The following is a 72,089-nucleotide window of genomic DNA, read 5'->3' on the forward strand; positions in this document are numbered from 1 at the left end:
AACTTACAAGGGCTTTTCATATGTTCGCAGGACTTGCAGGGATGACAGAAGACTCCGAGGAGGGACCAAGCCAAATAGTGTGGGGATCGAGGATTGCAGGAAATTTAGAGTCATGCACATAAGAAGGGGGTACTAGTTGGGGGCTTCTTCTCAGGATCAAATCACGAAGCTAGATAGGATTTCTAGAATCTAGATTTTTAAGACAGATAGTCCTTAGCTAGATTTTAAGAGTTGAATTGTAAAAAAATAGTATGATTAGAGATATAAATGAATTGAATGATTGAACATTCAATGGCTTACGTCCTTAGATGTAAGAATTATTATCCTAAAATTGTCATTATTACATAATTTTTGTAATAGCCCTTATTTAGTAAAATCAGAATAGTAGTTTTGGGACAACAAATTCGATGAGTGAATTATTATTTTATTATTATTTTAATGTGTACGGTATGTTAGTAAGGTCGTATAAAAATTTCATTAAAAATTTTGACGTTTGCATGCTTAATTATGTGAAAAGGACTAAATCGTAAAAAGTACAAAAGTAGAGTTCTAGTAGCTAAAGGTGTTAAATAGCTATGAAATTTTAAAATCAAAGGACTTAAATTTTAATTAGGCCATTCATGAGGTTAGTGGATGTATATGGCTATGTAATGATGAAATTTTGGTCTTAAATAAAGGTTAAATTTGTAAATTAATAAATTAGTTGAAGTTAAAATAATACAAACAAATGTATCATCGTCTTTAACTTTTATTTCCACCAAAAATTTTTGAAGAAGGAAGACATAGCTAGGGCTTAACTTTTGGCCAAGTTCATCTAGTGCATGTAAGTGTTGTTTTGTCCCGTTTTAAATTATTTTTATGTTTTCGGGATCATTGTAACTTAATCTAGCTAGCCCATGGACTAATTTATAAAATTTTTAAAGATTTAGGGTTTTTCTATGAACATGTTTGCATGATTCTTGATGTTTAATGAAATATTATGAGTCCTTGTTGTTAAATAAACAAGTTTTGTGAAGCGATTTTTGATGAAATTGTCATATAGGGATTTATTTTTAAAAATAGTAAAATATCATGTTAAATTTATGAAATGATGATGTGTAAGAGTTGGTATAGGTCCCTAGTGCATTCGGCTAGCATGAAATGTCGATGAAATTGCTTAAATTTCAATTACGAGCTTAAGGACTAATTTGTAAAGAAGTTAAAATATTAGGGGTAAAAGTGTAATTTTTGCAAAAGTGTGAATTTTGGATTGAATTGAATATTATGAGTATTAAATGGATTGAATTTTCTTATTTAGATCAGGATAAACCTCGTACGGATCTAGATCGAGGAAAACTAAAGCCTTGGATTAGTTGATCTTATTTTTACGTCTTTGTAATCGACGTAAGTTCGTATGATTAATTAACATTTTAATGTTGTATTGAATTATATATTCTTGTATTATTTTCCATGTAATCAAAAGTGGAAATCCAACAATATTTCAACGATTATCGAGTCTCGTTTGAGCTTTAGGAGTACGTAGGATACAAATGACATTTCATTAGGGTTACCATGTTTCGGGTGATGGTCTTGAATGTCCTACCATTTTTTGATGTCTTACATTTGTTGTAGATACTGAAAAGCTTGTGTGAGTAGCATCTCGTGGCTTACATTCCAACCATCAGCTTGTGTGAGTAGACCCATTTCACAGTTCAAGTGAGTAATGATGTAAAGGAAAAAAAGAAAGAAAGGTTATGACTATATGTTTAGCACACTTTGTGTGAGCTTTCCCGTGTATCCGATGTTATTCTAAATGGTTCAACGGGTATAAAAAGGAAAGGAACAGTAAGTCTCCAAATCACTTATGTCATGAATCTATGAAAAGGATTGATAAGGAAAATTTTTAATGAAAGTATGTTTAAGTTCATGGAATTTATGATTTCAAATGATGTTGTTCATGTATAATGACTTACCTTATGTTAATCCAAGTAATTTATGAGTTGATGCACTAACATGTGTTGCTGATGATGTTTAGGCTTGTCCCAAGCTTATGATTGGATTGTATCATGTTTAATTTTAAGGTTATGCATTGAAATGGTAAGTATGTTCATGATTTACGAACTTATTAAGAATTATATGCTTAAGTAGTTTTCTTTCCTATGTTTTATAGTTAATCGAAAGCTTGATCGATTTGGAAGCTCGTTAGATATCTATCACACTATCCAGTGATTATATTGGTAGCTTTTGATGTTTTGGCCCAGGTTATAATGGCATGTATAGGTGTACTTGTATTTGATGTTAGTTGATAAGTTTGGCATGTATATGTTATTCTGGATGATGTAATTTTGGTACTTTATTGGTGTGTGTTAATACGGTTAAGTTGATGCATGTTTCAATAGCCAAATTGGTATGTGATGGAATAGTTGCAATGTGGTCAAGTTATGTTATGTTTTGTGATAAAAATGAGCTAGATGGGTATGAATGAAATATGGTCAATTATCCATATGTTTAGATATGTTTGATTGATTGTGATTGAGGTGCCTTGTATGGCATATTGTTGTATGATAATGGTCTATTGAATAGTTCAATTTTTTCATATTTTGGTATGTTTTTTATGCCTTGGTCATGGGTGCAAATTGCTTGTAGGTACACATTTAGGTTGGTGTTAGAAATGGCTTGATTTTGGCCAATTTCATGCGACATGGCCGTGTGTCCCATGTAGGTTTTAAGGCATATATTTCAGGCAGTTACACAAGCATGTGAGACCATTTCGAGAGTTACACGGCCTGGCACACGAGCGTGTGACTTGGTCGTGTGACCCAACTTTGAAAGTTAAAGCTGTGTGTCCCTATTTCAAATGTTACATGGCCTAAGACACGAGCGTGTGTCTTAACTGTGTGAGTCGCACGGCCCGACCATACGGCCGTGTGACCCCTACAGTCCAAATTTACTAACTTTTTCCTAAACTTTTCGAATGATTTCAATTTAATCCCAAATTGTTTCTAAAGTGTGACCCTACTCAGAGAGTTGCACGAATCAAGACATAGGCTGCAACGTGTGTCCCTAGTTCAAAGGTTACACGACCTGAGACACGGGCATGTGTCTCAGCTGTTTAAGACACACGGCCGTGTGACCCTTGTTTCCAATTTTTGTGACTTTTTCCTAAACTTTCCAAATTGTTTCAAATTGGTCTTGAATTGTTTCCAAGTTATTCTTAGGGCCTTAAGGGCTCAATTTATGGATAGTAATCATGTATTTGAATGGTTTATAATATGGTTAAGTTATTGAATGATTTAAAGTTTAAATGTTTCTTATTGTACAGTAATGCTCTGTAACCCTAATATGGAGATGGAACGGGTTAATGGTGTTACATTTAGTGGTATCAGAGCTACAATTTAGTCGATTCTCGGATTAAACGTAACATGTATGGAGTCTATAAATACATTCCATTATATTACCTGTGATAGTGTGATAACTCCTGGTTCAAATTGAATTATGTTTTCATATAGATAAAATCAACAGATGAGGCTGAAAGTAACGCGTAAACCTCTGTTCACAGAGTAGCCTCTACTGGTAGTAGGCCCGTGACTGAGGGCCTGAGAGGTGAGGCTAAGGAAGCCTTCTTTCAGATGATATTAGAGTGGTTTACAGAGTTCATGAAAACGAACCTGTTGGCTCAACAACCTCCACCCCCACCCGTACATCAACCTATCCCCGTGGTTCCTCAGGGTTTGGAACAAATACGTGCAAGCAAGCCTTCGATTGATAAAATTTTTGTATGGGGCCAAATAATTTTGTGGTTCAACTGAAGACGATCCAGAAATAGCTGAGTTCTAGTTGCAAAACACGGTAAGAGTTTTTGATGAACTATCCTGTACACTTGTTGAGTGTTTAAAGTGTGTTGTACCGTTACTGAAAGACTTAGCATATCAGTGGTGGAATACAATGATTTTCGTAGTTCCTAGAGACCATGTAAATTGAGAATTCTTTCAGACAGAGTTCAAAAAAAATATATTAGCCAGTGATTTCTCGACAAGAAATGAAAGGAATTTCTGGAATTGAAACAGGGTTGTATGACAGTAGCCGAGTACGAGAGATAATTTGTACGACTAGCAAGTATACTCGAGAATGTGTACCAACAGAAGTTGTTATGTGCACTCGGTTTGAAGATGGTTTAAGCAAAGATATCAAGCTGCTAGTCAGGATTCTTGAACTGAAAGAATTTCTAGTTTTGGTTGACAGAGCGCACAAGGCTGAAGAACTTAGCAAAGCAAAAAGAAAAGCAGATTCTTTGATTCGTGATACTAGAAAATGACCTATGGGAAAATCATTCTCATCTCCATCGAAGAGATCAAAAGAATTCCAAAGAGGTTCATCACCTTCAGTAGGTTTCTCGAGGAGAGACAAAGGGAAACAACATTCGAGTTCGAGACCTCAGGCTACATCTGTAGCGAGTGTGAGTAGTGTCAGAAACAACAAACCTAAATGTCAGCAACGCAATAGGCGACACTTCAGTGAATGCAGATTGAAAGATGAGTTGTGTTTTAAATGTGGTTCTTACGATCATTTCCTCAGAGATTGCCCTAAAAGGTTCGATAAGAAAAAGGGTTAGAATACTCATTCGAGTAATACAGGTGCAAGAGGGAGACCACCCCGCAACAATAAAAATACGGGTAATAGTCGAGGGGGAATGAAAGATTTTACTATTAGATCTGAGGCACGGGCACCAACTAGGGCTTATGTGATTAAAGCTCAAGACGGAGCTTTAGCACCTGATGTGATTACTGGTACCTTTTCTATCTTTGATACAAATGTTAATGCTTTGATTGACCCGGGGTCAATGCACTCATATGTATGCACAACTTTAGTGTCGAATAAGAAAATACCTTTTGAGCCTACTGAGTTTGTGGTTAAAGAAACGAATCCGTTAGTTTAGTATGTGTTAGTTGATAAAGTCTGTAAAAACTGCCCTTTGATGATACGGAATTGCAACTTTCTGGTTGATTTGATGTTGCTACCCTTTGATGAGTTTGATGTGATTCTAGGTATGGACTAGTTAACACTACATGATGTTGTTGTGAACTGTAGACAAAAGTATATTGTGTTAAAATTTCAAAATAATGAAAGGATCCAAATTGAATTAGATAGACTAGATGGTACATCTAATGTTATCTCAGCTATAACGGTACAGAAATATGTTAGAAAGGGTTGTGAAGCTTATCTAGCTTATATATTTGATACCAGGGTTTCAGAGTTGAAATTAGAATTGATTCTGACTATATGTGAATTCACAGATGTATTCCTAGAAGAATTACCAGGATTACTGTTGGTTAGAGAGGTTGAGTTTGCTATTGAGTTAGTGTCGGGAACGTCTCCGATATCGATAGTTGTGTGTAGAATGGCATTTATAGAGTTGAAAGAGTTAAAAGTACAATTGTAAGAGTTGACAGATAGAGGCTTTGTTTAGCCTAGATTTTCTCCTTGGGGTGCTCATGTTTTGTTTGCAAAGAAAAAGGAAGGGTCTATGCGATTATGTATCAACTAACGACAGCTTAACAAAGTCACGATCGAAAACAAATATCCCTGCCATGTATAGATGATTTGCTTGATCAGCTGAAAGGTGCAACAGTGTTTTTAAAGATCGACCTTCGTTCTGGATATTATCAATTATAGGTTAAACACTCGGATGTGTCGAGGACTGCTTTTAGAATCAGGTACGGACATTATGAATTTCTTGTTATGCCATTTGATTTGACTGGTGCACCTGCTGTGATTATGGATTTAATAAATAAAATTTTCAGGCCGTACTTAGACATATTTGTTGTTGTATTCATTGATGGTATTCTGATTTATTCTTAAGATGAGACAAACCATGCCCAGCATTTGAGAATTGTTTTGCAGACCTTACGCGAAAAATAGTTTTTCACTAGGTTTAGCAAATGTGAGTTTTGGCTCCGAAAAGTTGGATTTTTGGGATACGTAGTATCGGTAGACAGTATTAGAGTTGATCCAAATGGACTGAAAGCCTCCGAGATATGTGTCTGAAGTTAGAGTTTTTTTGGGTTTAGCCGGATATTATAGAAGATTTGTTAAAGGATTTTCAATGATTGCTAAGCCGTTAACGAAACTACTTCAAAAAGATATCGAGTTTGAATGGTCAATAAATTTTTGAGTAGTTGAAAGCGTTGTTAACCAAAGCTCCTGTGTTAGTTCAGCCAGAGTTCAGTAAGGAATTCATAATTTATAGTCATGGTTCTTTGAATGGGTTGGGCTGTGTTTTAATGTAAGAAGGAAAAGTAGCAGCTTATGCATCCCAACAGTTGAAACCGCATGAGAAGAATTACCCGACTCATGATTTAGAGCTTACGGGTATTGTGTTTGCTTTAAAGATTTGGAAACACCATTTGTACGAAAAAAAATTTCATATCTTCACCGATCACAAAAGCCTGAAGTATTTGATGTCACAAAAAGATTTGAACTTGAGACAACATAGTTGGCTTGAATTGTTGAAAAATTATGATTTGATCATTAATTATCACCCGGGAAAAGCTAATATTGTTGTTGATGCTTTAAGCAGAAAATCCCTATTTTCTTTACGACCTTTGAACACGCGATTGATGTTGATTGATGATGGTTCTATTTTAGTTGAATTGAAAGTAAGACCGATATTTTTGCAGAAGACTTGTTAAGCTCAGAACAGTGATTCTAAATTAATCGCTAAATGGAAACAGATTGAGTCAACATCTAATTCAAACTTTCGTGTTAATTCATACAGCAACTTGTACTTTAGAAAAAAGATTTGTGTTCTGAAGAATTCTAATCTCATTCAGAAGATTTTACAGGAAGCTCACAGTAGTAGCCTATTGATACATCCTAGTAGATATAAAATGTACGGTGATTTGAAACAGATGTACTAGTGACTAGGTATGAAACAAGAGATTTTAGAGTTTGTATCAAAATGTTTGATCTATTAGCAGGTTAAAGCCGAGCATCAAGTACCTTCTGGTATATTACAGTCTGTAATGATTCTAGAATGGAAGTGGGAACGTGTTACGATAGATTTCGATCAGAAATGCCCTATGTCCGAGAAAGAAAGATGTTATCTGGGTTATTGTAGATCGTTTGACAAAATTCTTGCATTTTATTCCGGTATGTACAGATTATTCACTTGAAAAGTTAGATGCATTGTACGTTTCTGAGATTGTTAGATTGCACGGTGTGCCAATATTTATTGCTCTGACAAGGATCCACTATTTACTTCTCGATTCTGGAGTAAGTTACATGAAACTCTAGGTACTCAACTGTATTTCAGTACAGCGTTTCATCCACAAATCGATAGTCAGTCTGACCGAGTAATTTAGATACTCAACGATATGCTCTGATTTTGTGTTTTAGAGTTCGAAGGTAATTGGGAGAAATTTCTTTCGTTGGTTGAATTTGCATACAATAATAGTTATCAAGCGAGCATTAAAATGGCACCGTATGAAGCTCTATATGGTCAAAAATGCTTAACTCCATTGTACTAGACTGAATTGAGCGAGAAAAAGCTATTTGGGTTGATTTGGTTCAAGAAACCAAAGAAAAGGTTAAAGTGATACGAGACAGTTTCAAAGATGATTCTAATCGTCAAAATCCTATGCAGATTTGAAAAGAAAAGATATTTCACGTCGGCAACAAAGTATTTCTGAAAGTGTCACCTTGGAGAAAAGTTATCCATTTTGATCGAAAAGGAAAGCTTAGTCTGCGATTCATCGAGTCGTATGAGATCATCGAGAGAGTTGGACCAATGGCATATCGATTGGCTTCACCGTTAGAATTAGAAAATATTCATAACATATTTTATGTATCAATTCTACGACAGAATCGATCAAATCCTTCACACGTGATTTCACCATAGGTGTTGAGATTCAGCCAGATATGTCATACAGTGAAGAACCGATCAGAATTTTAGTTCGGGAAGTTAAAGAGTTGAGAAATAAAAGTATAGCTTTAATTAAAGTTCTCTCGCAAAGACACAAAATTGAAGAAGCTACCTAGGAATCGGAAGAAGCTATGAAAGTGCAATACCCGAACCTATTTTCTGGTAAGATTTTCGGGTACGAAAATTCCTTTAGAGGAGAGAGTTGTAACAGCCCGTTTTCAGTGTTGTCGAAAATAGTGGTTTCAAGATCACAATTTTGGTGAGTAAATTATTGTTTTATTATTTATTTAGAGTCTACGGGATATTAATAAAGTCGTATTAAAGTTCCATTAAGAAATTTTGATGTTTGCATAACTAATTAAGTAAAAAGAACTAAATCATAAAAAGTGTAAAAGTAGAGTTTTATTAGTTAAAAGGGCTAAAAGACTATGGAAAGTAAACCTAATGGACTTAAATGGTAATTAGACCATTTATATGAGATAGTGGATGTGCATGGCAAGGTATTAATGTAATTATGATAGTTTTTAAAGGTTGAAATGGTAATTAAACAAATTAAAATTAAACTAACTGAAACAAAAAAATTTACTTCATCTTTCTCATTTCACTCCACCACTGAACTAGTGAAGGAAAAACACCATTTTTTGGTGCTTTGAAGGTTCAGCGAACCTTATTCATGCATGTTGTTATTTTTAGGTTAGTTTTTAGTGATTTTTACGTTTTTGTGATCGTTTTAGCTTTATCTAGCTAGCCCGGGGGTCAGTTCATAAAATTGTTAAAGGTTGAGAGTTATTACATGGGTGTTTCTGAGTAGGTTGTGATGTTAAATGATAGATTATGAGCCTTTGTTGAAAAATAAACAAATTTTGTAAAGTGATTTTTTTTTAAAATGGCATTTACGGACTAATTTGTTAAAGATATAAATTATAAGGTTTTATTGTGAAATGATGGTTAATATGAGTTTTTTTAAGGTCCCTTGCATGTTAGATTAACATGGATTTAGATTAAAATGGTTAGATTTTAAGTTATTAGCTTAAGGACTAAATTGTAAAAAAGTTAAAATATTAGGGGCAAATTGGTAATTTTACATAAATGTAAATTATGGGTTGAATTGAATGTTTGAGGTTAATTGAAGTAGTTAATTGAATATAATTATCTATTTAGATCAAGATAAACCACAACCGGACTTAAATCGAGGAAAGACAAAAGCTTTGGATTAGTTTGACCTAACTACTACGCCCCTAGTCGTCGAGGTAAGTTTGTATGAACGTTTATCATGATTATGTTATTTAAATTGAATGTTTTTATGTTATTTATAATGTAAATGGATCGATATATAAACATATCAATGCTATGATGAATTTACGGATATCGAGTCCCGGTTGAACCTTAGGAATTTTTAGGATACAAATGACATGTCATTAGGGATTTTATGTTTTGAGTGTTAGTCTTAAATGTCCTACCGATGGCTGAAGTCATGCATTTGTTACAGATTCTCCACTGCTTGTATGAGCAACATCGTGTAGCTTACATCTCGACCCACAGCTCGTGTGAGTAGGCCTATTTCACAGCTCGTGTGAACAATGATGTAAAGGAAAGGTTACGGTTATATGTATAGACACACTTTGTCTGAGCTTCCCGATTATCTGATGCAATTCTAAATGGTTCAACGGGTAAGAAAAGGGAACGTAAAGGTGGTCATGTATGATTTGGTACAATATGGACATGTTTTGATGGTTGATGTCTTGGTATATTATGGCCTTTGAATGGCATATTGGTTAGTTGAATTAGGGTCTTGAAATGGCATGTTTATGTGTGTTTTGGTGATGTTTAAGTCTCACTAAAGTGTGCATAAATGGGTTGAATGATTGTGCATAAAATGGTCTTGGAAATGGCTTTATTTTAAGTATGTTTGGGTCCACACGGCCTGAGACATAGGCGTATGAATCAGCCGTGTAAGACACACGGCATAGAGACACAGGCATTCGTCATCTGATGATTTCTTTAGGATGCAAGTCAGTGAGTTACACGGCCTAACACACGGCCTGGCACACTGGCGCGTAGGGCAACACTGAGAGTTACACGGCTTAGCACACGGGCGTGTGACACGGCCGTGTGACCTTACTTAAAGAATTGCACGGGTGAGGACACAGGTTGTGACACAGCCGTCTGTCCCTAGTTTAAAGGTTAAACGGTCTGAGACACGGGCGTGTGTCTCAGCCGTGTGAGGCACACGGCCGTGTGATTTTGTGACTTTTTCCTAAACTTTCCAATTTTTTTCAAATTGGTCTCGAATTTCTTCCAAGTTATTTTTAGGGCCTCGAGGGCTCGATTTAGGGACAGTATGCATGTATGTGAATGGTTTATAATTTTGTTAAGTTATTGAGTGATTTAAAGTTTAAATGTTTCTGATTGTATAGTAATGCTCTATAACTCTAATCCGGCGATGGAGACAGGTTAGGGGTATTACATCTAGGTTTCTAATCCTATTAGAGTAACCTAGTTAAGTTCTTAACCAATATTATAACCAATGAATATCACTTGCTTATTCTTCGCGTTTTATCGAGATAGATTCAAGTATTTTGCTTTAGCAGAACCCATGTTGTATCGATCGTGGCTTTAATGAGGGAAAATATTGGAAGGAAATATTAACTTAATATTTTATTGAGGGTATTTTAAAAATTCATCTCACTGTTAATAGTCAACATTAGTCCAATTATTCCTTTGATTGATCTTATCAATTTCCTATAATATACATGCTAACACATCATGCATTGCATCACATACATGAATAAAAAACAGTAAATAAATACAATAGTTATAGCCCATAAAACTAAAGTGGTTTTTCCTAAGCCAATAGGAGAACCGAAAGGTATCCTAAGGGTGCAAGTCACTTCTCAAGCTTTTTTCCTTTAGTCCGCAGTAGCTTATACAATTTACAATTATAGAAACTCGTTTTAAATACTAGGGAGTAGGATAAGAAGAGAAATACAAGAGGAAAATAGAAAGGCACGACACGCAGATCGTATTTATTAAACTACAACCTTTGTAAATAATAAATCAAATGGGCTATCGAGCTATAACTATGAATTTCCAACCACCATGCAAATCAATCATAACATACAACATATGATATATTTTTATTCAATCTCTTATTAATGTTAATAACAAAAATGTCCTTATCATTAATGTCGCCTACACATGAGGTCAAAGGGTAGATCCCCTTGCGGGGGTCAAGAGATGGAGCCCCTTGTGGGGGTCTTGTTGCCCAGATAGCCGGAGATGGTGTTGTTGGCCGCTAATCGGAAGGCCCTGACGAAATGTAAGAAACTGCATTCAAATCTCTATGGAAAAACATCATTGTTTGTCAAATTTTTATCAAAAACAGAATATTTTTAATATTTCAATATATGAGTCTTCTTACTGGAACAAGTTTTATTCCTTTTTCGAATGTTACCAGCAAGTTAACTATTAACTTTAAATAACAAAAACCTCACTGCCTCAAGATAGATTAGTTGACGCTTTAACAAATAATATATTAGACCCAATAGGCATCAAAATCAATGATTAACATTTAATTAGTGACTAAGAGGAACAAGTAAATAGATTAAATGTATCATATATACATAAAACAGATTGATTAAATCAAATCAAACAACATGCTTCTCAAACAAACACATCAACCAATCAATTTAATCATGAATCCATATCATACAAGTGGCTTTGATGCCACTATTGGATCGCTGGTATGCCCCGTGGCGCAGTGCAAAATTATTTCGGCAATTATCAACTATGGATCCATGTACGATGAACGAATCGGGTTGAAATAGGGTCAAAGATATACCTTTTTTATCTGATCCCCTTGTGTGATGTCGATTTCAAGCTGCAACAAAGTTGTCTCCGCCTCTGCGTAATCCATCCAGTTGAAGAATGAACAAAAAAATTCTCTTGAACCTTTTAGAGAGAGTTCAGAAAAACGGCTGTTAGACCCTCTCTGTTATTTTTTTTGGTAACCCTCACACAATCAGGGATTTTCATCCTTTTTATGTTTCTTTAATATCACAAAATTAGAAAAACAGAATTATTCCCCTTAATTTTAGAGAAACATATGGAAAGCATATTAAAAAATTATATTCTTTACAAAAGAATATAAACTTTCATGTCTTTTTATCTTTGACCGAAATTATTATAATTATTTATATTAATAATTTTAGTAAACTATATTCAGTTAATATTTTATATGAATCAAATTCATATATTAATTTTAACTATGTTCTCTATTTGTGTACAACAAGCTTGTACATATAATGCGTTCAATATTTAACTGTCATGTGACAGCTAAACACAATACCAATTGTATTTGGATTCTATTCGCTTCAACCATAGGGTGTGACCATGTATGCTCTTGTAACGTTGGTAGTAATACTAGAACATTTCTAATGTTACAAGTAATGAATAGCATCTATCAATGCATCATTGCTACCTAAGTTACAAGAAATCGTGATTCAACATGACATTTTTGTCATAAATTTCTCATGTATTATATCCTTTTATCATTTATATCTAGATTGGACACAAGTCATGGTATAGTCACACTTGTATAGTCCAATCTCATATTTCTTGATTTTTTGAGTAGGCTATAATAAACAAATAAGTGTGATATCTCATATCAACTTTGTAACACCCCGAACCCGAGACCGACATCGGAGTCGGACACGAGATGTCAACAAGCTTTGAAAAATTTTTCCAGACACTGCCCAGTCTGAGTACTAGTCGCTTCAAAAATCATATCTTGAGTTTCACAACTCGAAAATCAGTTTTGTGATTTTTCCCTGAAACTAGACTCATGTCCCCACCTATTTTTTTTTTTAGAATTTTTGGTCGGGCCAATTAGTACAGTTTATTAGTCAAAGTCTCCCATGTTACAGGGGTCGACTACACTGACCTTTTCCCATTACGACTGGGATATCTCTCTACACAGAGCTTCAATGCTGATGCCGTTTGTTTCTATGGAAACTAGACTCAGAGAGGAATCCATACATATATGGTATGACCCCTAATTATCTCTGGTCAATTTATAGTGAATTTCCAAAGTCGGAACAGGGAATCCAGAAGCTGTTCTGGCCCTGTTCCACAAGAACCCGAATATCTCTTACTGTACTGTTCCTATTATTGTTTCGTTACTTCCATATGAAAGTAGATTCATCAAGGTTCGATTACATAATTTATTCACTATTTAATTCCACTCCTACGAATTCTTGTGATTTTTCCAATCCACACCACTGCTGCTATCAGCTTCTGTTTCAAAGTAAACCTTACCTAATTTGGGGTTTCATGGACCAACTAGGGCCTTGTCATACATAAGCCCACATATGATCATACTTAGCCATTCCAGTGGCTGATCATTTGCTCAACACTTCCATTCCAACTATAGTTACATCATGAAACCATCTATACATTCATAAACACGAATGGTCTAATGCCATACTCCACTTCTACAAGCCATTTTCGCATGGCTGTACACTTATACATTTCATAAAGTACTCGAAAGACAACGATGGGTAGTCCTATACATGCCATATCAAAATTCAACCAAAATAGTACCCAAAAGAGCCTTTGATAGTGTGGGCGACTTCGACTTCAAGATCCCGAGTCCGATAGCTGGAGAACCAAAAATCTATAAAATAGAGGAGCAATGTAACGAGTAAGCAATTTATGCTTAGTAAGTTTGAGCAAGGAATTCCAGCATGCACAAATAATAGCACACATTTAGCTAAACGGAATATTTCATAATACGCAATTTACCGATATCGAACTTACTTCACAACATTAACAACCCTTATGTACATACAAAATAAACTAACTTGGCCGAAGGCCGGTAGCTCGTTTATCAACTGAGCGAACATTTATTTGTAAGGGCTCGATTAATATTCAACACATACGTAACATATCCCCATATTGGGATGTTTTTCGAGTATTCGCTGGAATTTTACAGCAAGCTCATTCATTACCAAATCACGTACCTTCGGGATTTAACCGGATATAGCTCCTCGTTCAAATGCCTTCGGGACATAGCCCGGATTTAGTAACTCACACAATGCCTTCGGGACATAACCCGGATTTAACAACTCGCACGAATGCCTTCGGGACTTAACCCGGATTTAACAACTCGCACGAATGCCTTCGGGACTTAACCCGGATTTAACAACTCGCACGAATGCCTTCGGAACTTAATCCGGATATATTCACTTAGCACAAAGCCTTCGGGACTTAGCCCGGACAGCATTCAATTAATCATGCACATTCATATTTCATTTTCGTTTACGAAACTCAAACACAAGGCACATATTGTCCTTGCACATTCGGCTCAATAGCCACACATAGAGCATGATTTAATCACATCGAAATTTAAGCTCTCTTACTCAAGAACTTACCTCGGGTGTTGTCGAACGATCCCGCTAACTATTCGACCACTTTTTCCTTCCCTTTATCGGATTTATTTCCCCTTTGCTCTTGAGCTTAATCAAACAAATAAATTGATTTCATCATTTAGGCATCAAAAGATGAACACAAGGCACTTAGCCCATATTCATACATTAGACATTAAAGTCTCATACATGCAAAAATCATGCATCAACACAACATATTAGCTAATTTCTTTCCCCTTGGCCGAATATGCATGTCCATTTTTGGGGTCGATTTCAACATTTAATACACACATATACCCACTAGTAAAGCATCCTCCCCCTTTTCATCGATTTAACACATGCATTGCTCATCAACATGCAAAGTTACATTCGGCCTTAGCACACATCTTGCTAGCCGATTCTTCTCCCTTTAGCAACCAATGCACATATGTGCTCACACAAAAATGCTAAAAAGGAGGTTCAAGAATCATCAAGCCATCATCACATGCATCATTAACAAGCTTCATTTTTTGGCATGCAATGGCATTAACACAACCTCCACCTAGGCCGAATCTTAACTCATCCTCATACCTCATCACCACAACATCAAACATCAACCAAGAATGATGCATCCATGGTCGAGTGCCATTTCCATCACATAGCAAGATTTAGACCATGGGCTAGGTAGAACTCAAGCTAACCACTAAATCATGCATGCATCTCATGAAACATCATCAAACATACCTTAGCCTAGCTACATGCATGGCCGAATCTCTTCACCTTTCTTCTTCTTTCCTCCTTAAAATTTTTTGGCCAAGGATGAACCAAAGGATGAGAAATTTTTTTCTTTGTTTTTTTCTTTCTAATTTAGGTTAAAATGGAGGTGAGAAAGGATGAACACAAACTTTTCTCCTTTCTTCTCTTGAGCTCACGGCAATGGGGGGAAACAAACACTACACACACATTTTTTTTTTCTTTTGTTTCCATTTCTTTATTACCCATACTTCTTATTTTATTCTTCCACTAACAAAACATGTTTCATGACATGTTTTGCCCATCATTCTTTGTCATGGCCGGCCACTACTCATTAGGGGGGGAATTTGACATGCAAGTCCCCCCCTTTGTCCACATGCACTAATAGGTCCTCACACATTGACCTATCACATTTTAGAATTTTCTCACATAAGTCCTATTGACTAAATTCACATGAAATCAACCAAATTGAAGCTTGAAATTTTCACACATTCATAATTACATATTCTAGACAATAAGTATCACATTCAAACATTTCGGTGACTCGGTTTACCGGTCCCGAAGCCACTTCCCGACTAGGGTCAACTTTGGGCTGTCACAACTCTCCCCCACTTAAGAAATTTTCGTCCCCGAAAATCTTACCGGTAAATAGGTTTGGGTATCGTTCTTTCATCGAGCTCTCGGTCTCCCAAGTAGCTTCCTCGATCCCGTGTTTGATCCATAACACCTTTACTAGCGGAACTCTTTTGTTTCGCAACTCCTTCACTTCACGAGCTAGGATACGCATCGGTTCTTCTTCATAGCTCATGTCGACTTGAATTTCAACCTCTGATGGGCTAATTATGTGCGATGGATCAGATCGATAGCGTCGAAGCATCGAAACATGAAAGACGTCATGAATCTTTTCAAGCTCCAGGGGCAAAATCAATCTATACGCAACCGGACCAACTCGTTCGGAGATTTTGTACGGCCCAATGAATCTTGGGCTCAACTTGCCCTTACGGCCGAACCTGAGTATCTTTTTCCAAGGTGAAACCTTAAGGAACACTTTGTCTCCCACCTGATACTCGATGTCTTTTCGTTTCAAATCTGCGTACGATTTCTGACGATCCGTGGCTACCTTCAGACTTTCACGGATTACCTTTACTTTCTGTTCAGCATCTCTAATCAAATCAACTCCGAAAATTTTACTTTCACCGAGCTCGGTCCAAAACAATGGTGTACGGCATTTACGACCGTACAAAGCCTCGTAAGGTGCCATCTTAATACTTGATTGAAAACTATTGTTGTAAGCGAATTCAATCAAAGGTAAATACCGTTCCCAGGAACTACTGAACTCGAGGATGCAACATCTCAACATATCCTCAAGTATCTGAATTATCCGCTCGGATTGACCATCGGTTTAGGGGTGAAAAGCAGTGCTAAACTGCAGTTTGGTACCCAGAGCTTCTTGCAATTTCTTCCAAAATCGTGAGGTGAATCTCGGATCTCTATCCGACACGATAGAAACAGGTACCCCGTGTAATCTCACAATTTGAGAAACGTACAATTCAGCTAGTCTATCCAATAAAAAATCCATACACACGGGGATAAAGTGAGCCGACTTAGTCAGTCTATCGACAACAACCCAAATCGCATCCTTCTTACTAGTTGACAATGGCAGTCCGGACACAAAGTCCATTGTGACTCGATCCCATTTCCACTCGGGTATCATGATCGGCTGAAGTAATCTTGAAGGCACTTGATGTTCCGCTTTCATACCATGCCACCAAAATTGACGTTTCAAATCGTTGTACATTTTCGTACTCCCCGGGTGAATTGACATTCGGCTACAATGGGCTTCGTTCAGAATCATCGAAATGAGTTCCGAATTCCTTGGAACACACAAACGATTTCTGAACCTCAAACAATCATCATCATCAATTTGAAACTCCGATTCCTCGTTCGGAAAACACTTAGCCCGTTTTGCAACCAATTCATCATTGACTTTCTGAGCTTCACGAATTTGGTGAGTCAATAATGGTTTAGCTTTTAATTCAGCTACTAACACACTGTCTGGTAGAACAGACAAATGCACGTTCATCGCTCGTAAAGCAAACAATGACTTCCGGCTTAAGGCGTCCGCAACCACGTTAGCCTTTCCCGGGTGGTAATCAATGACAAGCTCGTAATCTTTCAACAACTCAAGCCAACGTCTTTGTCGCAGATTCAAGTCTCGTTGAGTCATCAAATATTTGAGACTTTTGTGATCCGAAAATACATGGCACTTCTCACCAAACAGATAATGTCGCCATATTTTTAAAGCAAACACGATGGCAGCTAGTTCGAGATCATGGGTCGGATAATTCCTCTCGTGTGGCTTCAATTGTCTCGACGCATAGGCCACGACTCGACCTTCTTGCATCAATACGCAACCCAACCCAAGTAGGGATGCGTCACTATAGATGACAAACTCTTTACCTGATTCGGGTTGCACCAAAATTGGAGCTTCAGTCAAACGAGTTTTCAGTTGGTCGAAACTTTTCTGACATTTCTCCGTCCACTCGAACTTAACATCCTTTTGAAGTAGCTTCGTCATTGGTGTGGCTATCATCGAGAAACCTTTCACAAATCGTCGGTAATAACCGGCGAGCCCCAAAAAGCTCCGAACTTCAGTAACATTTCTCGGAGGTTTCCAGTCCAGTATGGCTGAAATTTTGTTCGGGTCAACTCGAATACCCGACGCGGATACCACATGACCCAAGAAGCTAACCTCTCTTAACCAGAACTCACACTTACTAAACTTAGCATATAACCGCTTATCCCGCAAAATTTGCAGCACTAGCCTCAGATGCTCAGCATGTTCGGTCTCGTCTCTTGAATAGACCAAAATGTCATCAATGAACACCACTATGAACCGATCCAAATACGGCCTGAAGATCCGATTCATCAAATCCATAAATACTGCAGGGGCATTAGTGAGCTCAAACGGCATCACTAAGAATTCGTAGTGACTATATCTCATTCTGAAGGCAGTTTTAGGAATATCTGAATCTCGGATTCGCAACTGATAATAGCCCGATCTCAAATCTATTTTTGAGAACACTGAGGCTCCCTTCAGTTGGTCGAACAAATCATCGATGCGCGGCAACGGATATTTGTTCTTTATCGTCACTTTATTCAGCTGGCGATAGTCAATGCACAACCTCATGGTTCCGTCCTTCTTTTTCACGAACAATACTGGTGCACCCCAAGGTGAGAAACTTGGTCGAGCGAAACCTCTATCCGTCAGTTCTTGCAACTGAGCTTTCAACTCCTTTAACTCGGTTGGTGCCATACGATACGGAGCTATCGAAATCGGCGTAGTCCCAGGTACAAGCTCAATACCAAACTCTACCTCCCGAACAGGTGGTAAACCCGGTAATTCTTCCGGAAAAACATCCGGGTATTCACAAACCACCGGCACAGATTCGGGTTTCTTTTCTAATTCTTTGTCATCAAGTACATACGCAAGGTATGCTTCGCACCCTTTTCTTACATATTTCTGTGCCAACATTGCTGATATTACAACTGGCATCCCCTCCAAGTCCGCAGACTCAATTGGGACTACTTCATTATTTGCGCACCTCAAATCAATAGTCTTGCTCTTGCAATTCACAATCGCATCATGCGCGGTCAACCAATCCAAACCAAGGATAACATCAAATTCATCAAACGGCAAAAGCATCAAGTCCGCCGGAAAACAGGAACCTCGAATTTCCAGGGGACATTTCTCACACACTTTGTCGACAAGCACGTAATGACCCAAGGGATTTGACACCCGAATTACAAACTCAGTAGACTCAATAGGTAAAGTCTTACTGGATGCTAAGGTTTCACATATGTAAGAATGAGTAGAACCGGGGTCAATCAAAGCAATTACATTAGTATCAAAGAGAGTGAATGTACCGGTAATAACATCAGGCGAAGAAGCATCCTCGCGGGCACGTATAGCATAAGCTCTAGCAGGCGCACGAGCTTCGGATCTGGTTATATCATCTCTAAATCCTCTCTGACCACCACTAGCATTGCCCGTATTTCTAGATGGTCTACCTCGAGCAGTGGTAGCACCCGGTTTCCCACTCTGATTTTCATTCTGTTCAAACAACCTCGGGCAATCTTTAATGAAGTGGTCAACTGATCCGCACTTGTAACAGGAGCGGTCAGGGAATCTACAACTCCCCGAATGCCATTTACCGCAATATCGACACTTCGTTCTATCTCGACATTCATTCCCAACACTGGCGACCGAAGTGCCTCGTGTACCCACAGGGGGTCGATCACGATCTCGTCTAAAAAGGCCCGAAGTGCCTCTAAACTGGCCCGTATCATCTCGAAATCTCTTCAATGTCTGTTGAAGAGACCTTCCCGAGGATCTTTTACGAAACTCTCCAGTTCCCTCATCAACTCTTTGCTTTTCTTTTCTAAGCTCTTCGGCTTTACAAGCTCGTTCAACAAGTACCATGAACTCTCGTATTTCAAGAACGCCAACGAACATTTTTATATCTTCATTCAACCCATCCTCGAAGCGTTTACACATAATAGCTTCGGACGAAACACATTCCCGAGCGTATTTGCTAAGTCTAACAAATTTTTGCTCGTAATCAGTAACCGACATGGAGCCTTGCTTAAGCTCAAGAAATTCCTTCCGTTTTTGATCAACAAATCTCTGACTGATATACTTTTTCCGAAACTCAGTTTGGAAAAACTCCCAAGTTACTTGCTCTCGGGGCACAACAAAAGTCAGAGTACTCCACTAATAGTAGGCAGAATCACGTAGCAAGGAGATAGCACACTTTAGGCATTCATCGGGTGTACAAGATAGCTCATCGAGTACCCGGATAGTGTTGTCCAGCCAAAATTCAGCTTGCTTGGCATCATCGCTATCCATAGCCTTAAATTCAGTAGCCCCATGTTTTCGGATTCTGTCAACTGGGGGCTTATTTGACCTTATTTGGTCCGTTACCGGTGGTATTGTAGGTGCGGGGGTAGTATTTGTCGGGAATGGAGGTTGTGGAACAGCCATATTAGTTCGAATGTATTGGTTAAACCAATCATTCATCACGCTATAGAATGCTTGTCTAGCTTCATCATTCGGATTACTAGCATTAGGTTGAGAGTCTACCGGCACTGCCCCTTGCGCGGGAGCAGGCCCTACACTCTCAAGATCATCAGCTACCTCTCGGTCACGATCGGGATCCATTACTATAAACACATTTACAATTGTCAGAAATCACCACACTATCAAGTAATCACATAAATGGCATGTATAGCTAGACCCAACACATTACGGTAGTCCTAGAATCGACTAAACCGTAGCTCTGATACCAATAAAATGTAACACCCCGAACCCGAGACCGACACCGGAGTCGGACACGAGATGTCAACAAGCTTTGAAAAATTTTTCCAGACACTGCCCAGTCTGAGTACTAGTCGCTTCAAAAATCATATCTTGAGTTTCACAACTCGAAAATCAGTTTTGTGATTTTTCCCTGAAACTAGACTCAAGTCCCCACCTATTTATTTTTTTCTAGAATTTTTGGTCGGGCCAATTAGTACAGTTTATTAGTCAAAGTCTCCCATGTTACAGGGGTCGACTACACTGACCTTTTCCCATTACGACTGGGATATCTCTCTGCACAGAGCTTCAATGCTGATGCCGTTTGTTTCTTTGGAAACTAGACTCAGAGAGGAATCCATACATATATGGTATGACCCCTAATTATCTCTGGTCAATTTATAGTGAATTTCCAAAGTCGGAACAGGGAATCCAGAAGCTGTTCTGGCCCTGTTCCACAAGAACCCGAATATCTCTTACTGTACTGTTCCTATTATTGTTTCGTTACTTCCATATGAAAGTAGATTCATCAAGGTTCGATTACATAATTTATTCACTATTTAATTCCACTCCTACGAATTCTTGTGATTTTTCCAATCCACACCACTGCTGCTATCAGCTTCTGTTTCAAAGTAAACCTTACCTAATTTGGGGTTTCATGGACCAACTAGGGCCTTGTCATACATAAGCCCACATATGATCATACTTAGCCATTCCAGTGGCTGATCATTTGCTCAACACTTCCATTCCAACTATAGTTACATCATGAAACCATCTATACATTCATAAACACGAATGGTCTAATGCCATACTCCACTTCTACAAGCCATTTTCGCATGGCTGTACACTTATACATTTCATAAAGTACTCGAAAGACAACGATGGGTAGTCCTATACATGCCATATCAAAATTCAACCAAAATAGTACCCAAAAGAGCCTTTGATAGTGTGGGCGACTTCGACTTCAAGATCCCGAGTCCGATAGCTGGAGAACCAAAAATCTATAAAATAGAGGAGCAATGTAACGAGTAAGCAATTTATGCTTAGTAAGTTTGAGCAAGGAATTCCAGCATGCACAAATAATAGCACACATTTAGCTAAACGGAATATTTCATAATACGCAATTTACCGATATCGAACTTGCTTCACAACATTAACAACCCTTATGTACATACAAAATAAACTAACTTGGCCGAAGGCCGGTAGCTCGTTTATCAACTGAGCGAACATTTATTTGTAAGGGCTCGATTAATATTCAACACATACGTAACATATCCCCATATTGGGATGTTTTTCGAGTATTCGCTGGAATTTTACAGCAAGCTCATTCATTACCAAATCACGTACCTTCGGGATTTAACCGGATATAGCTCCTCGTTCAAATGCCTTCGGGACATAGCCCGGATTTAGTAACTCACACAATGCCTTCGGGACATAACCCGGATTTAACAACTCGCACGAATGCCTTCGGGACTTAACCCGGATTTAACAACTCGCACGAATGCCTTCGGGACTTAACCCGGATTTAACAACTCGCACGAATGCCTTCGGAACTTAATCCGGATATATTCACTTAGCACAAAGCCTTCGGGACTTAGCCCGGACAGCATTCAATTAATCATGCACATTCATATTTCATTTTCGTTTACGAAACTCAAACACAAGGCACATATTGTCCTTGCACATTCGGCTCAATAGCCACACATAGAGCATGATTTAATCACATCGAAATTTAAGCTCTCTTACTCAAGAACTTACCTCGGGTGTTGTCGAACGATCCCGCTAACTATTCGACCACTTTTTCCTTCCCTTTATCGGATTTATTTCCCCTTTGCTCTTGAGCTTAATCAAACAAATAAATTGATTTCATCATTTAGGCATCAAAAGATGAACACAAGGCACTTAGCCCATATTCATACATTAGACATTAAAGTCTCATACATGCAAAAATCATGCATCAACACAACATATTAGCTAATTTCTTTCCCCTTGGCCGAATATGCATGTCCATTTTTGGGGTCGATTTCAACATTTAATACACACATATACCCACTAGTAAAGCATCCTCCCCCTTTTCATCGATTTAACACATGCATTGCTCATCAACATGCAAAGTTACATTCGGCCTTAGCACACATCTTGCTAGCCGATTCTTCTCCCTTTAGCAACCAATGCACATATGTGCTCACACAAAAATGCTAAAAAGGAGGTTCAAGAATCATCAAGCCATCATCACATGCATCATTAACAAGCTTCATTTTTTGGCATGCAATGGCATTAACACAACCTCCACCTAGGCCGAATCTTAACTCATCCTCATACCTCATCACCACAACATCAAACATCAACCAAGAATGATGCATCCATGGTCGAGTGCCATTTCCATCACATAGCAAGATTTAGACCATGGGCTAGGTAGAACTCAAGCTAACCACTAAATCATGCATGCATCTCATGAAACATCATCAAACATACCTTAGCCTAGCTACATGCATGGCCGAATCTCTTCACCTTTCTTCTTCTTTCCTCCTTAAAATTTTTTTGGCCAAGGATGAACCAAAGGATGAGAAATTTTTTCTTTGTTTTTTTCTTTCTAATTTAGGCTAAAATGGAGGTGAGAAAGGATGAACACAAACTTTTCTCCTTTCTTCTCTTGAGCTCACGGCAATGGGGGGAAACAAACACTACACACACATTTTTTTTTCTTTTGTTTCCATTTCTTTATTACCCATACTTCTTATTTTATTCTTCCACTAACAAAACATGTTTCATGACATGTTTTGCCCATCATTCTTTGTCATGGCCGGCCACTACTCATTAGGGGGGAATTTGACATGCAAGTCCCCCCCTTTGTCCACATGCACTAATAGGTCCTCACACATTGACCTATCACATTTTAGAATTTTCTCACATAAGTCCTATTGACTAAATTCACATGAAATCAACCAAATTGAAGCTTGAAATTTTCACACATTCATAATTACATATTCTAGACAATAAGTATCACATTCAAACATTTCGGTGACTCGGTTTAGCGGTCCCGAAGCCACTTCCCGACTAGGGTCAACTTTGGGCTGTCACAAACTTATTTAAGTATGGTCATGCATTTCTAGTTTTGCTTCATCAAATGGCCTAAGATATTTCTCTTATTATGAATGAGGGACAAATCCTATCTTGACCAATCATATCCACTACATAGATTGTAGCATACCAAAATCAATCTTTATAATACAACCTGTTACGGTAGACATTTTATTGTATCAAAATATACGACCCACAATGTTGGGACAATGATGATCTCAAGTCTGAAGATTGTATACATAGTTATCACTATGAGTAATGTTGTGACTATTACATAATAATCTAAGAAACATACTCATGTGGGTCAGTCCAGTATGTTGTTCTCTAACACATATCCATGTATTGATTTTGACATCCCTATGTCAATGAAAACACTTTGTCATCAATCAACTACACATTAGTCTTAATGAATTATTATTGTCCAAGCCTACAATAATACTTGACTAAGGACCTTTTAAGAATAATCATACTATTCTCAAGACTTTATTATTAATCAGTTTATTTACACAAATAAAAAAAGAACTGAAATAACACTGGTAATGTCTTATATTAACAAATAAGGTAAAATGAGTATGTGATTACAATCATCTCATGATTTGTCTTTGGGTATACTCTAACACCCATGATGTCACGAAACTGGCCCTATTTTCCTCTACCTTGTTCTTTTGTATTTGAAAGAGTCCCAAATAAACCCTGAATATAATCAAACTTTAGAGAAAACCTAGAAATAGTCTATAAAGCGTTAAATGACTTTAAAAATGTATAAAAAGATGAGAAGAACTTGAATAATAAATTTGGTTCTTGAATAAAGTATTTGTCCTAAAATGTAGCATTCTTTGTTCAGGTTTAGGTACTAGCTCGGGTTAGGAGTTGTTACAATATAATTAAAGTGCATTAGTTATGTATATTATAATAACATAATTGTATATAGGGTTACATGTCAAATTTCATTTGGCATGTTGATTGGAAATAACATCATCATATTTCAAATTCTATCAGATTGGCCAAAGAGCTTTCTCGAGGATCCCTTTCACTAATAAAGAAGGTAGGAAAAGAGACACAAAAGAAAGAATGGTTTATTTAAAATTAGGTTTATTTAAAATTAGGATTGACTAGTAAAAAAAAAACTTTTCTGTGGGACTAAGTATAGTTGATGTAACATAGGAGTCTAGCCTATATAAAATTAGTTACATATTTAAGGTTTATGTTGCATATGATTAATAGAAGAATGCAAATTGTAATATCATAATATTATAATAATTATTTTACATTCATAATTTAATTATATAATAATTAATATATAATATGTCATTAAACTTGTATGTATACCATTTTCTATAATATAATATGTATTCAATATAATTATGTCATATTTCAAAATAAATTCATATCATGATATTTATTTGAATTATATAAATATTAATTATTTTTTAAAAAATAACTCATTAAGTTAATCAAATAATAAAAAGGATAATCACAAATCTAGAAATTTTGATAACTTCTTCTTGATGTTCATTTAGGTTTATAAATACATAAGAGTAAGATTTTAAAAAAAAAGCTACATGAAATTTAAGAGAACTAGATGATAAATAAGATGTATTTTTCTGATAATTTTTTTAAAACATATTTAAATTTGTTATTAATTATTATATTTTTTTCAAACATCCATGAGAGCCACTCATGGAAGCTCATTTGAGCACATGCACTGGAGTAGCATACTCCAAAGCTACCCAAACGTCTCTCGCAAAAACACATAAACGAAAGACGTGATTCACGTTCTCCACATCTAGATGGCACCTAGGACAAATTGGATCACTTGCTATGCGTTTATCATACAAACTGGACTTAGTTGGCACATAGGCATTAACAAATTTCCACAGAGCGATTTTAATTTTTGGGGGGCATGAAAGTCCCCAAATCTGTTTAAACAACGTATGTTCCCTTATTGTAAAATTTGGGGCCTGAAGCAAAAGTCTATATCCACTGCGAACAATATAGATACCCAATCCTTCCCCACCCCAAACTACTCGATTCTCTTGGGGGAAAGATGATAATGGAATGTTTCTAATAAGAAACGCCTCTTCAGGGGAAAAAATCGAATCAATCGAAGGTTCATTCCATACTATCATATTAGGCATAATAAGATCCGAAACTCTCTCAACAGAGCTCACCCGAGCAGACTTGATTTTTTCCAAATATGGGTCTGGCAACCAAAAGTCATTCCAAATGTTAATCCTCACTCCCGAACCCACCTTCCACCTAAGGCCCAATTCTAATATCCGCCGAGCACTCCAAATGCTCCTCCAAATCAGTGATGGATTAGACCCCAATTGTGCATACAGGAATCCCGAATGAGGAAAATACTCCGCCTTAAAAATACGCCCCATCATAGACGCAGGACTCATTATTAATAGTCACCTCTGTTTAGCCAACAAAGCGATGTTGAATTTTGCCAAGTCATGAAAGCCCATCCCACCAGCCTCTTTCAAATTACAGAGATAAGACCACTCGCACCAATGTATACCCCTCTTCTCTGTCGACTTCTGCCACCAAAATCTAGCCAGTACAGCTTCAATTTCTTTACAAAACATCTTAGGAAGCAAAAAAACACATCACATACGTAGGAATAGATTGAAGCACCGATTTTATAAATACCTGACGTCCCCCAATCGAAAGTAGTCAGATACTCCAAGAAGAAATATGACTCCTAATCTTATCCCAAAGGCTAGCAAACACCCGCTTCCGGTTTCGACCCACGATGCAAGGAGGCCCCAAGTACCTTTCTAGACTATCTGCATAAGGAACCCCCAAGATACGACCCACATCCGCTCGATTACTCCCATCTACGTTATATTTGATTTTAAACTTTATTTTATTGTTATTTATATGTTATTTATTAGTTTGTGTAAACTTTAACCAAAGTTAATTTCTAACTTTGATGGTTAAAGCATAGTTTCTCATCAAAAGTCATATGTTTGAATATTGTAGAAAGCAAAATTCTATATATTTTGTATCAAATGCAGAATCTGCTATTTGAATAACAAATGCGGATTAAGATATTCAATGGATAATGAATTTAATTCGAATTCAAATTTGAATATTAAAATACAAATAATTTACGAATTCCAATTCTTAAGTAAATTTTTGAATTCAAATAAATCTAAAATTTACAAATATTCGACTTGTTGTTATCCCCAATCTTGGTATTTTACATGAGTTAGCTTTACACTAATTTAGACATATTCATAGATTGAACTACTCGTCCAAGCTTAAATGCCCACCCAAAATTTGAAAAAGTTCAAAAACATTAGGCTCAAAAAACGAGCTTATATAAATAAATTAACTCCATTTAAATTATGAATTGAGATCAAACTTGAACATTTAAGACCTGAGTTTAACTTTTTTTTAAAGTTTGTAATGTTTTATATTATTATTTTTATATAATAAAAATTAAATCTACAATTGTATATAATATTATTATGATGTAAACATTAAAAAATATTAAAATACCTATATATAAAATATTAATAAATAAAAATATATAAAATTATTAAATATTAAATTAAAAAATAATATAAATATATTTTTTAAATTTCAAAAAAATACGTACAAGTCTAAAATGAACTTGGTTATTTACAAATATAAATAAATTTGAGCAAAATTTTAAACTAATATTTTGAATCAAACTCAAAATAAGTATAAAATGTATTAATATTATGACTAGTAATAACATCAACCCTCAATACTAAATTCAAATCTGAGCAAATACTATAGTACCAATATCACCATCTGCGGGAACACAATTGCAATTGAGATATATAAACACATTGTGATGAACTTCTGGAAACCATACCACAAGTTAATTGTTAGGGCTAAGTACTAGGATAGGGTAGGAGAGACCAGGTTTGAGTAAACCGCAATTAGACACAACAAAGCCCTAACCCAAATCCCTAACATAACAATTACAATGAATATTTCTTCCTTTTAGACCAAAAATCCTCTAAATTCTTCAACAGATTGACACAAAAATCATTACACAATATGAACTTAAATTAGCCCGCTTTCATTTCAGGTTTATCATTAATATTGTTTGCTTCCCATTTCCAATAGTATTACTGAACCAAAAGCAAATTTACAAGATAGCGGTTTATAAAGCTGACAAGTTGAGAATGTTTATGCAATACAATCAAGGTTTTTACTTTTATTTTCCCTCAATGTAGTGTATATTCATAACTTCGAGAACCTACTACCTGACAATGCCATTGGTGCTAGTATTGTCTCCATTTATGACTTTGCGGGAAGAAGACAGGCCCAGATCAAAGGGTCCCAAAGATTCTGTCTGCATCCACATTCCATTGAAAGGAAACATGTCAATAAATATAAATTCTAAAACCAGTAAGCAGTGGCAGCATTCTATATTACTCAGACAGGGTTGAAAGTGTTCGTTACAAATATGAGTTCAACATAAATATTTTCAATTTTCTTTATTTTTTTAATAAATTTAGAAGATCCTTAGAAGGCCATATCCCTATAACTATATCCAAATATGTATTGAACACAGAGAATATGAATACTTCAAAAAAAAAAAAAGGAAGCGACAAAAGCAGCATTTACTGCCATGCAAATCAAGTCCTTAGAAGAGAATAGCCCAAAAAAAAAAAGTTGAAGTACCCATTTAATGCCTGAGAGCCCGAGACTGCTTTCATCATTATATACTCGCGAACAAAGTATCAAGTCTGTGTCTGATTGTTGACAAGCCTGGCCTTGTGATCGAATATTGGCCTGTGAAAATAAAGTCTTGAAATGTCTTATGCATGTCATAACTCAAAATAACCGAACTTAAAAGTTTAAATCCTACTTAACAAAATATAAGTGCTACAAAGAAAAAGGAAAAAAGATCAAATATCAATTTGTAATCCCACAGATGATCTTAAAGGCCAATTAATACAATTTAATAAGAAATGCCTGAAGGAAATTTTAATCCTTTCTATAAAAGTATAACAAAATGCTGAATTGGTCAATGTTGTTTGAATGCCGTAAGTGCTTTGTGGGAGTATTCTTTATAACCGTCAACTTTTGTCTACCAACGACAATAGAAAATGTAAGCCAAGTTCTAAGGTTTAGAAAACTAAAGAACTTGTTTTGGGTGGAAAACTTATCTTTTCATTCAACTCTAAAATACATGTTTATACAAGTTACCTCATAACATAAAAGGAAGTAAAATAAAACAACCTATAACTTACTTAATACACTACATTCTTTAACAGAAAACTTAAAACTAGTTTACCATTGAGATAAAAAAGTGCTTTTAAGTGAAAAAGAACTTTAAAAAGTGCTTTTTAAAAAATTTGATACTGTTTACCATTGCTCTTAAAAAGTGCTTGTTTACCAAACTTTTTAGTTTGAAATCAAAGTTTGGGTTGAAAATTGCTTTTCAACCTCAATGGTAAACAAAACCTTAATAGCTTTTAGCAACAAAATAGAATACGAAAACAGTTCTAGAATTGTGATAACAGAAGGTGGCGACTATAATAAAACTTTAGCAAACCTCTGTCAGATTGGGGTTTTTGAATGACTTAGAACTGGTGTCCTGATTGCCTGCATGAAAATAAGCACTTCCACCAGTAGCTATAGGATTTTTGCCTAAAGAAGAAATTTTTTGAAATGGAAATGCATGGCATGTATCATCAGCATCTAAAATTGAGGAATGTGAGTCCTGAAGTGGCGGCCTTAGACTTCTGGAGGGATTCATTTGACCAGCAAGGAAAGCATCAAAGGAATCAGAGATTAATTGAGATGATTGCAAGCCTGAAGAGATCCCATTTGATTTTTTATCACAATTCCCAAACCTGCCCTGCAATGATGCTTCTGACAGCAGACCTCCTATGCTAATGTTAGTTAGACTGTCCGCCCACATTGCCAGTGATTGTTCAATGCTACCATCCATTGTCACTTCATTTTCCTAACAGATGGAAAACAAAAGTTTCAGAAAGGTAGATTATTTGACATGAAACTCATTGCAAGCTAGCGCTCTTTTGGACATAAAGGTTTTAGTTTTGTTCCGAGTTCACCATAATCAAATAGCTTCTATAATGTGATCCCAAAGCCTTACCTCATAAGCCAGTAAATTTGTCATCACCACAATAAAGGGATAAATATAATTAGAAAAATTCAAAGAACGCACTAATATATTGCCATGCCTATGTCTTTATTGTAAGGGCAAACTATATTCAATGTCAATTTCAAAATGTTACAAAATAATCACCAAGCTATTTGAAAGTTTTCATTTAAGTCACTAGGTTGTAAAAATCATTGTTGTATGACCTTTGTTCGCAACGCTTACATCAATCGAAAGTTCTCTTTCCTTCTCTTCTACAATTCAGTTTTTTTTTCATGAATCAGCTTTGAAAGTCATGAATCAGCGAATCAAAATTTAAGCAACATTTTTTTCCAATCTCCACCACTAACATTAGATCAACTTGGATCTAATATATGTTCTTCAACTCGTCGATGGATAGTAATCCATCAAACCAATTGTTGAATCTCGCTTAGAGCTCACTAGCCGAATTTTTTGGAAAAAAAAAAACTTAACAACTCAATGACTTAAATAAAAACTTCCAAATAATTCAATGACTGAATAATTCAGTGATCATTTTATAACTTTTTGAAGTTGAGTAATTAAAATGTAAACTTATTAATAATTTAATGACCTTAGGTGTAGTTTACCCTTATTGCAACTTGTAACCATTTTAGATGCTTAATTCAGGTTACTCACAATACAGTTTTTTTTTTTTAACACACACGCACAGAGAGAGAAAGGCATTAATCTCTAGTTGAGCTAATAAGCAGAAAACTGGCCATAGACACTGTACCATAGAACCAACTCCTCCATTAGACGCCTTCTCTGCAACAGCTACATTTGTTTCTCCACTCATAATGATTGGTTTTCCAGACTCTTCACCAGTTACCTCAGCTTTTTCACCATTTACATATGCATTCTGCATGTAAGTATGGCAACTTTTCTGTACATCTTCAAGTTTGGAGGAGGCTTTGAAGGGAGCTGATACAGAAGGCTGTCCCAAGGTTTTTGTTTCAAGATTAGAGTCAGACATCCATCCATACCTTCAAAGCAGAAGTCAGTTACAATATACCAATGAACTTCTAGGAGCCCATAAACATAATGTATAAAACGTGAAACCAAAAATAAAGAATAATAATTAGACCTTAAACGAAACACAGCTGGGCTCCCAATTGCTGCATAAACATCGCTGGCACTGATGCAAATGTCATTTCTAGTCCATCTGTAACCGGTCAGACATTCTGCTACATATGGGAAAAGCATGGGCTCCCCAACAGCGATGCTTGAACTGCCCCACTTGCTACCAAGGTGCTTAAGTACAGAGGATATCTTCTTTCTAGCACTTAAAGTCAGTTCCAAATAAGGATGAAAGCCATCCTAGATGAAAGAATAGTTAACCCTCAGCGTAGTTATATCTTTAAAAAAATGGCTTTAAGTGTTTTTGTTCGACAGTTTTACCTTTTCTAAACCTAGACGAGTGCTTTCATCTATCGGAAAGAGCTGCAACTTAATCTTAGTGGAAGGATAAAGTCTTTCTTCTGTATTCAAGTCAAGTGCAGATATTGTAATTCCTTCCACAATTCTGGTTTTTGTAGTTTTAGACCTTGAAGATGATGCTTCACCTGAACCACTAGGTGATGAATGCTCATCCTTTTCTGTTTTTCCTAAATTAGAAGACAAAAAACTTATAGTTAAAAGCACAATTCAAGTACTCCAATTTATGAAAGAAATCAACATTTATACTTAAAAAGATAAATTTCTTAGTAAGGCAACAAGTCCAGCGTCCTGCCTGTTGCTCCCTGAAGCTGCTGCTCAACGCTTGTCTTTCTAGATTTATCGACTCCCTTACAACCTTCGTGCACATTAATTTCTGAATGTGGTTCTAACGCTTTTATCCTTCTCTTTCTATTAGTTCCCATATGATAAAAGTTTTCCTATCAACCAAACCAACCATAAACAACATTAAACTGAAAGTACTTTACCAAAAATATCCACCAACATTAAACACAAAACAAAACAAAAAAATCAAAATTCTGCTGAAACTCCATTTCTATGAGAGTCTGCCACCGCTAGCCTTTATTTAAAAATCAGTGCATAACATAACATTTCAATCTCTAAAAGACAGGTTTTTTTTTTTTAAATCTAGATCCCAACTTTAAACACGGAGTACTTAGTTTTAAGCCTTTCGGTTTCATTGGAATATTTAGGGTTTAGCATTTTAGAACTAACAACTGAAGCAAAAATGTTCCTTAGATTAAAAAGAAAAAAGAAAAAAAAAACTGTATTCTTGAACTGCATACTCAAGCAATGCCAAAGAGGATTCAATTAAATAGCAGGCGGTTCAAACCCTAATTCTCAAATTAGGGATACAAGAAAATATATATTAAAGCATAACGGATTTTATAAATTAACTGGAAAATAAATAAGGTCCTGATTAAATCATCAAAATTGAAATCACAAATCATCTAAAAATTTTGAGTCAGTACCATAAGGATTGATCTTTAGCAACATATGTTGAAATTAAAAGAAAATATCAGGAATTAAAGTTGAACAATTTACAAATAAATCTAACTAAAATTCTCAATTCTATAAATAAAAAATAAAAAAGAGTTTTAGTTGAACCTGAATAGAATCAGAGCAGCGCAGAGAAAGTTAGAAATTTGAAAAGTGGTGAATAGTAGTGGCGGGAATTTGAGGATCTGGGAGACAAGGTTTTCAAGGGCGTATTTGTTTCGGCAAATGGTTAAAAATGGACTTTAAAATTCAAAGGCAAATGCCGCCAAGTAAGTTTATATTTGGCTTAAACCAAAAAACGCCCCCAAACTACAACATTTTTCCCACTTAACTACTTAAACATTTTTTTTGTCATTTTAGGTATCTAATCTGTTTTTTTTTTCATATTGGTACTTGTATTAGTCAACTGTTAGTTGACCGTTAATTAATTATGTTCACAGATGATATGGTCCAATTACATAAGGACATGTAGCAAACAAAACCACATAAGCAATATCATATCATTATTTATATAAAATAATTCTAAAAATAAAATAATTTATGTAATTGAAATTAAAATTAGAATATAAAAATTTAAAAAATAAATTTATGAATGTTTATAGTATATTAAATATATTTTTCTTTCTTTCTAATTTCCCTCTTTCTTTGTCTATGTAATTTTGAAGAATGAAATCATTGTAACAGGTCTTTTGTATATCTTGTTCTTGGTAAATCCGTGAAATGGATTCATTTTCTAAATGCTTCCAAAGATGTTAAGTTCTTGCAAATGAAGAATACCTTACCAATTCCTTGCATTTTTGTAGATATCCCTTTGTCTCCGTTACAAATGAAATCAAACCTCCCATAATCAACAATTAAATGCAGAAAGAAAAATCCTAAAGAATGTATTTTTACAAAACTTTACACACTTTTTAGCTTAAACCAAGCAATACCTAGAAACAAGAACTAAAAAAATTTAAAATATATTTATACTAAAAAAAAATCCATGAAAGAAAAAATCAAAGGGATTAGGTGAAAGAGAAAGACCTGTAAATTAAACTAAGGAATCGATTGAAAGGGAAAGTTTGATGCGAAGGCCTTCCTCGACCCAAAGGATTCTGTTACGGGTCAAAATGAAGGCTAAGCAACCAACAAGCAAAACGATGCATTTGGTTTTAGTGAAACGATGCGCAACGGACTTAGAGCCAGTTTTTCATTGCTTAAAAAAAGCACTTCTGACTCCAAAAGTACTTTTGAAAGAAAAGCTGTGAAGAACAAGCTGCTTTTGGTAGAAATTTTTAGCTTTTCAGAAGTGTTTTTCAAAAGTACTTCTGAAAATAAGCTGAAAAGGAGAAGCTAAAATTTTAACTTTTCTTCTCCCAAAAACACTTTTGGTGCTTAATTACTTTTTCACCCCTCTAATAACATAGTATTTTTCTTTTTTTTTTCTTGGTGCTTAATTACAATTGTGTTAAAATCATTAATTAAAAATAAAAAAAATATTTTTTAAAATACTAATTACAAATATTTAATGGTTATATTTAAATATTTAAAATATAGTTTATATATTCTAATTAAATTTTATAAATAATTAATATTTATTGCTTAAAAATATTTACAATTTATATTTCATATATAAAATATTAACAACAAGTTATCATAATTTTTATATTATTACTAATATATAATAATATTAACTAATTTAAATATTATTTAAATGAATATTTGTTACTTGATAATAACATGTCTAAAATGGACATTTTATTTCTCAAAAGCACTTTTTGACAGCAATGCTAAACACTCAAATTTTAAACCAAACTTTTCAACCAAACTTTTCAAAAGTAGTTTTCAAAAACACTTTTCAAAAGCAATGAAGAACTGGCCGTTAATGAAATGAAGTGTTTCATCCAACTAATCCGTTTCGTTATTTTCCAATTTTTATTTTTCCTTTTCTGTTATTTTCCCTTTTATATAATGGCTTGTAATTGCTGAGGGGGTTATGAGTTAGTTATACATGAATCCCTCTTTCTTTCTATCTCTTTCCTTCTATAATTACTCCCTCATCCTCCTCATCCTCCTCATTCTTCTTCTTTCTCTTTGGAATTTCTCTCTTCCTTCCCTTTCTCTACCATTTTTTGTTTTTCAATTTCTATTTGTAGCAAAGGTATCAAAGCCAGGTTGATTATCCATAGTTGGTGATGAGCCAAATCGAATCCTCCTGGTCACAATCCATCATATGCTTTATCCTATTACTATGAAAACACTGAACCAGGTTTTCTCACCTCATGGATTTGTGGAAAAGATCGTCACATTTCAAAAGTTGGCGGGCTTTGAAGCCCTGATCCAATATCAAGGACGCCAAAATGCTATATTGCCTAGAATCTCTCTTCAAGGTCATAATATTTATGATGCCTATTATCAGCTTGATATACAGTTTTTAAACCTTGATTAATTACAAGTCCATTGTAATAATGAGCGAAGGGATTTCACAAACCCAAATCTTCTAACAGAGCAGAAGGGCGAACCATCACAGCATCTTGGGTATGGTGATGCAGGAGTTGGATTTCCACAGATGGCTAATGCAACTGCAATTGCAAATCTGAAAATGGTTATGGGGATGGTGGCGTGGAGGTTAAAAAGTCTAATAATCGTAATCCTTCGTCGTCTGATTAAACACTGACAGTACCGATTTACGCGGAAGAGTATTGCACAATCCATAAGAACACGATCCATCAAGCTTATGCTATTATTGCTTTCTCTTATATGTCGGTTGTGAAGGCAGCAGGTTCGTTTGCGCAAGCTGAAAATCAAGTGCTTCAATCGGGATCTGATGTTTAAGGTTCCTCAAAGACATAGGAACAGGGTGAACCTGATGATGGTATTCGGTTGTTTCAACTACACAAAAAATGGCAGGGGCACAAGTGAGGCAAGCCATAAGTGGGATAAATGATAGGTGTACAATGATGGGTAAGGTTTCTCCAAATAAATATCCTTTAAGTGAAGTGCGAGTAGAAAATGATCTAGTTGATGATTTCGATGGGTTTTAAGTGATTGTGTTATTGGGAATTTAATGGCTTCTAGTTTATATTTTGTTCATTAGTATTCTGTTAGATTTGATAACCCTTGTAAAACCTCGGCTTTGGATTACTTAGGCAGTAAGCTATTCAAGAGTTCCTTAATTATCTGTGCTTGTTGCAGCTCATGCGTACCTGAAGAAAGTGTGGTTTTGTTAGAAAATGGTGCATTGTTCTTGTTTGATTTAGCTTCTTGTGTTAATTGGCTGAAACTCAATGCCTATGTTAAAAAGAGTAAATTTAGAGTCTTATAGAATGATTCGAGTGGTGTAGATAATTATAAATTGTTGGGTATTGAGTTTATTTGGCATCCTAGGATTTTAGTTATTGCCCGATCGAATGCCACTTTTTTACTTGATTTTAGGCATGATGAATGTAATGTAATTTTTTTAGCTAAGATTGAGAAGTTGAACCCATATGCTATTGTTGATAAGGATCAGTTCCTAGCATTTTCTAGAGCAGGAGCTGATGGGTTTCAGTTTGTTTTGGCTTCCAAAAGTTTATTGTTTCTTTGTGATGTGTGTAGGCCAATGGTGCCATTGTTATGTTGGGCTCATCATCTAGATAATCCATGCTTCATTGATGTGATTAGGTTATCAGAATTGAGGTCACAATTTAGGGATGATACATATCAGTGGGCAACTGAATCAAGTTTTTGCATAATATTGGGATTATTTTGGAATTGTGAGTTTAGGCTATTTTGTTATAGCCCTTCTTCAGCCAATGAAGGATATGTTGCTATAGAAATTTCAAAGTTTTGCAAACCTTTTTTGAGTAGGAATCTCTCGAAGTTGCTGTGTGAGTCAGATGAATTTGATGGGTTTATTTTGATTAGGCTAATGTCTTTAGGGAAAATTGAAGCTCAATGATATTGTGCCTCATAGGATTTGGTGCAGAATTTTGATGTAGCTCACAAAAAACCATTGCTCGATTTTTAGGATAGCTTACTATACTCTTCGAGTAACAATGAATATGAATTTCCTAAAAGGTTCAAGTATTTGAACCTTGACTATCTTCGTGGTTATTTGAATGACATGACCATGCCTCTGAAATTTTTAGTTGCTCCAGACCTTCCTCAGTTACCTCCATTCCTACTAGGGAAGCCTTCATGTCGCAACATTAAGTGGTCGCATAAAATGTAGCCAGATGATTCACTTGTGGGTCCTATTCTTCCTCTCCCTATTCTACTTACACTTCACAAGTTTTGTAATGGTTGTCCTGATTCAGATAAAATGTGTGGATTTTCATTAAATGTAGAGTTTGGCCTTAGGTTCAATGAAGCCATGCAGGTTGCTGCAGAAAATGGATGTATTAGATTCTAGCTTACTTAACAATGATGAAACCGTCTCTCTTGCTGATGACATGGATGAGATGTGGGTTAACTCTCAAAGGCCAAAATAATTCCTTTTACACCATCCAATTGCAGGCGAGTCATATGGAAACTGTATTTATAACGATGTGAAATTTACTACCATGAGTACCAAAGTGCATAAAGTTATTGATCCTAAATACACAATGGATAATGTTGGGCTAGAAATTTTTGATGATCTATGTCCCATTGAATTAAAGTTTGATGTTCCTATCATGAACTTTGTGCTGATGTATGCCTTATGCTTGATCGAAGAATGGGTATTTATGGTTATCCTATGGAAAATTCAAGCACTTTTCCTCACTTTGATCCATAACAAGAATCATTTTGAGGTGGAGGTAATTGTTATGGGTTAAAATGAAGACTAGGTAACCAAGAAGCAAAACGACATGTTTGGTTTTACTGAAACGATGCGCAGAGGACCTAATGAAATGAAGCGTTTCATCCAACTAATCCATACATTATTTTCCAATTTTTATTTTTCCTTTTTTGTTATTTTCCCTTTGATATAATAGTCTGTAATTGCTAAGGGGCTTATGAATTATTTATACACGAATTCCTCTCTCTATCCTTCTCATTCTTCTTCTTCTTTTGCTTCTCTCTTCTTTCTCTCTAGAATTTCTCTCTTCCTTCCCTTCCTTCTCTACTATTTTTGGCTTTCCGATTTTTGTTCGTAACAGATTCTTCACAATCAACCCAAAAGTTTGATATTTTTCTCTGTGTGGTTCAATTTGAATAGTGAAGGATTTAGTTGACACAAAAGGAAAGCCTGATCAAGGTTGCAAGATGATCGGGCAGTAGTCAAGGCTAGACCAAAAATTGTTTTCTTTGAAACATTAAATTGAGATTTCCTCGATTTAGGGTTGATTGTGAAGAACCCAAGCCAATAGATTTGCAAAAGAGATACGGGATATCCTTTGATGGGTTCTGCTCGAGGTTTTGATGCCGGAGAGCGGCAGCTTGTGTCAACAGCGGTGGTGGAGATGGAGTTCATAGGAGAAGAAAGAAAGAGAAAAAGAGAGGAAAGGGAAGGAAAGGAAAAATATGGAAAAAAAAAGCAACATGTGAAAAAATTCATAAAAGTTAAACATTTTTATAATTTTATTTCAATTATATATTTATTTTTTGAAATTATTAAGCCATTTTTTACTATATTCTTATTTTAATTTCATGTTTTTTCCCAAACTTTACAAATACTACGTGGCAGGCAATAATACTAACAAAAAAAAATACTAACCTATGTACAGGTTGGACATCCACTTTATAAATTTTACAAAAATACTTTACAAAATTTTACAAAAATCTTCAAAACTTTTTTATTTTTAAATTCTCGTAACCTCAAAAAATACTAACCTATGTATAGATTGGAACCCACACACTTTTCCCCAAATAAACAAAAATTCTGAAAGAAAAGTTTTTGTCCCAACCAAAACTTGAATCCAAGCCTTGAGTTTAAATCCTTTTGATTTAATCACTTAACTATTAAATTGATCGGCATCAGAGAAAAAAGAAAGAAAAACCATCAAGGAAAAAATCCAACCAATAACCTTCTAGAGGCCTAACGCCTTTATCCATGTGCCAAGAAGTTTATAAAAATTTATCTATATCTGATGAGATTATTCATTCGAGGATCGAAGATAAATTTTTTTCTCCGAAGTCTTAAACACAAGATGCAAAGTTTTTGTAGAAAGTTTCTTTTATTTAATGTTTTATATTATTTTTTATTAGTTAATTCATGATTAATTATAATTATTTTTATTAACTTATTTTATTTTCGTGTTGTTTCAAGGATTATGAAAATTTCTATTTTGACAAGGATGGTGAAATCTTAGTTTCAACAAGATCTCTTTAAAAGAAAAGTTGGGTAACACAACAAATGAAAAAAAAAATATTGATGCCAAGAATTTACAAATTGATAAACTGCCTAAATTTTAGAGAAAGATGTCAATGAACGAACTTCCCCACACCACCGACATAAGTTGTATATATATACACAAATATATCTTTAACCAATCACCATATCAAATTTTCATATGTTTTTCAAAATTGCACAAAGTAATATATCTAACCAAATTGATATTCAGTATGTTTCTAATTTTCTTAAATTTTCTTTTTAAGATTATATTTTGTTCGAAATATTGGATCGAGTCAAATCTGATTTTCCTCTATGAGGGTAAAACCTAAACTCATTAAGGTTATTAAAAAGCAATTTCCCTTATTTATATATATAAAAGGAAGTTTTCTTCATATAAAGAAACTGGTTCGACCATTAAAAAAAACGAACAATAAAAATGGTCATGCCACCATTACAAAAGTTTAGAATGACTTTTTGCCATTTCTATTTATTTTTAAGTGCCTTTCGTACTTGATGATATTTTGCTATTGATGAAATTAATAGCAGTCGGATAAAAGGAGAAATAAGTTTCTCTTAGATGATGCAACAATTTCAAAGAGAACAATAAGAGTTCTTAAGATAATCGTTCAAAGAGTTGAGATAACATTTGTTATCAAATATGGTATAGAATTGTTCATGTACCAATCGTACACTTGAATATTTTATTCAATCTATTAATATTCCTTAAAAGGAAGGAAACATATGTCTCTTAGATAATACAATAGTATACAAAAAATTATTGGTGGCAAACAATTAATTTAAGGTTTTATAAAAGTTAATATATTGTTATTTGTAACACCCCTAACCCCTCTCCATCGTCAGATTAGGGTCACGAGCATTACTAACAAATCAAAACATTTAATTACATCATAAGAAATGGTACAAGCTAACTATTATCATTTATTATATAGGTAGATCATGACAATCTAATACTTTCAAACTAGAGTCTTATACAATCGAATAACGAATTATGCTATGCAATGCTAAATTTGGTATTCCATTGTCTACACTCTTATCACTATTTATTCCCTTTTGAAAGCTAGAAGTTGGATACATAACAATGCTATTCCAATTATTAGTATAAGAGTATTGGACCATACTCCGACTACTACCTTCGATGATATTAGTACAATGACCTACTTCACCTAGCTTAGGTTTGCGATATCATTCCAAATCAGAATAAAAATTACTATTATAGTCCTTAATACGAGTCTACAGGACCCTAAAATAGTCTAAAAACAAATAGGGGCTAATTTGAAACAATTCAAAAGGGTTTGGGGAAAATTTTAAAAATTTTAGAAATAAGGGTCACACGGCCGTGTGGAACGCCCCAAACTGTGTGACTTTCGAAGTTGGTACACACGGCCATGTCCCAGTTCGTATCTCTGCTCGTGTAACTCACTGACTTGGGTCAAACGGCCATATCACAGGCCGTGTGAAACCTACACTCAATTTAACAAGACACACGACCGTGTGACAAACCGTGTCTTAGGCTGTGTGTACCTAAATGCGCCTTAAAACTCAAGTTTACCATATCATGCTTACTTGGACACTAAGCAACCAATTCACTAGTCATTTAACCTATTCAAATCACAATTAAACATGCTCAAAATATGCCAAAACATTCATCTAATATGCCTATCCAATGTATCATTATTGGTATCACATTTTATATCATCAAACATATTAATAAAGCATCAACCATTTAGAACTTTCATTCATTCCAAATTTACCAAAATTGGACTAACATTTAGCTACTTAGGCTACCAAACTTTAAACTAAAACATATACCAACACATTAAGCTAGGTTATTATACCAAAACATAGCCTCAAACAATAACCATATATATCTAAATAACCATTCATTTTACTTGAAAACCAAAATATCATCACATTATCAACAACATCAACCAAAGACCTCCTAGGTATATGTCATTACAAAATAGAACATCACCACACTTGAGCGCGGGATTCGTTGTTGGATGTTGAGTCAATAGTAAGCTGAAAAGTACCTAACCTATGCACGGAAGACAAATCGTACACTGAGTATAACTCAGTGGCATTTCTATAATCTGAACAATTTAAACTTGATATGAGTAGTTAAAGTGTAAGAAACGTAACAAGTAATGTTATAAACATATGTATCAAATCAATAATACAAATTTACTCATTCTTTATTTACATCCTCTAGATTCCACACGTTCAAGTACATACCAATGACATTTCATATATATAGCATTTGGTAATTCAACTCATGCAATGACATGATTCATTTTTTTTTGTTCAATACATGAATTCATTTCAATACTTATTTCCCATTTCATCATTTCATATTCCATTTCTCATCCCATATCCATCTCTCATCCTTGCCATCTCAATATCAACACATAAATTTTATTATTTAATTTCCCCTATTAACACGATTTGGACTCGGATGGATACACGGATCCAACCAACACACTAGTTTGGCACCCAGTGGCTCATTGGATAAATCTAAAGTAATAACTAAGCCCAGCGCTATATAAGTTGACACCTAGTATCTCATCGGTTAAACCGAAGTAAATTGGCACCTAATGCCTCATCGACTCGAGGTCGAAGAAATCCTTGAACTCTTCCTATCCTATGACATGCCATCTATATCTGACTTAGCCCAAAATAGTTAATAGGGTTTCATTTCACTTTTAATACATCCAATTTCACATATGTACATCATCATACGTATAAGTATATACTAAATTCGACAACAACTATAATTTCTCAATACATATATTCATAAGAATACCACATTTCTTGATACAAATAATTTGTTCATTGTAATCATCAATTGATTCAATTTGGCCAAAATACAAGAGTTATCAGCCTAATTACTTACCATATGCAAACAATTCAAAATACAATAATTTGTAATTTAATTCGGATTATAGAAACACAAACTGTATATTCCGAGCTACTCGATGTCGACCTTGTCTTTCTCCTTCTTACTCGAGGATTCGAGAATGAAGTTTGCTATGGAAAAAATAATTTAAATAAATTAATAACATACCACTCAATTCACAATAATTTCAATTTTTTCTACTATATTTTGTTTATTCTTCAATTTAGTCCCTAAATCGAGACTAATTTTAATCTCCACATTTAACCTCAAATTTTTATACTAATTTCACTCTAAGTTAAATTTAGCTCCCTATTTTCAATTCTACCCCTTAATTTTGAAATTTTCACAATTTAGTCCCTATTACTCAAAATCAACAATTAACTTCACTATTAAGTCCTTTTCCACTTTTAACTTAAAAATCTATCAATTTAATCCCAAAAACTCTAACTAATCAAAAATTGTAACATCATCAATCTTAAGCAGTATCAAAAAATAGGACATGCGCTCTAGGTATCGGGATTCCAAAAATATAAAAATGATAAGAAAATGACTAAATTGCACTAACCAGTTTTGCATTGAACTCCAAACCCCTTAAGCGGTGCATTACTTCTTTTCTTCTTTCCCTATTCGGTTTGCATGTGAAATAAAAGAAAGAAATGATATTTTTGGTTTTTTATTTCCACCTACTACCACTATTATTATATAATATATATACATTAAGTTCATATTAGTTATGATGATAACATACATATATTAAGTTAATATATATAATACACACCATTAATGACAGTCCACTATAACATAAATAAATGTATATTTACTTTTTTAGCCCTTTAATTAATTTTAATCTATAATTCAATTTTTGACCCTTTCACGATTTAGTCTTTTTACTGAATAATTCATAATTTCAAGAAAATTATTTAACCAAAGTCCAATTCACTACTAAACTAACCTCATAAATATTTAATAAAAATATCTATGGGTTCGTTTTACAGGAATGGAGTCCCAAACCTAACTTTTTGTCACCCTTAATTATCGGGTCGTTACATTACTAATGTTCAATATGGTAATGAAACATGCTAATATTTTTATTACAAAATTAGTTGAAAGCTCCAGAAAAGCTAATATATCAATATTTGAAGGAACAAAATTTGTGATATTGCATTATGTTTTAGTCAGTCTCAATATTGAAGTAAACCAATATTAATGTAATATTGGGTGGTACAACATTAGTTGAATGCTCCAAAAGAGCTAATATATTGATATTTGAAAAGAATAAAATTTTTTATGATTAATGCATTGGTTTTAGAAGATATTCACTATATGTTTGGTATGAAGCTCTCTTGCTATGAATATCTACCTGTTTTGGTTTTGAAAAGGATAGAGAAATATTCAATTATTGAGTGCATGATACTTATGCTTAAAGCCTTGATTGACGACTGTTAAATTAACTGTTATTATCTCTGTTGTCTTCTTTCTTCATCACCCCCATGAAGGGTTAAAAGCAAAATATTTGACTATGAAAGACCCACTTAAATTGTGGAATAACTTAAAAGAAAGATATGACCTTTAGAATATGATAATTCTATCTAAAGCTCATTATAGTTGGATGCACCTGAAGTTGCAAAATTTAAAAATTGTGACTATAACTCTATAGTATTTAGGATAAGTTCACAATTAAAATTATGTGAGAATATTACTAATGAGAATTTGTTAGATGTAACAATCCATTTTTTAGTAGTGCTGGAAACAAAAATTTTGGAACCCCATTTCTGATGTTCGAGTCCATAATGATTAATATTTAATATTTACGAGGTTAGTATAAAGATTAATTAAATTTTAGTGCCTTAATTTTGTCAATTGGATAGTTAATTAAGGTATAAGGACTAAATTATAAAAGTTGTAAAATTTTATATCTATAGATTTTAAATAACCGAAGGAACCCTAATCACTGTCAGCTTATGTGAGCATTATAGTCATGTGTATCTGACTTTGATTTACTAATGTTTTATCGGGCAAGAAATTGGTAACGTAACATAAATGAAATTGTGGAAATGATTTGAATATGAATCGAACTATATATGAGTTCAAATCAAATATGAATTAGATGATATATGATGCTATATTGAAATGTTGTACATGTATGTCTGATTGATATTATAAATTCTTGATATGTTAGAGAACTAACTTATTTGTTGTATTATTGATATGCATATTATAAAATAAGGATGGCAAAGGATGCCATATAGAATATCAATATATTTGAGTGTTTAAATAGTTATAATGCTAAGGTAAGTTAAGTGATTTTCATATGGACTTACTAAGCATTCAAAAAACTTACCCTGTTGTTTTCCCTTTCCTTATAGATTGCCAACTGGCGGAACATGTTGATTAGATCTACGAGAAGCTCACACTATCCCATTATTGATTTGGTAGTATTTTAATCATTTTGAAGCTCAATTTTATGGCATGTATATAGGTGCTATGCTTTTGTTAAATTAAAATTTGATATGGTTTGAACCTTATCTAAAGTTTGATTTTCAAGAAGGTAAATGTCCATATGTATATGTATGTTTTGGTAGTATGTTTTGACATTGTGAATGACATTAAAATGGTATGCTTGAGTATGAATTGGTATAGGTAAAATGATGGTATTAAATGACTAAAACCATGATTGATTAGGTCGAGTTTGAGCAAATTGAATTGGCAAGTTTTGATGTCATTTAGAAGTTATATTGGATTGGATGATTGAAATTGTCTAAATGCAAAGTTTTGGCATGAAATTTTGTTGGGTTTATGCAGGTAAGGTTATGCAATTATACACCAAACTCAAAGTTGGAAATCTTAACATGAAATAAGTACTAAAAGACCTATTTTTTTTTCCAAAAATAGAGTCCTCGTCCCAACGACTATATTTCCATGTCGCAACTCCAGATGACAGTATGAGATGTCGTGTGATCTGCCACAAATCATAGTGGCAATTTAAGTACTTTTCGACACTTAATAAGATTTTTTCAGTCATTTTAATGTCTTTTATTTCATTTTCACATTTCGTAGCTTAAATTCAAATTATTGCAAAATAAGTATTTTTACGCATTATTTCGAGTTAGTTGACTTATTGGGCCAATATCAGCATTAAGGTAGTTTTAACACTTTCATTGAGTGTGCAAGATACTTATTTTGAGGCCCAAAAGTATCATGGATGACAGTCGAGTCACAACACAAGCTTTCAAAGTCGCAACATAATCGATCCAATTCAGAATTTTATACTCGAAATTGTTTCATGACACACCTGTGTCGCAACACAGTGCGACGTGGAGCAAAAATTATGTAAGGGTGTTTATGTCTGTAAAACTCATATTTGATTTGATTAAGGCTTGTATTTGACGTAATCAGGGCTACTAAACTCTGTCTATAAATAGTTAAGTTGATGGAAAGCTTGATGAGCTTTTGCCAAGCTATTTTAGGGTTTTAGTTAATAGATTATGATTTTTATTCAGTTTTAGTTTATTTTCAAAAACAATTTATTTTTCTTGTTCTTCGAATTCGATTCAATTTGAGTCCAAGTCTTATTTATTAATTATTTGAATACTTTTCTTTCACTTCTTGTTTGCAACCGACAAGATCTCAATACTGTTAAAGGATTTAGAGATTCTGAGCTCGTCAAGTTTACCAAATAGACAATTTCTATCTCTTTCTCTTTTACGATAGTTTGCATTATTGCATGATTAATTTGATTGTGGAAAAGGTGATTTTTAAGTCAATGCGATGAGCGGATGTGGGAATGATTAATGAAGGAATTAGGGTTTTTTTCAATAGAGTTAGTTGATATAAATTCACGTGTGTTTAAACCCTAGGATTGATAACCCTAGTAAGTAATCTAGGATAAATGAGGTCGAGAGATAAGTTTACCAAGTAAATCATGGATTTATCCCAGTCAGGAAAGTGAGGTTAAGAGATAAGCGTGTACTGGTCGATTAGTTAAGTAGTAGAGGTCGAAAGATAATATTTGTTAGTTAATAACTAATTTTCTAATAAAACCCTAATTCTGAAGTTAATTGCAACCAATGAAGCGAGTTAATCTGCTGCTTGTTAATTGAGAGATTTTTGTTTGTTAAATTTGTTTTAGTAGTTTCATTTTTATTTTACAATCTTAATCTTTAATGTTGATTTTCATAATATGATTTTTAGTGATTATTGTTTAGACCTGCTAGTGTAGATAATATATTTAGATTTATTTCAACTCCCTTGGGTATGATCCTTGGAATACTTGCCAGTGTTCTGTTGTAACACTAACTATATTACAATTTGACTTGTTCGCTTGCAGATATTGCCCTGATTTTATATATTTTTATTTTCACAATTTTTACTTTAAATGTTCGCATGTTTGGAGGCAGTCATCGTGACGTTGAGTGGCCTAAAATTGTGACGTAACAAACTATTTGGAAACATCATGATGTGGAAGTGATGACGTCTAGTTTTTGGTCCTGAAATTTTGATACTTTGCAATTTGGTCTTATTTCATTCTCGGGTTAGCAAAAGAGCTTTCATAATCTCGATTAAAACTCAAAAAAGTTTGTGTATCATATTATGAATATTCTTAATTTATGAATGAATGTTTGAATGATATATTTAGTGTATTTTGACGATAGTCACTCCAGCAACGGGTGTGGTATCCTATAGCTCGGACCTGACGATCGAGTCGGGCAAAGGGTGTTGCATTAGAGATTTTCTTTTTAACTTCTCATGCTTCAAATGTGCTCTTGCAATAGCAATATTGTGAAAAATATTTTAAGATGTATTATGAATTAATATCATGTTTACTAGTGGTTGGATTCAATAACAACCAATTAAATGAAAAATTATAAAGCCCATTGTATTAAGATCTGTTCCATTCCCTTTAGCAAATATAACAATATATAAAGATGTAATCTTTGAAGTGGATGTAGTAAGTGGTTTTATAATAATCATAACAAAGGTGGTTATAATAATTCTTCTCACCACCAGATGTGGAAAAATGAATGTAAAGACTAACGATAAGAGAATTATGTTGAGTGCATTTATGGTATGATTATGCACTTTGCTTAATTTAGCATATGTATATGCAAATGAAAAGGAAATATTTGTTTGTGCACATTTTGAAAATTGATAAATTTTATTTGCAATAAAGGGCTTTTATTTTATTATATTGAGTTTGGATGCTTCAAAAATGACCTTTATCTATCTCTAAACTTATTAATTTGGTTTTTTATTTGATACAATGCTAGTATATTTGTTTGTTTGATCACATCTGATGGTAAGAACCAGAAGTTTACATTAATATTGATCACATGCACAGTAAACCAGAAGTTTACTAGTCCAAATATATTTATTAGTTTACATGATGGGTTAGACAATCCCAATCAATAATAATGTGACAAGATGAGAATTTAAATAGATATTTATTCAAGAACCTAAAGATGATTCATCTTAAGGAATTATCATGTGCTGATTGTTCTCAAAGAAGATGATTTATTAAAACCTCACTAGCAAAAGTTGAGATTGATCTCTTACATTTCTGAAAGAAATATGGGCTCATTTATCCGGAAAGTGAAATGTTTTGATATAATTTTAGTAGATACGTGTACAAGATAATCACATGTGAATTATCAAATCACAACCTACTATTTGCAAGAGTACTTGTTTAATGAATTGTTTAAGAACAAAACTTTTAAATTATGCAATTGAGACAATTCTTGCTAATGATTGTGAGTTAATTTGTCAGACTTTTAATGATCATGTATGTTAAATTGATAGTGAAAATGGTTTAGCAGAATTAATAATTAAATATCTTCATTTAGCAGCTAAATCATATTTTTTTATAATAAAAGTTTTTGTATATATGTGTAAGGATATGATATTTTATATGAATCGACACTTGTACGCACCATGCTAGTAAGTTTTGATAAATACTCCCCATTAAAATTGGCTTTTGGTCAGGACTTAAATACAACCCATTTTAGAAATTTTGAATGTGTGATATATGTTTAAGTTGCTCTACCATAATGCACAAAATAGGTATTCAAAGAATGTTAGGAACATACATTAGTTATAAGTCACATTGTATTATTAAATGTGTAGAATAAATTGGATATTCAATTATAACATGATTTGGTGATTACAACTTTGATTTGACAAGTTTTCCCAACATCAAGAGGAGAGAAATAATAAAAGTTTGATAAAATGTCACACCCAATTTTTAACAAGACCCGATATTAAGAGTAAGTAAGGTCTTAATTGAAGGAAAAGTTGGTTTAGCAGGCTCTATCATAAAATCTGAAGAATTTGGTGACTGAATGGTGAATAGTTGAGTTTCATTTCTAGTTCAATTAAGTTAGAACTGGTTAGTTCCTTAGTGGGGGCATAATGATTAGCAACTAATGGTTTAGAATTGTGTCATTGGTGATCGTGTGTGGGGGTTATATATATGAGAGAAATGTCCTGCTGCAAGGGAATTCTTCTTATTTCTGTTTCACCATCTTCATCTTCTTCTTGAGTCTACTCCAAAAGAGAGAGAGAGTTTAATGGAAAGCTCTGCATGGGGAGATGAAATCAGAGTTTGATGTGTAACAGTAGAGAATCGTGTAAACTGGTTAGATTCTTAACCTTTCTACCTTGATTGATTTGAGGAAAAGAGAAGGAAGTTAAGGATTTTTGGGAAAACTTTGAAAGGTTTTTGCACGTTATTGGAAACTAGTATCTAAAGTATGAATGTCTTTGGTTTAATTTGTATTATGGTTGTCATGCTTAGCTTCCAGGATGAAGGAGGCTCTGGTGTTTGAAAAAGCTAAGCTGGCAAGGAAGAAGAATAGCAAGTGAGTTTCTATACTGCATTTTTTTAGGTGCTTTGCTATTGTTGTGCTACATGTATGATCTACACTGAGTTCAATCTAAGTCTAAGGATGTTTATGAGCATGGTCTGAGATTGTAGTAGATTAAACTAGTTTTCACACTTAAGGAGCTTGAATACGAGCATTTTCATTATGTTTTAATTAAGTTTTCATAGTTTAGTCTAAATGTAATAAAAAAGTGTATTATGAGTCTTTTATCGACCTTAGGGGCCGAATGAGGCCTAAAGGTGAGCTAATATACTTAGTGAGTATGCAAGAGACCATCAGAGGGTGTATAAACTCAATATTGGTCGCTGTGTTGCAACACGGGAAATTTGGTGTCGCAACATAGGGAGCAAAATGCAAGAATATCGAGACTTCCTTTGGTGTCACGACACAACCATGGGATTTCACGACGCACCCCTGAAGCAACCCTAAACCTAAGCATATTGCCTTCGATGTCAAGACACACGCACTAGGGTGTTGTGACATCAGTCCTGTACGGGAAATATTTATGAGCCAAGGGATTTTTGTTCTGCACAATCAAATATTTAACATATGAGCATCAAATGACCTAGGGTTAAGGACTACGACAATTCTAACTCTATAAAATAGGCTCATTTAGCACTGCTACGGACAAATTTTTAGACTTAATTTTTTCTTTATAATCTCAATTCTTAGTTTTAGGCTTAGGTTTATTTTTAGTTCTGTTATCTTTGTGTTCTTCAGAGAACATGGTTTGTAAACGCGATCAACTGCTAGTGGATTTTCTACGCCTCATCTATCAAATACAAATAAGATTTTGTGAACTCTATTCTTTATTTGTTATTGATGTTTATATATATATTCAAGTTTATTATGTTCATGAGATCTATGAGGAACTAATCCTCTTACGGTGGATTAGCAAGTGGAGGTTTGATTAATTGATTCATATGTAGGGTTTTCTTAGTGGATCAACTGTTTGGGAGAGGAAGAACATAAACCCTAGGCTTGACGACCCTAGGAAGTCATTTAGGTGGGAATTACCCAAAATTGGTGTGGCCTATCCGCGAACACCTTAACCCTAAATTGGTCTGGACTTTGAGGTCAAGAGATAAGTAGTTCTTGTCAACTCATTAGTTTAGTGAAAGATCGAGAGATCCTGCTAGGGTAATGGGTAGTTGATTGTGTAAAAACTCAAAATAGGAATTAGTTATGACCACCAAAGCAAACTAATCACCCATGCCTAGAATTGATTAAAGTCTATAAATTAAGTTTTCTGAAGTTCTTTATTTTTAGATTTTTGTTATTTCTATTTTTTATTTATATATCTTTTGTGTCGTATCCTTACTCTGGACGTTGGTACATCTGGAGGCGGGTAAGTTGTTGGCTTCGTTTCTAGGGAGGCAACATCATTAGATTGATTTTAATTTTTTATTGATTTTAATTTTTTTATTTATTAGAGTAATTAGGAAAATTTTAAATTATATATACAATTTTTACTTTTACTAACATTTTTATTTTGCTTTTTGGTTTCAGTGTATGACTCGTAGTAAGGGAACGCCTATAGAGCCAGCCACTGATCTAGAAAGAATAATCCGTAAGAATCACCGACAGTAACAACAACAACAGTAGATGCAGAACCCACCACCTGCTGTAGGCAATTTAGCACCATGAGATAACCTGTTGTTCAATGAAATTAACAACAATAACCCACAAGGCTTACAACCACCACCACAACTACCCGCAAATATACCTATGGTGTGCAACAAGGTCAACCATCACAACTAATAATTTTGAGATCAAACTAGTAATGATCCAAATGATCCAGAATAATTTGAAATTTACAGGCATAATGACAGAGGACGAATCAACATCTAAAGCGGTTTCTTCAACTTTTTGATACTTTTAAATATAATGGGGTCACTGATGATGCTATTTGTCTTTAGTTGTTCCCCTTCTTCTAAATAGATAACGCTTTCTCTTGGTTAGATTCACAGACAACAGGATCTATCACGACATGGGATGAATTCGCAGGAAAATTCTTACAAAATTTCTTCCCTATCAACAAGACGGTCCAACTGAAGAGGAGATTGCAACGTTCAAACAGTTAGAAAGAGAAATTTTTCATGAAGCCTGGGGGTGTTTTAAAATTTTTATTTAGAGATGCCCACATCATGAATTACTCGAGTGGTTACGACTGCAAATGTTCTATAATGGGTTGGATGGAGATGCACGGTCAGGACTTGATGGAGTCGCAAGAGGAGCCTTAATGAATAAGACTTATGGAGAAACATATGAATTGATAGAGAACATGTAACACCCCAAATTTTGGGCCTAGAAGAAATAGGTTTTGAGCAAGGGAACAGTTAGGAACTGGATATAAATACTTAGTTGTGCAAGGAAGTGACATAAATGAATGTCTGCTTCAGTGGTTAAGTGATTTAAGAGTGTTTGGAAGTGTCTGAGAAGTCAGGGGTTTAAGCTTTGGCTTATGCAAAATTTTTATTTTAAGTGAATAAAATCCTTGGATCTAGATAGTAGGTTCTTAAATTATTGTGGTTAAAATATAACACAAAAATAACTTGTGGTCAAGTGGCAAGGTGGTGTGTTGGGTAACTGTGAGGTCTGAGGTTCAAGTCTTGTGTTGCACAATGGAGTATTTATTTTGCTGCTTGAGCTGTGTAGGTAGTGGAGTTGGATTAAAATACTGCTAAATGGAGTTTGAACTAGTCATAGAGATAATTGAGGAGGGATATTTGGAGAGATTTGAGGAGAGAATATTGAGATTTGGGGAGGTTGCTGTTGTGGAGTGATAATAGCAGAAAATTAAGGGATTTAAGGGTTATCAATTGGGATTTTTATTTTCTTTTCAATTCTTTTTCAGTTCCTTTCCAAAATTTTAGACATTTCAATTCTCCCAATCCCCTGTCGATTTTCTTTTTGCTGATTTTCCTTTCTCTTTTCCTCTCTTTCGTCTTTGGCACTTTTCGGTTCGGTGTGGCTCAATTGCTGTTGGTGTTCTTGGTGTGTGTTCTGGTAAGTTTAGGTAACGTGATTGAAATTTAGGTTCTGGTAATCGTTACTAAAGGGGTTGTCTTGTGTTAGGAGAAGATTAAGTGACTGGAGTTCTTGCCTAACGGAGACATCGCGTGTGGAATCGCCAATGTTTAGTCGAAGGTAAGGACTTTTGTTGTTGTTAAAGGTTGCTCGTCTCGCTGGGGTTGCGAATAGGTGTTAATTGAGTGACTGAATAGGTGTTTCGGCATCAAACCACATCAGGTGTCTAACAGCACTCTATAAACGATATCGATGAAATACCAAGAAGTGTGTGTAATCACACCCCATTAACTACAAATCGGCAAAAATCGAAAAGCTGAAAATGATAGCGTTCGAGGTCACATGAGCGTACGAAAGCTCGTGGGGTAATCCGAGCCCACAAAACATGATGCTTGACTATAGAGGGCACCATGAGCATTCTCGTGGGCTTAGGCTAAAATGGGCCACGTTGAGCCGAAATGGGCTGTGTGGGCCCAATGGGCTTGTAGGCCTCACACGGATGAAATCCACGAGTTGTGAAAAATACTGGACTGGGCTATGTAGATCTCATAGCCGTAACAGAATCTGGGATAAATGGGCCGCACGAGAGTGTGGGCCCACTTGGGCTGAGTAATGGGCCTTGGGCCCATTTATAATGTTATGACCATTTAGGTTACCTGAGTCACTCGAGGCGACTGCGGACCTTCCGAGAGGTCGATATCTGCACGGAGACCCCAAAATAGGTAAAATGACCAAAATACCCCTAAAGGGTAAAATGACTATTTTACCCCTAATAGATGAAAATAACCGAAATACCCCTATAGGGTAAAATGATTGAAATACCCTTATAGGGTAAAATGACCAAAATGCCCTCATAAGTTAAAATGACCTAAATACCCCCATAGGGTAAAATGATCGAAATACCCTCATAGGGTAAAATGACTGAAATACCTCTATAGGGTAACATGACCAAAATACACCCATAGGGTAAAATGACCGAAATACCCTTATAGGGTAAAATGACCAAAATACTCCCATAAGATAAAATGACCGAAATACCCCCAGAGGGTAAAATGTCTGAAATACCCCTATAGGGTAAAATGAACGAAATACCCCATAGGGTAAAATGACTGTTATACCCCTAGGAGATAAAATGACTGTTATAGGCTTATGTTATGTATGACAGATTTGCTCTATGATATGTAAGACTATGATTGAGCATGACATTTTGCATAGACATATGATATTATGTCACGACATGTTGCATGGGGTTGGGTTGTTATATTTGGAGGAAGTGTACTATACTGTTAAGGTTGCACGGGTCGCCCAAGACGACTGTAGACCTACTGGTGGCTTTACCACATATACTGTTACTGGCAGCTTTGCTGCGATACTGATATTGGCAGCTCTGCTACGATGCTATTACTGGCAGCTTTGCTGCGATATTAGTGTGTTGGTTGGGTGGGTCGATTTTATCCCCACATGGTGTGTTGGTGGTACGGAGTGGTGTGTTGGTTGGATTGGGATAGGTTTCATTATTGCACAACACTGTTACTATATTGGGCTAAGGCCCACACTGATTCTGTATTGGGCTAAGGCGCACACTGTACTGTCACTGAATAGGGCTCAGGCCCATACTGTTACTATATGTTGTTTACTGAATGACTGATAGGGGATTACACACTGAGTTTTCGTAAACTCACCCTTTCTTTTATTTACTTACATGAAATCCTCGGCCATAGGCGATTTGGTGCTGTGAGGGACTTAGAGGTGGCCACACTACTGCAACTGTTTATTACTAGTTTTTATTTAAATTTAAAGTTTGTGTTGGGTTTGTTCATGTAATAAGGGCCTTTTAAGTTTGTTTAAATTTTTAATTGGGCTTTTGCTTATTTACTTTAAATTGCTAGTTTAGGGAAGACAAATTTTCAAAATAATACTATTTTCTAAGTCACGAACTTTAAATGATTGGAGTTTTCAAATCCTTCCGCGTTTTAAAAACAACTATTATAACAGTAGCAGATAATAAGGCAAACGTTTTAACTAGATGATTGTTAAATAATACTAAAGATGTTTTAAGCTTAGAAACATTTTTTTTCCAACAAGACAAATTTACAAACGACACTTCAATGTGACACGCAAGATTCGGCCATAACTTCTAGGCCGGGTTTGGGGTGTTACAGAACATGGCAATGAATTCCTACCATTGGCCAACCGAATGCTACACATATCGCCAAAAACCATCTACGGCCAAGGCTATTTAGAAGGACGACAGATGCCAATAGATTGTAGACAGACTTAACTGTATCGAGTCTTCAACCAGTGCATCGTCTATATATGAGGGGAAATAAACCTCTCTTCCATTATATCAATAATCTAACTGAGGATATGAACTACATTAGAAATAGGGTTGGAAACCATTATTCAAATACTTATAATCCCAGATGGAGAGACCACCCAAACCTAATATGGGGCAGAAACCAGAGAGGAGGTAATAACTCTAACCAAGTTAAAATTACTAATTATCAACCTCCTTATTTACAGAAGCCTTAGGAAAGGTCCAACCCGAATGACCATACTGTATGTGGTCAACGCTTGGACCGGATTAAGGGTGAGATGCAGCCAATAAGGACGGAAGTGAAACAAGTACAGTTTGAGTGTACTAGTACGCCAAGAAAATTGACTAAGCTCGAAGATTAGATAAACCATTTAATGAGAATGAGGGGAGATATCAAAAGGCAAATTGGCACGAAAATCCTGAGTAACACAGAAAATAATCGTCGGAGAGAGGGGAAGGAGCATGTGAAGGCAATAGGGTTTCGTTCGGGTCAAGTATTGAGTATCCCAGAAAAACCAACTCATGAGGAAAACAAATAGGATTCTGAATATCTTCAAAAGAACCCCCAAGAAGCTGAGAAGGAAATAGGACCAGAAGAAGTAGCCGAGCTAGAGAAAGAGCCAGTCAAGGAACTTGCAATTAATAAAGTACCATTCCCTTCACTGTTGGAGGAAAAACAAAGATGGGATGAGGATGAATTTGTAAATTTTCTGAACTTATTCGAAACGTTAAACGTTAACTTGCCTTTAATTGATTTATTTGAGAAAATCCCTAAGTATGCCAAATACCTAAAATAAATCATGTCTAGGTGTAGGAAAATTAAAACAGGAGAGCAATTTAACATAAGCACTTCATGTAGAGCGATTATATCTCGACAGGTTCCCTCAAAGTTAAAAGAGCGACACAAGTGTAAGAAGATGGAATGGCTTGATGGATGCTGGACAAACACTGATAGAAATAAAACAGATAGAGCATCCACAGGCATGCTAATCGAGCTGACGGATGAATCCGATAGCTAAACCTAACATATTTTTAATAAAACTTTAACCTTATGCATATTATTGTATATTTTTAAGAAAACTCGAGGCACTTTGAAAATTGGAAATTTGGGTTAAAACAGAGTCGGTGTCGTAATACCACATCTAGAATCAGTGAAATTGAGAAATCCATCTCAATGTCGCAACACAGAAGACAATATACCCAAGATTCCAAAATTTTAGAGTGAGTTGCGACATCGAACCCCGATGTCGTGACATTGCTGCAACTTTCTGTAGGGTCAGCCCGACCCATCATGCAACCCGTCAGTTTATAACCTTGTTTAACCCAATTTTTAACTTAGAAATACAAAAATTTTAAACCTAAAACACTTTTAACTTGTTTTTAGACTCTCTTTAACTTTAAAACTCTTTGAAAAACCTCTTAAATCCTTAAAACCCCTAAAATCCCTATTTTTCTTCTCTTCCTATTTTGCTGCAATTTTTTCCCCTTCATTGTAATTTCATTTGGTGCAAGTTAAATATTCCACATTAACAAGGAGTTTGCAACAAGCTTTAGCAAGGAATCATGAACTTCTAAATTAAGTTTAAGGGTTCCTAACATTACTTTTCCATTGCATTACTCCTTGATTACTTTGAAACATATTGTTTGAGTTCGATTAGTCTTCTAGTTAAAAGATTTTTGAAAATGCCTACTAGAAAATCTAGAAGAATTAGTGAACCCAAACCACTAGTGGTTGCAAATCCCTCAAAATTTCCAAACCCAAATGTTGAAAAATTCTTTTTAGAACTTCAAGAAAAGACGTTTATTCAAGAACGGGGATTTGAGCCATCAATGGTTCTATGTCAAGAAATATGGCCTCTGGCCTGATATCATAAATGAGAATGTTTTTGCATATTCCCTAAAGACCCTGTCGTTGTCCCGATAGTATAAGAATTGTATGCATCTTTTAGGGACTAAGAGTCTAAGAGAACAGAGGTACCATGTGGGAAATGGTACCCGTACGAGGGAAAAAAGTGCAAGTCACCCTTTGAGTTATTTGTGAATTTTATAATGCTCCATATTATAAAAAGGATTTTGTAGAAGAAATTAATTTGGAATACTTTAAAGACATAAATATGGATAATGTTATAAATTACTAAATAGAGGGTAGGGGCAAATGGAAGTGTGGCTCGGGTACTTATATCCCCAAGTCTTTTAACTAGGAAATTATGTTTCTAGTAGCCAAAATATGGATACAATTCTTGTGCACACAAGCTGTTCATGCTTTAAATGTCTCTAATACGAAGACTTTTCGAGCAATTTTACTTTATGCTATTTTGAAGAAAAAACAGGTATGCATCAAAACATGGATATATCAATATATGAAACGGTGCGTCAGCAGCTCAAAAAGTAGGGATATTCTTTCCCCACTTAGTGATGGCCTTGTGCAAAAGAGAAAAAGTCCTAATGGCGTCCACTAAGCAATCTATCAAGCTGTCCAAGAGCATAATAAGAGACACACTGTATATGCAGTGCACAGAGCTTCGTACAAAATAAGCAAGAGACTGGAACAAACGACAACAAGAGAAGACGACTACTTCATCTTCATCACAAAGGAGAGAAAAAATGATAACTTAAAAAAATTGTCGAGAGTAGTCATCCAAATTTAGATTGGATGATACACTGGATGCAAGATTCGGGCCCAACTTTTCAAGAATTCACACAGCAGAATAACATTAGAGTACTCAATTATTCGCAGAATATGTTTGGCCCAGTGTATCTTGAGCAAGAAGAAGAGGAAAAGAGCGAGGGTGAGGAAGGAGAAAAGGAATGAGAGGGGATATATTTTGAGTAGGAGGAAGATGATTGAGCTACGAATTCTTCCTTTCTAAAGGATTGTAATTTATATTAGGATAACTTTGTTATTTTAACAATAGATTATTATTTGCTTTTATGTTCTATGTTTTCTGTGTAGGAACTTCACATGAAAGAAACACAACAATTTAGAGCTTTCAATGAAAAATTGAAGAGAGCACCCACAAATAGATTATGGAACTACCACGATCAATCATGTAACCTTTTTCCTTACCTTTTTAGGGTTACACATTGAGAACAATGTGTTATCTTAAGTGTGTGTGTGTGGGAGGGGTAACATAGAAAATTTATTTTAATTTCTATGCTTTTCTTTTAATTTTTATGTTCAATTGTGTGCTTGAGCCTGTAGATGATTTTAAACTTTTGATTATTAGACTACTAAGCTCTATATATTACACTATCAATAGGCGTTAAGTAATTGGACCAGATGATATAGAAAATAAAGAGAAACAAGCATGCTACTATGTATGATAACTTGTTGAACTTGAAATTGTTGGTTGATTAAACTTGTGAATATTGAGATACCTAAGGATGACCTAAGGCATTGTTTGGTATACACCCAGATCCAAAAAGCTCACTCTATGTATTCATCTTTAATACCTATATTTGAGCCAGAAAACACTTCTAAATGAACCTTCATACAAAACTTGATCCAAAAGCGTTAATTAGTATTTACTCTTTTCCTTGGTCCTGAATCGCACGACTATAGACGTTTGGCCATATTGTTAAGGGTTAAGTAGATACATTACGATAGATTTTGTAAAAATAGAGTGAAATAAGAAGGATCAATGTGATATAGTGATTATAATATGATCGACCTAGCGCATCTAAGCAAGAAGAAAAAGAGCAAAAAAGTGATGAAGAGGAAGAGAGTGAGGGTGTGGAAGGAGAAGAGGAAGGAAAGGAGATATACTTTGAGGAGGAGGAAGATGATTGAGCTACAAATTAGTTCTTTTTAAAGGACTATAATTTTTTTATGATAATTTTATTATTTAATAGTAGATTGCTATTTGTTTTTCTACTCTATGTTTTCTGTGTAGGAACTCCACACTAAAGAAAAACAACAATTCAGAGCTTTCAACGATAAATTGAATAGAGCACCCTCTAATAGATTATTGAACTACCATGATCAATTATGTTGTTGGAATGCCGGCACCCCTACGGCGTAGTGGAAAAATAAAACATTCGGCGATCCTAACCATGGATCCATGTGTGAGGAATGAATCGGGGTGAAATACAGGTTTCGAAATTACTGAATCTTTATTCTGAGGAGACAGCAACGCCTCAAAAATGAGTAATCTGATCTACTATCGAACCAAGCCGTAATCTATCGTGACTCCGACCTCCACGTAATCCACCCAGTTGACAATGAATGAAAGGAATCCCTAAAACTGTTTTGGAAAAGACTTTGCTTTGACGGCTGCTAGACCCTAAGCAAAGAAAAATGGGATTTTAATAACTATTTTTAGGGTTTCTAGAAATGTAATAAATATAACAATGTTTTAACCAAAAATTATAATTACATTAATTATAATAATGATTTCGGTAAACTATAAATTTATTTGAATTTATATACTAACCAAATTCATGTTCTCATTATACATACAACAACCTTGTACATAATATGTTCGATATTTGATTACCCAATTAAATTAATTCTATAATTAATTTAATTCAATCGACAACCAAACACAATACCAACTATGTTTTATTCTGTTCATTTCAACTATAGGGCGTGGCCCTGTAGGTTCTTGTAACATTAGCAGTAATACTAGAATGATTCCAATGTTACAAACAATGAGTGGCACCTAGCAATGCATCATTACTACCTAAGTCACAAGAAATCATGATTCGACATAACCTTTTTATGATTAACCTTTCATGAAATAATCCTTAAGTCATTTATCTCTGGATTGGACACAAGTCATGGAATAGTCACACTTGCATAGTCCATTCCATGTTCCTTGATATCTTAAGTAGACTATGATATACAAATAAGTATGACATCTTATATCAGTTTATTTGAGCGTGGCCATGCATTTCTAGTCTCACTCAATCAAGTGGTCTAAGATATTACTCCCATTATGTAGGAGGGACTTATCCTATATCGATCAACCATATCCCTCTACATAGATCGTGGTATATCCAACATTAGCCTTTATAGAACAACCAGTTACGATGTACGTTTGACTGTATGAAAATATACAACTCACAATGTTGGGATTATGATGATCTCAAGTCTGAGGATCATATACATATTAATCACTATGAGTAATGTTGTGACAATTACATAATAATCCAAGAAATATACTCATAACGGGTCAGTCCAATATTTTGTTCTCTAACACACATATTCATGCATCGATTTTGACATTCCATATCAATGACAACTCTTTATCATCAATCAACGACATGTTAGTCTTAAAGCATTATTGTTGTCCTATCCAACAATAATACTTGTCTAAGGACCTTTCAAGAATAATCATATTATTCTCAGGACATTATTATAAAACAGTTTATTTATACATGTAGAAAAGAAACTGAAATAATAATGGTAACGCCTTATATTAATAAACATGATAAATCAAGTATGTTATTACAACCATCTCATGATTGATCTTTGGGCATACTCTAACACATTTAACTTTTTTCCTTATCTTTTTAGGGTTACACATTAAAGACGATGTGTTATCTAAAGTGTGTGGGGGGGTAACATAGAAAATTTGCTTTAATTTGTGTGTGTTTTTTTTAATTCTTAAGGTCAATCGTGTGCTTGAGCTAGTAGAAATACAAGTAATTGGTTAGGAACATCTAAATAGATTGATTGTATTTACTATAAATTTTGCCTGATAGTAGATGATTTTAAATTTTTAATTAATAGACTACTAAGTTCTATATATTACACTATAAATAGGCATTAAGTAATTGAACGTGCCAGATGAAATAGAAAATACAGGGAAACAAGCATGCTACTATTTATGATAAATTGTTGAATTTGTGATTCTTTGTTGATTAAATTTGTGAATAATGAGATACCTAGGGATGACCTAAGGTATTATTTGGTATACACCCAAAGCCAAAAAGCTATCTCTATTTATTCATCCTTAGTACCAATATTTGAGCTAGAAAGCATTTGTTGATGAACCTTCAAACAAAACTCGATCCAAAAATGATAATTTATTTTTACCTTTTTCCTTGGTCCTGAATCACACGACTATAGACGTCTGACCATACGTGTTTAGGGTTAAGTAGATACATTACGGTGGGTTTTGTCAAAAATAGAGTGAAATAAGAAGAATCAGTGTTATACAGTGATTACAATATGATTGGTCCAGTGCATCATGAGTAAGAAGAAGAGGAGAAAGAAAGTGATGAAGAGGAAGAGTGCCAGAGTGAGGAATGAGAAGAGGAAGGAGAGGGGATATATTTTGAGGAGGAAGATGATTGAGTTACGGGTTCTTTCTTTTTAAAGGACTGTAATTTATTTTAGGATAATTTTATTATTTTAACAGTAGATTGTTATTTGCTTTTGTGTTCTAAGTTTTCTGTGTAGGAACTCCATAGGAAATAAACACAACAATTCAGAGCTTTCAACGACAAATTGAATAGAGCACCCACCAATAGATTATGGAACTACCACGATCAATCATGTAATTTTTTCCCTTATCTTTTTTGGGTTACAGATTGAGGAAAATATGTTATCTAAAGTGTGTGTGTATGGGGGGTAACATAGAATTTTTTTAAATTTCTATGCTTTAATTTTAATTTTTATGGTCTATTGTGTGCTTGAGCTTGTAGAAATATAAGTAATTGGTTAGGAACATGTATATAGGTTGATTGTATTTACTATAAATTTTGCATGATAGTAGATGATTTTAAATTTTTGATTATTAGACTACAGAGTTCTATATATTACACTATAAATAGGCATTAAGCAATTGAACGTACCGGATGAAATAGAAAATACAGGGAAACGAGCATGCTACTATGTACGATAAATTGTTGAATTCGTGATTGTTTGGTTAATTAAACTTGTATATAGGTTGATTGTATTTACTATAAAATTTGCATGATAGTAGATGATTTTAAATTTTTTATTATTAGACTACTAAGCTCTACATATTACATTATAAATAGGCATTAAACAATTGAACGTACCAGATGAAATAGAAAATACAGGGAAACGAGCATGCTACTAAGTATGATAAATTGTTGAATTCGTGATTCTTTAGTTGATTAAACTTGTATATAGGTTGATTGTATTTACTATAAATTTTTCCATGGTAGTAGATGATTTTAAAATTTTGATTTTCAGACTACAAAGTTTTATATATTACACTATACAGAGGCATTAAGCAATTGAACGTACCAGATGAAATAGAAAATATAGGGAAACAAGCATGCTACTATTTATGATAAATTATTGAATTTGTAATTGTTTGGATGATTAAATTTTTGAATAATGAGATACCTAGGGATGACGTAAGGTATTGTTTGGTATACACTTAGAGCCAAAAAGGTAATCTATTTATTCATCCTTAGTACCTATATTTGAGCCTGAAAATATTTGTTGATGAACCTTCGTAAAAAACCTGATCCAAAACTGTTAATTTGTTTTTACCTTTTTCCTTGGTCCTGAATCACACGACTATAGACGTCTGGCCATATGTGTTGAGGGTTAAGTAGATACTTTATGACGGTTTTGTAAAAATAGAGTGAAATAAGAAGGATCAGTGTGATATAGTGATAATATGATTGGCCCAGTGCATCCTGAGTAAGAAGAAGAGGAACAAGAAAGTGATGAAGGGGAGGAGTGCGAGAGTGAGGAAGGAGAAGAGGAAGAAGAGGGGATATATTTTGAGGAGGAGGAAGATGATTGAGCTAGGGGTTCTTTCTTTTTAAAGGACTGTAATGTATTTAAGGATAATTTTATTATTTTAACAGTAGATTGTTATTTGTTTTGTGTTTTAAGATTTCTGTGTAGGAACTACACACAAAATAAACACAACAATTTAGAGCTTTCAACGACAAATTGAATAGAGCACCCACCAATAGATTATGGAACTACCATGATCAATCATGTAACTTTTTTCCTTATCTTTTTAGGGTTACACATTGAGGAAAATGTGTTATCTAAAGTGTGTGTGGGGGAGGGGTAACATAGAAAATTTGTTTGAATTTTTATGCTTTTAAATTATAAGGTTAATCGTGTGCTTGAGCTTGTAGAAATACAAGTAATTGGTTAAGAACATGTATATAGGTTGATTGTATTTACTATAAATTTTACATGATAGTAGATGACTTTAAATTTTTTATTATTAGACTACAAAGTTCTATATATTACACTATAAATAGCCATTAAGCAATTGAACGTACCAAATGAAATAGAAAATACTTGGAAACAAGCATGCTATTATGTATGATAAATTGTTGAATTCGTGATTGTTTGGTTGATTAATCTTGTATATAGGTGTATTGTATTTACTATAAATTTTGCATGATAGTAGATGATTTTACATTTTTTATTATTAGACTACTAAGTTCTACATATTACATTATAAATAGGCATTAAACAATTGAATGTACCAGATGAAATAGAAAATACAGGGAAACGAGCATGCTACTAAGTATGATAAATTGTTGAATTCGTGATTCTTTAGTTGATTAAACTTGTATATAGGTTGATTGTATTTACTATAAATTTTCCATGGTAGTAGATGATTTTAAAATTTTGATTTTCAGACTACAAAGTTTTATATATTACACTATAAAGAGGCATTAAGCAATTGAACGTACCAGATGAAATAGAAAATATAGGGAAACAAGCATGCTACTATTTATGATAAATTATTGAATTTGTAATTGTTTGGATGATTAAATTTTTGAATAATGAGATACCTAGGGATGACGTAAGGTATTGTTTGGTATACACTTAGAGCCAAAAAGGTAATCTATTTATTCATCCTTAGTACCTATATTTGAGCCTGAAAATATTTGTTGATGAACCTTCGTAAAAAACCTGATCCAAAACTGTTAATTTGTTTTTACCCTTTTCCTTGGTCCTGAATCACACGACTATAGACGTCTGGCCATATGTGTTGAGGGTTAAGGAGATACTTTATGACGGTTTTGTAAAAATAGAGTGAAATAAGAAGGATCAGTGTGATATAGTGATTATAATATGATTGGCCCAGTGCATCCTGAGTAAGAAGAAGAGGAACAAGAAAGTGATGAAGGGGAGGAGTGCGAGAGTGAGGTAGGAGAAGAGGAAGGAGAGGGGATATATTTTGAGGAGGAGGAAGATGATTGAGCTAGGGGTTCTTTCTTTTTAAAGTACTGTAATGTATTTAAGGATAATTTTATTATTTTAACAGTAGATTGTTATTTGTTTTTGTGTTTTAAGATTTCTGTGTAGGAACTACACACAAAATAAACACAACAATTTAGAGCTTTCAACGACAAATTGAATAGAGCACCCACCAATAGATTATGGAACTACCATGATCAATCATGTAACTTTTTTCCTTATCTTTTTAGGGTTACACATTGAGGAAAATGTGTTATCTAAAGTGTGTGTGGGGGAGGGGTAACATAGAAAATTTGTTTGAATTTTTATGCTTTTAAATTATAAGGTTAATCGTGTGCTTGAGCTTGTAGAAATACAAGTAATTGGTTAAGAACATGTATATAGGTTGATTGTATTTACTATAAATTTTACATGATAGTAGATGACTTTAAATTTTTTATTATTAGACTACAAAGTTCTATATATTACACTATAAATAGCCATTAAGCAATTGAACGTACCAAATGAAATAGAAAATACTTGGAAACAAGCATGCTATTATGTATGATAAATTGTTGAATTCGTGATTGTTTGGTTGATTAATCTTGTATATAGGTTGATTGTATTTACTATAAATTTTGCATGATAGTAGATGATTTTACATTTTTTATTATTAGACTACTAAGTTCTACATATTACATTATAAATAGGCATTAAACAATTGAATGTACCAGATGAAATAGAAAATACAGGGAAACGAGCATGCTACTAAGTATGATAAATTGTTGAATTCGTGATTCTTTAGTTGATTAAACTTGTATATAGGTTGATTGTATTTACTATAAATTTTTCCATGGTAGTAGATGATTTTAAAATTTTGATTTTCAGACTACAAAGTTTTATATATTACACTATAAAGAGGCATTAAGCAATTGAACGTACCAGATGAAATAGAAAATATAGGGAAACAAGCATGCTACTATTTATGATAAATTATTGAATTTGTAATTGTTTGGATGATTAAATTTTTGAATAATGAGATACCTAGGGATGACGTAAGGTATTGTTTGGTATACACTTAGAGCCAAAAAGGTAATCTATTTATTCATCCTTAGTACCTATATTTGAGCCTGAAAATATTTGTTGATGAACCTTCGTAAAAAACCTGATCCAAAACTGTTAATTTGTTTTTACCCTTTTCCTTGGTCCTGAATCACACGACTATAGACGTCTGGCCATATGTGTTGAGGGTTAAGGAGATACTTTATGACGGTTTTGTAAAAATAGAGTGAAATAAGAAGGATCAGTGTGATATAGTGATTATAATATGATTGGCCCAGTGCATCCTGAGTAAGAAGAAGAGGAACAAGAAAGTGATGAAGGGGAGGAGTGCGAGAGTGAGGAAGGAGAAGAGGAAGGAGAGGGGATATATTTTGAGGAGGAGGAAGATGATTGAGCTAGGGGTTCTTTCTTTTTAAAGTACTGTAATGTATTTAAGGATAATTTTATTATTTTAACAGTAGATTGTTATTTGTTTTTGTGTTTTAAGATTTCTGTGTAGGAACTACACACAAAATAAACACAACAATTTAGAGCTTTCAACGACAAATTGAATAGAGCACCCACCAATAGATTATGGAACTACCATGATCAATCATGTAACTTTTTTCCTTATCTTTTTAGGGTTACACATTGAGGAAAATGTGTTATCTAAAGTGTGTGTGGGGGAAGGGGTAACAAAGAAAATTTGTTTGAATTTTTATGCTTTTAAATTATAAGGTTAATCGTGTGCTTGAGCTTGTAGAAATACAAGTAATTGGTTAAGAACATGTATATAGGTTGATTGTATTTACTATAAATTTTACATGATAGTAGATGACTTTAAATTTTTTATTATTAGACTACAAAGTTCTATATATTACACTATAAATAGCCATTAAGCAATTGAACGTACCAAATGAAATAGAAAATACTTGGAAACAAGCATGCTATTATGTATGATAAATTGTTGAATTCGTGATTGTTTGGTTGATTAATCTTGTATATAGGTTGATTGTATTTACTATAAATTTTGCATGATAGTAGATGATTTTACATTTTTTATTATTAGACTACTAAGTTCTACATATTACATTATAAATAGGCATTAAACAATTGTACGTACCAGATGAAATAGAAAATAATGGGAAACGAGCATGCTACTAAGTATGATAAATTGTTGAATTCGTGATTCTTTAGTTGATTAAACTTGTATATAGGTTGATTGTATTTACTATAAATTTTTCCATGGTAGTAGATGATTTTAAAATTTTGATTTTCAGACTACAAAGTTTTATATATTACACTATAAAGAGGCATTAAGCAATTGAACGTACCAGATGAAATAGAAAATATAGGGAAACAAGCATGCTACTATTTATGATAAATTATTGAATTTGTAATTGTTTGGATGATTAAATTTTTGAATAATGAGATACCTAGGGATGACGTAAGGTATTGTTTGGTATACACTTAGAGCCAAAAAGGTAATCTATTTATTCATCCTTAGTACCTATATTTGAGCCTGAAAATATTTGTTGATGAACCTTCGTAAAAAACCTGATCCAAAACTGTTAATTTGTTTTTACCCTTTTCCTTGGTCCTGAATCACACGACTATAGACGTCTGGCCATATGTGTTGAGGGTTAAGGAGATACTTTATGACGGTTTTGTAAAAATAGAGTGAAATAAGAAGGATCAGTGTGATATAGTGATTATAATATGATTGGCCCAGTGCATCCTGAGTAAGAAGAAGAGGAACAAGAAAGTGATGAAGGGGAGGAGTGCGAGAGTGAGGAAGGAGAAGAGGAAGGAGAGGGGATATATTTTGAGGAGGAGGAAGATGATTGAGCTAGGGGTTCTTTCTTTTTAAAGTACTGTAATGTATTTAAGGATAATTTTATTATTTTAACAGTAGATTGTTATTTGTTTTTGTGTTTTAAGATTTCTGTGTAGGAACTACACACAAAATAAACACAACAATTTAGAGCTTTCAACGACAAATTGAATAGAGCACCCACCAATAGATTATGGAACTACCATGATCAATCATGTAACTTTTTTCCTTATCTTTTTAGGGTTACACATTGAGGAAAATGTGTTATCTAAAGTGTGTGTGGGGGAAGGGTAACATAGAAAATTTGTTTGAATTTTTATGCTTTTAAATTATAAGGTTAATCGTGTGCTTGAGCTTGTAGAAATACAAGTAATTGGTTAAGAACATGTATATAGGTTGATTGTATTTACTATAAATTTTACATGATAGTAGATGACTTTAAATTTTTTATTATTAGACTACAAAGTTCTATATATTACACTATAAATAGCCATTAAGCAATTGAACGTACCAAATGAAATAGAAAATACTTGGAAACAAGCATGCTATTATGTATGATAAATTGTTGAATTCGTGATTGTTTGGTTGATTAATCTTGTATATAGGTTGATTGTATTTACTATAAATTTTGCATGATAGTAGATGATTTTACATTTTTTATTATTAGACTACTAAGTTCTACATATTACATTATAAATAGGCATTAAACAATTGTACGTACCAGATGAAATAGAAAATAATGGGAAACGAGCATGCTACTAAGTATGATAAATTGTTGAATTCGTGATTCTTTAGTTGATTAAACTTGTATATAGGTTGATTGTATTTACTATAAATTTTTCCATGGTAGTAGATGATTTTAAAATTTTGATTTTCAGACTACAAAGTTTTATATATTACACTATAAAGAGGCATTAAGCAATTGAACGTACCAGATGAAATAGAAAATATAGGGAAACAAGCATGCTACTATTTATGATAAATTGTTGAATTTGTAATTGTTTGGATGATTAAATTTTTGAATAATGAGATACCTAGGGATGACGTAAGGTATTGTTTGGTATACACTTAGAGCCAAAAAGGTAAGTCTATTTATTCATCCTTAGTACCTATATTTGAGCCTGAAAATATTTGTTGATGAACCTTCGTAAAAAACCTGATCCAAAACTGTTAATTTGTTTTTACCTTTTTCCTTTGTCCTGAATCACACGACTATAGACGTTTGGCCATATGTGTTGAGGGTTAAGTAGATACTTTATGACGGTTTTGTAAAAATAGAGTGAAATAAGAAGGATCAGTGTGATATAGTGATTATAATATGATTGGCCCAGTGCATCCTGAGTAAGAAGAAGAGGAACAAGAAAGTGATGAAGGGGAGGAGTGCGAGAGTGAGGAAGGAGAAGAGGAAGGAGAGGGGATATATTTTGAGGAGGAGGAAGATGATTGAGCTAGGGGTTCTTTCTTTTTAAAGGACTGTAATGTATTTAATGATAATTTTATTATTTTAACAGTAGATTGTTATTTGTTTTTGTGTTTTAAGATTTCTGTGTAGGAACTACACACAAAATAAACACAACAATTTAGAGCTTTCAACGACAAATTGAATAGAGCACCCACCAATAGATTATGGAACTACCATGATTAATCATGTAACTTTTTTCCTTATCTTTTTTCCTTATCTATATATTACATTATAAATAGGCATTAAACAATTGAACGTACCAGATGAAATAGAAAATACAGGGAAACGAGCATGCTACTATGTATGATAAATTGTTGAATTCGTGATTGTTTGGTTTATTATATAGGTTGATTGTATTTACTAAAATTTTTTTCATGATAGTAGATGATTATAAATTTTTTATTTTCAGACTACTAAGCTCTGTATATTACACTATAAAGAGGCATTAAGCAATTGAACGTACCAGATGAAATATAAAATACAGGAAAACGAGCATGCTACTATGTATGATAAATTGTTAAATTTGTGATTGTTTGGTTGATTAAATTTGTGAATAATGGGATACCTAGGATGGCATAAGGTATTGTTTGGTACACACCTAGAGCCAAAAAGATATTTGAGCCAGAAAATAGTTGTTGATGAACCTTCATACAAAACCCAATCCAAAAATGTGAATTTGCATTTATCATTTTCCTTTGTCCTGGATTGCACGACTATAGACGTCTGGCCATACGTGTTGAGGGTGAAGTAGATACATTACGACAATTTTTGTAAAAATAGAGTGAAATAAGGAAGATCAGTGTGATATATTATTTAAAATATGATCGGCCCAATGCATCCTAAGCAAGAAGAAGAGAAGCAAGAAAGTGATGAAGAGGAAGAGTGCGGGAGTGTGAAAGGAGAAGAGGAAGGAAGGGATATATTTTGAGGAGGAGGAAGATGATTGAGCTACGAGGTCTTTCTTTTTAAAGGGTTGTAATTTATTTTAGGATAATTTTATTATTTTAACAGTAGATTGTTATTTACTTTTGTGTTCTAAATTTTCTGTGTAGGAACTCCACACGAAATAAACACATCAATTTAGAGCTTTCAACGACAAATTGAATAGAGCACCCACCAATCGATTATGGAACTACCATGATCAATCATGTAACGTTTTTGCTTAGATTTTTAAGGTTACACATTGAGGACAATGTGTTATCTAAAGTGTGTGTGTGTGTGGTGGGGGTAACATAGAAAATTTGTTTTAGTTTTTATGCTTTTATTTTAATTTTTATGGTCTATCGTGTGCTTGAGCTTGTAGAAATACAAGTAATTGGATAGGAACATGTATATAGGTTTATTGTATTTACTATAAATTTTGCATGATAGTAGATGATTTTAAAATTTTGATTATTAGACTACAAAGTTCTATTTATTACACTATAAGTAGTCATTAAGCAATTGAACGTACCAGATGAAATAGAAAACACAGGGAAACGAGCATGCTACTATGTATGATAAATTGTTGAATTCGTGATTGTTTGGTTGATTAAACTTGTATATAGGTTGGTTGTTTTTACTATAAATTTTTCATGATAGTAGATGATTTTAAATTTTTGATTTTTAGACTACTAAGTTCTATATATTACACCATAAAGAGGCATTAAGCAATTTAACGTACCAGATGAAAACGAGTATGCTACTTTGTAGGATAAATTGTTCAATTTGTGATTGTTTGGTTGATTAAATTTGTGAATAATGGGATACCTAGGGATGGCGTAAGGTATTGTTTGGTATACACCCAGAGCCAAAAAGCTAACTTTATTTATTCACCCTTAGTACCTATATTTGAGCCAGAAAATAGTTATTGATGAACCTTCATACAAAACCCAATCCAAAAATGTTAATTTGTATTTACCATTTTCCTTGGTCCTGAATCGCACGACTATAGACGTCTGACCATACGTGTTGAGGGTGAAGTAGATACATTATGACGGTTTTTGTAAAAATAGAGTGAAATAAGGAAGATCAGTGTGATATATTGTTTATAATATGATCAGCCCAATGCATCCTAAGCAAGAAGAAGAGAAACAAGAAAGTGATGAAGAGGAAGAGTGCGAGAGTGAGGAAGGAGAAGATGAAGGAGGGGATATATTTTGAGGAGGAGGAAGATGATTGAGCTACGAGGTCTTTCTTTTTAAAGGGTTGTAATTTATTTTAGGATAATTTTATTATTTTAACAGTAGATTGTTATTTATTTTTGTGTTCTAAATTTTCTGTGTAGGAACTCCACACGAAATAAACACATCAATTTAGAGCTTTCAACGACAAATTGAATAGAGCACCCACCAATAGATTATGGAACTACCATGATCAATCATGTAACTTTTTTCCTTCTGTTTATAGGGTTACACATTGAGGAAAATGTGGTATCTAAAGTGTTTGTGTGTGGGGATGGGGACATAGAAAATTTGTTTTAATTTCTATATTTTTTAATTTTTTAGGTCAATCGTGTGCTTGAGCTAGTAGAAATACAAGTAATTGGTTAGACACATGCGTATAGGTTTATTGTATTTACTATAAATTTTGCATGATAGTAGATGATTTTAAATCTTTGATTATTAGACTACTAAGTTCTATATATTACACTGTAAATAGGCATTAAGTAATTGAATGTTCCAGATGAAATAGAAAACACAGATTGAGCATGTAAATGGTAAAATTTCTTAAAGTAATTTTTATACGGTTTTACTATCATATTGTAGGCAATAAAATAATAATAAAATAAAATTTTCTACTTCGAATTTGTGGTCCCGAAACGACTGTTCTGATTTCACAAAAAATAGGCTCTTACAACTCTCCCCCTAAAGGGATTCTTATCCCTGAAAATCTTACCAGAAAAGAGGTTCGGATATTGCTTTCTCATAGCTTCCTTGGGTTCCTAGGTGGCTTCTTTTATTCCGTGTCGCTGCCAGAGAACTTTTACTAAAGCTATGTTCTTGTTTCTCAATTCTTTCACCTCTCGTGCCAGAATTCTGATTGGTTGTTCATTGTAGGACATATCAGGCTAAATCTCAACATCCGTCGGGGAGATAGCATGTGAACGATCAGATTGGTTCCATCGTAACATAGGCATGTGAAAGATATTACAAATCTTTTCTAGTTTTGACAGTAGAGTGATCAATACGCAATAGGTCTGATTCTTTCAATAATCTCATACGGCCCGATAAATCGAGGACTTAACTTTATTTTGCGACCAAACCTAAGAATTTTCTTCCAGGGCGATAGTTTTTAGAATACTCTATCGCTAACTTGGAATTCTATGTCTTTTCATTTAAGATCCGCATACGATTTCTGACAATCTGAAGCTGCTTTCAAACTATCTCGGATCACTTTTACTTTTTCTTTAATCTCACGAATCAAATCAACCTCGTGTATCTTTTTCTCACTGAGCTCAGTCCAGTATAATGGAGTTCGACATTTACGACCATACAGAGCCTCATACGGTGCCATTTTTATGCTCAAATCAAAACTGTTATTATACGTGAATTCAACCAACGGTAAATATTTCTCCCAGTTATTATACACAGCAACGAAGCATATCTTCAGAGATAGGGGTAAACCCGATACAAAATCCATAGTAACTCAATCCTATTTCCACTCCGGTATCATCACTGGCTGTAATAATCCAGAAGGTACCTGATGTTCAACTTTAACTTTCTAACATACTAAACATCTCGATACAATGTCAAAAATCTCGTGTATCATTCCCGGCCACCACTACATCTGTTTCAAGTCACCATACATCTTATTACTTCCCAGATGAACAAATAAGCTACCACTATGAGCTTCGTGCAAGATTCTCCGAATAAGCTCTGGATTCTTCGGTACACAAACTCTATCTCTGAACAATAAGCAATCATCGGATCCTATCTAAAATTCTAAATCTGAAGTTGACTCACATTGTGCCCGTTTAGCTAACAACTCGTCATCACATTTCTGAGCTTCGCAGATCTACTGTAAAAACATCAATCTAGCTTTCAAATCTACAAAGATTGAACCATCGTTAGATAATGTCAGTCGCATATTCATCGCTCGCAGAGAAAATAAAGACTTTCTACTCAGATCGTTAGCAACTACATTTGTTTTTCCCAGATGATAATCAATTATCAACTCATAATATTTTAACAGTTCGAGCCATTTATGATGCCTCAGGTTCAAATCTTTCTGTGACATTAGATACTTCAAACTCTTGTGATCGGTAAATATATGACATTTTTCACAGAACAAATGATGTCGCCAAATTTTCAACGCAAACATGATAGTTGCCAACTCTAGGTCATGTGTCGGGTAATTCTTTTCATGCGGCTTTAACTGTCTGGAAGCATAAGCTATTAGTTTGCCTTCCTACATCAAAACACAACGTAAACCATTTAAAGATGCATCATTGAAAATCACGAATTCTTTACCCGATTCAAGCTGAACCAAAATTGGTGCCTCAGTCAATAGTTCTTTCAACTGATCGAAAGTTTGCTGACATTTCTCAAACCTTTCAAATTTCACATCTTTCTGTAATAGTCACATCATCGGTGTAGCTATCATCGAGAACCCTTTGACGAATCTTCAGTAATAACCGGCTAATCCTAGAAAACTTCTAACTTCAGATACATTTCTTAGTGGTTTCCAATTAACAACTGCTGAAATTTTACTCGGATCAACTCTGATGCCTTCAGTCGATACTATATGTACCAGAAAACTAACTTCTTGGATCCAAAACTCACATTTGGTAAATTTGGCAAACAGTTTTTTATCACGCAGAGTTTGCAACACAATTCTCAAATGCTTGGCATGTTCAGACTCATCTCGGGAATATATCAAAGTGTTATCAATAAACACCACAACAAATCTGTCTAAATACGGTCTGGAGATTCTGTTCATCAAATCCATAAAAACTGCAGGTGCATTAGTTAAACCAAACGACATCACAAGAAATTCATAGTATCCGTACCTGGTTCTGAATGCAGTTTTCGACATATCCGAATCTTTCACTCATAGCTGATAGTAGCCAGAATAAAGATCAATCTTCGAAAATACTGTGGCACCATTCAACCGATGAAACAGATCATCA

The 72,089-nt window shown here is 34.2% G+C and overlaps 2 protein-coding genes, 1 long non-coding RNA gene and 1 other non-coding gene across 5 annotated transcripts; 1 reads left to right on the plus strand and 3 right to left on the minus strand.

The window, feature by feature from the left end:
* Positions 1 to 25,182: 25,182 nt before the first annotated feature.
* LOC107941890 (uncharacterized) lies at positions 25,183 to 25,899 on the minus strand. The gene has a single exon (XM_016875516.1). The coding sequence runs from the start codon at positions 25,897 to 25,899 to the stop codon at positions 25,183 to 25,185; it is 717 nt and encodes a 238-aa protein (XP_016731005.1).
* Positions 25,900 to 27,536: 1,637 nt separating this feature from the next.
* Positions 27,537 to 32,352, minus strand: LOC107945508 (TSL-kinase interacting protein 1). 2 transcript variants are annotated; one of them, XM_041107842.1, is made up of 8 exons: positions 32,196 to 32,352; positions 31,363 to 31,507; positions 31,032 to 31,228; positions 30,718 to 30,950; positions 30,367 to 30,616; positions 29,043 to 29,456; positions 28,166 to 28,276; positions 27,537 to 27,833 (listed from the first exon to the last, which is right to left on the minus strand). In XM_041107842.1, exons 2-8 carry the CDS (start codon positions 31,490 to 31,492, stop codon positions 27,741 to 27,743), a joined length of 1,428 nt encoding a protein of 475 aa, XP_040963776.1. In that variant the 5' UTR covers positions 31,493 to 31,507; positions 32,196 to 32,352; the 3' UTR covers positions 27,537 to 27,740. The 2 variants fall into 2 exon arrangements, with proteins under 2 accessions (XP_040963776.1, XP_016735035.1); XM_016879546.2 differs by having other exon boundaries at positions 31,032 to 31,237.
* A 1,735-nt stretch (positions 32,353 to 34,087) lies between these two features.
* LOC107941898 (uncharacterized) lies at positions 34,088 to 35,556 on the plus strand. Its single transcript, XR_005922076.1, has 2 exons — positions 34,088 to 34,459; positions 34,577 to 35,556. It is a non-coding gene; the product is annotated as an uncharacterized lncRNA (long non-coding RNA).
* A 14,649-nt stretch (positions 35,557 to 50,205) lies between these two features.
* LOC121224786 (small nucleolar RNA R71) lies at positions 50,206 to 50,310 on the minus strand. The gene has a single exon (XR_005922531.1). It is a non-coding gene; the product is annotated as a small nucleolar RNA R71 (small nucleolar RNA).
* Between the last annotated feature and the right edge of the window lie 21,779 nt (positions 50,311 to 72,089).

The sequence above is a fragment of the Gossypium hirsutum genome, chromosome D12 (genome assembly GCF_007990345.1).
Source record: "Gossypium hirsutum isolate 1008001.06 chromosome D12, Gossypium_hirsutum_v2.1, whole genome shotgun sequence".
Classification (NCBI taxonomy): Eukaryota; Viridiplantae; Streptophyta; class Magnoliopsida; order Malvales; family Malvaceae; genus Gossypium; species Gossypium hirsutum.

Bases quoted from the DNA above. Each gene is read 5' to 3' on its own strand.
- LOC107945508 (XM_016879546.2), bottom strand. From the start codon at position 31,492: ATGGGAACTAATAGAAAGAGAAGGATAAAAGCGTTAGAACCACATTCA. The intron at 30,617-30,717 runs GTCTAATTATTA...TCTGCTTTGAAG, and splicing joins CCAGCTGTGTTTCGTTTAAG to GTATGGATGGATGTCTGACT. The intron at 27,834-28,165 runs GTACTTCAACTT...ATGTGGATGCAG, and splicing joins GGCTCTCAGGCATTAAATGG to ACAGAATCTTTGGGACCCTT.
- LOC107941890 (XM_016875516.1), bottom strand. From the start codon at position 25,899: ATGAGTCCTGCGTCTATGATGGGGCGTATTTTTAAGGCGGAGTATTTT.